This window comes from Asparagus officinalis, chromosome 4, assembly GCF_001876935.1.
Source record: "Asparagus officinalis chromosome 4, Aspof.V1, whole genome shotgun sequence".
Lineage (NCBI taxonomy): Eukaryota > Viridiplantae > Streptophyta > Magnoliopsida > Asparagales > Asparagaceae > Asparagus > Asparagus officinalis.
This window is the reverse complement of record NC_033797.1, coordinates 6,104,257-6,176,345: the sequence shown is the minus strand read 5'-3', so window position 1 is coordinate 6,176,345 and position 72,089 is coordinate 6,104,257. Positions and strand designations below refer to the sequence as shown.

Sequence of the window (72,089 nt, the reverse complement as noted above, 5' to 3'; positions counted from 1 at the left end):
GTAACAAATGTTAGTTTCCAAGTGAAATGCCCATCTTTTCGCTTAACAAAGAAGATTAAGATTAAGTGATTAGAAAACTTTGTCTCTATCTTTATGATTCATCGATCATCAGGGTCGGTCCTGAGCATTCGGGGGCCCTAGGCAAAAACTTGAACAAAAATCTTAAAGGGGCCCTCCTATATTCAAGATTTTTAAAAAAAAAATAAAGTGTTGCACCCAAGTAACTTTAGGGATGCCTACATAAAAAAATATATACAAATACTAAAATATATAAGATCAACAAATATTATAATTTATAAAATTATAAAATTACCTTGAAATTTGAATAGTTTAACTTCAAACAAATTTCAGATCAACACGCCTGAATCCTAAAAGATGCACTTTTATCTTTTCTTCCTATTCAATAGACAAAAACAAAGTTTGGACTTAAAGATTTTTTTGGGACACGATGCAATCATTTTAAGTATGGATCACTAGCTACTGATTTTCATTGTTCAGGTACCGCACTTTGATTATACAGCCTGTATGCATATTATGGTTTCTTGTTTCAATTGATTAATCACTAATCAGCAAATATACTAAGTATAGTCTGATTCATAATTTCATATATGTTATGCACAGATTCATACTTTGTTTATACAACTAATTCATGTATGTTAATAATGTTATGCACAGATTCGTGCTGTATAGAATCAATAACAAAGCAAAAGTATTATTAGGTCATGAAGTGATGAAACAAAGATATCATGCTATTCTAAGTATAGTCTGTTATCTGTATAGAATTATAGAAATATTCAATTATTCAAATATACTTATATACCTTGTAACCTTAGTCGCCGGCCAGAGGAGGCGCAGATTGCAGACAAAGACAGAGTCTCCAAAGGGCAAAGGCGCTGGCGGCAAGGTCGCGTTTGCCTTGCTGGTGGGAGGGACGGAGGGAGTCGCCGGAGACGGCGTCGTGGAGTTTGACGGCGGAGGAGCGGACTGCAGACGGTCCGGACGGAGTCGGGAAGAAGAAACGTCACTTCAGAGAGAATCAGAGAAGAAGAAGAGAGGTCGGCGATCAGACGGCCACTTCGGAAATCGGAGAGACCAAGGGTTTTTCGTTTTTGTATTTATAGCCTCTAACACTTTTGCATAAAAATCCTCTTACTTTTCCAATTTCCATATATATATATATATATAGCAGAATTTGACTCTCTGGAACTGAACTGTAATCACAAAAGCCCCAATTAACTTTGATGTGCAGTATTTATCTGGAACCCATATGATCCAAAAGGAGAAACCTCTATTGGAAGTTAGTTTTACTCACAATTAACCACCTCTCCATTTCTTTCTTTCCAGTATCTCACTCAACTCACACCTTTTGACTTGGGTCTTTTTATGTCCCTTCTTAACAAAAGTGCTTACTAGTCAAACTCAAGTCATGACATCAACAATCTTCACCTTGCCTGACAATTAAACCACCTTTGGGACTGAGTAATCACAAAACCTTGTTAACTTTGACATGTAGTTGTCTGTATGGAACCCATATGATCCAGGAGGTGACATCTCCATTGGCAGCGTAACTTTAATCATAATCAACAACCTGTTCGTTTTTTTCTTTTCGGTACCATACAAAACCATCTTTTTTTTTCCTTTCTCTTTATTGTCCTTCTTTCTTATGAGTATAACTCAAGTCATAACCTTACTAAACTTGTTTCTGTTTTTCAATTACAGTGTTTAGCTTCGACTCTGCTCAAAGGTTGGTGTCAATGCTAGATCGGGGGTTCGTGTTGACCAGCTTTGACAAGGATCCCACTTTAAGTGGATGAATCTGATGTGGCAATGGTGAACGCCAACTCTGATATACCATAGCATCGATGCCTATGTTGCACGGCTGGGGATGCGGACACAACACGGCATGTGTGCGGATAGGAATACGACAAATTGGTAAAAGATAGGATACGGGGACACGGCTATACATATACATATTGAAATCAATAATTCATATGAGATCGACATTGTTTTTCATTCACATATTACGAGAAGTTAAATCACTATAATATTATTATGTTTCTTTTATGTAGTAGACTAAATTGAAAAATTGCTTGTCTTTTGAGCTAGATACCCAAACGACCCTTTAAAATCATACTTACGAACTAAGTATGGGTTAAAAATATGTAATTATATATTTGAGAAGTGTCCAAGGAGTGTCGGACACGAACACAGATACAGAAAGTATCAGGCACGGATACGGGGGCCCATATGAACTGTTTGGGAAACAATTTCCTTGTGTTTTCATTTTTGGATTCGTTCAATGTGATTTATAGGCTTCTATACTTTCATAGCTGTATATTATGATATCTGAGAATGTTTATGCTTGTCCTTGCCATATTGAAGTTGGATCATGAATAATATGTTTATTATCATGTTTTTCCGATGTTAAGCAAAGTAGTTGATCATACTATTATCGATCTAGTTGCTCTTGTTTTATATCCATGTTGCTTAGAGCTTATGTCATGTGATGGCCTAGAATTCCATTACATTATGCATATTGATACTAGGAAACTATCATGGATTTTTAATGTGTTGGTACATTTATGATGTAACTTAACAACTAGGAGTATGCATGATTAGGCATCAAAATGTGGATTATACATGATAACGATGATTGCTATGTGTTTGAATATAAGGCGTGTCCCTCATGATACCAAATCAAGAACAAGTAGGATAAAGCAAAAACAAGTTATCGACTTGGGATACATTGCATCTAGTGAGTGTGGGCTCATGATCATCCACCAATCAAAACTTGATCAAGTATAAACGTATGATAATTCAGAAACCATGACCAAGTATTTGTGTATAGTAAGTCATGATTGACTTATGTTTGATGTTTGACGAGCATGATTAGGAGCTCTGGAAACCCAGTTGAAGAGGATAGCCATCCATGGATGTTCTCTATAGATTGAGTTGTTCGAGCATAGCGCATAACATATCATGCATAATTAAGTAATAAAAAATTCATGTATGTTAATTATCGAGGGGAAATGGATATCTATTAGAGAATATGCGGCTTAGGATTGCGTTTGAGCGCTAGTGCTTTAAAGGAGTTTATTTGAACAAAAACCAAGACTAAGTACGAACAAGATCAAGTTCCCTGTGGGCATTCCAAACACACATTACTAATAAAAGATTTCCTAACTAAGAGTTGATAAAAGTCATGTGATAGTTAATACACACTACGTGATGCATCACACTTGAGGATCTAGGCGCACTCGCTTATGATATTTGTTGTTGTACATTGCTGTTATTTTTTTCTATTGTTCATCCGTCAGCTATAGTTTTACTTCTGCTTCTGTGATGCATGTTTACCTGATCATGATGTATTATAAGCTACTACCATTATATATTCTTTCTTGCAATTACACAAGCTATGCATCCATAATATTTGTTACATAAGCATATACCATCCCTTCATTTTGCACACTTGCTAGACAGCCTCTTGATCGTCTTGGTCTCACACACTAGTTGCGAACTCAGAATCTATCATACCATATGTTGACACGCTTGCACCCAATAAGTCCTAATAGTAGGAGTGATGGACCTTCCAGTGTATCAAGCGTTCTTCTTGCTATCATCTCAGTTTATCTTATTGCTTCTTTTCCGCTTTGTGGACTAACTTTATGTACATATTACCTATTCTACTGATGTAGTGGAGTTTATAGCTTGTGGCATCTAGGTTTATGTATTTATTGTTGGACATCTATGTATCAGATTTGTGATACTTATCTATCAGCATTATATGTGGACTTGTTTAATATTGCAGTATTATATATTTGTTTCTGATGAATCTGTTGTGTTCATGTGATATTCATGTGATATTCTGTGATATTGTCTGAACGATGGATATTGTGATGTATGTATAGATCTTATATAGTCTTAAGTATATATTTTTGGGTGGAGTTTGGCCCAATCGGGTATATTGCTTAACATAGTCACGTGCTCAGAGCGAGTTAGTTGGTTCTGAAACCTGATAGCTACTGGGCAGTAGCCACTTAGCAGCTCCTCAGTGTTCTAATTGAAAGAGAGACCCTGTCATTGAGCTCTCTTTTGGTCAAATCTCACTTTTTTTACTTATATCAAATTTCTTATCTAGCAACCTCATTTAATTTGATTTGACACCCACTCACATTCCCAGTACTATTCTCATATTGGAAATACTTTTTACCTAGAATATAAAATTTAGTAGAAGAACAATTACAAAAGAAATTTAACGTCTCCAGACGTTAGAAACATTCATTCAAGCTATTTTATCTATTGTTGCTAATAAAATAGCTTTTACTTCTGATGTTTGTGAGTCTCTTAACCAAAATTATTACTCCGAGTCCTCATCCGGCTCTGTCGCCTCTCCTGTCAGATAACCCTCCAGGTTCCTCCCTGCAAGGGTGTATCTCACCTGCCGTGACCAGCTCAGGTACGTACTAGGTCCATCCAGCTTCAGATCGATGGTCGGAAGCTCCAACTTCTTCGATGGTTTTGTCGCGCTCTCACCAGCCGACAACTTCATTAGCTTCATCAAAGTTGACACCTCCGCGGGGTTCAACTTCTTGATGATCTCCTCCATCGAAAAAAACCACAATGATGGATCCTTAACATTGCTACTGGACAAGAAACGCAACAAAAGGTTAAAAGAAGGTTTTAACAGTGTTTCTGTGACACACATTCACACACATAAACAAAAGAATAAGTTGGAATAGAAACCCTAATCTTATTCATGAGATAACATGGGCTTATATAGGCCCCTACACACAAATCTTACAAATAACTTCCTAACTATATTAATATGTCAACACTCCTCCTCAAGATGAGCAAAAGATATCCACTAAACTCATCTTGTCACATCCTCTAATCATATCTACTGAGCTAAGTCCTTTAGTCAGACAATCTGCTGCCTGGTCCTTAGTTGGAACATGACTTAACTCCAGTAGTCCATTGTCCAACTTCTCTTTGATGAAGAACCTATCGATCTCGATGTGTTTGGTTCTATCATGCTGCACTGGGTTGTTGGCGATACTGATGGCTGACTTGTTATCACACCACAGCTTCATCTTGGCTCCTTGATCCAGCTTCAGCTCCACCAACATACTCTTTAACCACAATAACTCTGTAACTCCTAAGGCCATGGCTCTATATTCTGCTTCAGCTGTTGATCTCGCTACCACCGATTGCTTCTTGCTCTTCCACGAGACCAAGTTACCTCCTACATGCATGCTCTCACCCACAAAGAATTGCAAATCTTTGAGCTTCCCAAGCAGGAATTTTGTAGCTCCCTCAATGTTCTTCTTAAATTCCTCCAATTGCAAATCTTTGAGCTTCCCAAGCAGGAATTTTGTAGCTCCCTCAATGTTCTTCTTAAATTCCTCCGCTTTTTCACCATCCAACTTAGAATTCAAGAGCTTGATGTAACGCTTCACCCAGGTCACAAACTGCTTCTTGTCAAAGGGAGGTTGTTCCTGAAGTCTGAAGGTGTCAACGATATCCACAACCCTGACAGTTTGGTCATCGACTCCTTCATCCTCGCCAGCACCTTCAGCAGAAGGGTTTGCACCAATGTCTACTTCACAAGCTCCTTGAACCACCCACTTTCCCTCAACTTCCCAAAGAACTCCATTTTCAATCTCCTTGTATGGAAAAGAGTCTGATAGAAGCTCATCGCCAGTGATAAGGTCCTGGTACACCAACATGACGCCTCCTCTATCTAAAACCCTAATATTATTCATGAGATAAGATGGGCTTATATAGGCCCCTACAACTTACACATAAGCCCCTAAACATATTACTATTTCAACACTAACATCATTTTTCATTAGAAATTTGAAGTTATAACCGTTGCGGTCCAACTATTCCATATTTAAACAGAAACCCTAATTAAGTACTAAGCTTTCAGATACACATCCACATTTGATGTCAGTCCGAAATCCGAAAGAGACAACAAGTGAGACGCTAATTGGACAAAACAGGGAAAACAAACCAATAAAACTAAGATTCTCGTACGTTTCAGTCCGCTAATTTATCTTCTATTGAAACTTAATTAAAATCGTTGCTATAACATAGATTAAGGTTTAATTAAGTTTGTTTGTGGTCTGATTTACATAGAGAATAAATAGCACCCGCATTCAAAATTGAAATGCTACATAATTGCACCCTGATTGCAGGAGGCGGTCTCATTGGCTGATCAATGAGCAGGGTTCTTGGGAGGTACATCAACTCTGAAGAACAGTTTTCTTTTTTTTTTTTTTTCCTTTTTTTGGGTTGATAGTTTTTACCATGAGGGTATTTTGCACTACTTCAAGATGTACACATAGGAATCATGTGTAATAAATATGTATCTTCAGTTAGTTTTGTAAAGATAGAGATGCTAAAATGATGAGATTAATGTTTGAGAGACTGATTGTAAACTTTTATTGATAATTTATGGAATCTTAACACAGATTCTACTCTGAGGACCTTGGAAATCACATCGATTACAAAACCACCTGTGTTTGTAATTGTCTTTCTTTAGTTTTGCTTCTTTCTTTTATGGGTGGCACTATAGGGGCACACCACAAACCACAACCCCAACCACACCCCCTCTCTCATGTGGGGTCCGGTGCACTATAGCAAATGAGAGAGGAGGTGCGGTTGAGGTTGTGGTTGGGGGTGTGTTCCTATCATTTTCCTTCTTTTATCGATTTGCGAGACTATTCAGCGCGGCTTGCAATTTGCAAACAGGCTGCGGATACATCCACAGTTGATGTTAGTCCGAGTAAGACAGCCATTGAGACCCTGATTGGACTGAACACGGAACACAGACAAACAAAATTAAGATTCTTGTAAAGTCAGTCGGTCCGCTGATTTCTCTTCTACGTAGTTACAGCCTTTAATTGTTAGTTAGTTAAAGACACATAACATGACATTGGTCAGCTAAAAAATCAACCAATAAAATAACATTGTACTAAATTTACCCACAGTAGATAGCGTAGGTCGCGTGATGACGCGATGGTAATACTGTCAACATCTCCAGGTCCCTCATTTATATATGTCCAATCTAAAGCGTGAAAATAAGAGATTGGGATCTCAAATGGGGAGCCAGAAATTTATCATAGCGGTTGCCATGATATAACATGAAAGAACGATATTACTAGTTTTTCTCTCCATTCAGCATAATCAGAGCCTTTGTTGAGATACAGAATATACAATTAACTAAAATATAATTTCGATTGATCCCTAAGTTTCTTCATGTTTTTAAATTATTACACAATACCTTCATTTGAAATACTAATAAACGCATCCTATTGGAACCGAGTCATTTTAAATTTATGGAACATATCTTATATATCCCGGACAATATTAATGAAGACCAACCCTACAAAATGGATAATGATAGCCTCAAGAGTAAAGTGGCCAAACTGACTGATTAAACATAGTTAAATACTCCACACTCTAGCGTGCACTTGGGCCTCTGGGGTCCACACACCCGAAATTTTCTGGGTAGGGGTTAAGAATTGAAATTGGGCCTCGGCCCGAAAATCCTCATATCTCGTCAAGGTTTCCCCTCGTCCTCAGACGCCATGCAAAGAAGTCATTACCCCTTATGCTCAACGCCATACCAAATCACCAAACGAAGAAATTGATTGCTCCATAATCAGTGGCATCAATTGAATTCAGGTTAGGTTTTGTGGTGAAAGTGACCAAGGGCACATTTCTTTTGGCCGAATGCTCATATTTTCTCAAAATCAGATTCAGCAGAATCCTTGTGAGAATTTCATTCACAAAAGGAAAAATTGCTTCTAGGCCTCAAAATTCAAGTTTCAATGTGCCCAACCCCTCACATTTTTTTAATGTGTTGCAGCCCCTTTTTTTAAAAAAAAAAAAACTATGTCCAATGCCCTCCATCATGATTCCAGCTCATGATTAGACATGTCAGCTCCTAAAATCCTAATTTTACCATTTCTCTTTCTCATGTCAGCTCATCCCAACTCATGTTAACTGTTATAGATAACATGTTAACTGTTGTTATGGTAATTCACCATCTAAGGACAAAAATATCCAGAATCTATGTCCTCAAAGGCCCAAAAAGAGCTATGGCCCAAAGCCCAGCCAAAAACAAATCTATCGACCAGCCAAACAAACGTGTCATCTTTACCGACATGAAGTGCGGGATCAGTCGACCCCTTGCAATTGAGACGACTCCTCAAGAGTCCACCCGCCACGTGATCGAGGTGACTCCTCAAATAAGCTCGCTTGACCATCTACTCGGCAATCTACCCGACCCGTCTGTACTAAAGGGATAAGATCTAACTCTGACCTCAATCAACGCTACAGTATTGATCCATCCTATCAAGGTCTCAACTCTGACAAATCTCATGAGTAAACAGTTCACTCTGCTCACAAGTCACTTCTCAGATATCATTAAGATATTCTCTCATGTACTCGAATGACTTCCCTACTAGTTGGTGTTTTCAGCGAAAGTTGACTCCATTGTCGATTCCATTAAAACTTTGATGTGTTTACAGGAAATTACAATGAAAATAAATGAAAATACAACTCTCGAGAAAATAACACAGAAATTGTTTATCAACTCCTGTTTTGTGGGACTTTGCCTGTGCCGGGAGTGCTTTGGCTCGTTGACCACCGATTCACATATCGTGAGGGTGTTTGGGGATCTTTCCTTCGTTTATCGAAGTAAAGATTTGAAAGCGAATATCTTATCGATGTAAGATGTTCACTCTTCCAAAGATCAAGTCTGAGCTTAGATCTCTAGGAATCACCAAATGATGCTTGTCAAAGGGTGAAAATTCTCTTTCTTCCTCAAAATCAACAAAAGCTCAAGTCTCTTCTGCTCCAGAATGCTCTCTAATCAGCCCTCTTGGATGCTCTCTAATCAGCCCTCTTTTGTAACCGCCGTCCCACTACTTAAATACCATCTTTTTATGAGGTTAGTGGGCATGATTTTCGCTTGTAACTGCTTCCCCCACGTTCATAAGTGACCCCCAGCAGTTAATAAGCCATGTGGGCTACACAAAACTCGAGAAAACTGTCAAAAATGACGTGTTCAGCTTCCCAGTGGCCGCGACAGTACGTGGTGTCGCGCATTGCCGCGGCAGTTACCACTGCCACGCACCTCTCGAGTATTTTGGCTCTAACTTCCTCGTCCGATGTCGTAATGAGGTGATCCAAGATGCGTTGGAAAGATGACGAAGAGATCTACAACTTTTGTCTTTTGAGCTTCTTCAGATTTGGATCATATCATGGCTTAAATGTGCAATATATTACCGTGGCAGTATACACTGTCGCGCACCTCCGATGCAGTTTGCGACCTCTCGGGTATTTTGGCTCTAACTTCCTCGTCCGATGTCGGAATGAGGTGATCCAAGATGCGTTGGAAAGCTATCGAAGAGCTCTACAACTTCCCATTGGCGCTTCACTATGTTTATTTGCGCGACACCTTGTACTGTCGCGCTGTTGCCGCGTTAGTGTACACTACCGCGCACCTCCGATGTAGTTTGCGACCTCTCGGGTATTTTGGCTCTAACTTCCTCGTCCGATGTCGGAATGGGGTGATCCAAGATGCGTTGGAAAGCTATCGAAGAGATCTACAAATTCCCATAGGAATATCACTCTGTTTGTGTGCACAACACCTTCCACTACCGCGCAAATGCGCGTCAGTGTTTCTTGTCGTGGGTGTTCATATTGTTCTTCTATGTTGTTTCACATGTTTCTTTGCTTCCTTTGGCTTTGGATGATTTCCTCTAACTTAGATAGGGTAGATAGGTATATTCATACCTATAGGTATTTTTATACGTCTACAGATACCCCCTCCAAAGTATCTCAGACTCATTCTTTTATAGAGGAGTCTGGGACACTTTGGATAAGATAAGTCTTATTTGCAATCCCTTCAGTATTTAGTTGAGAAGATCGTGTAGAAGAACCTGTGAATGACTTCAACTCTTGACTTCTTTATCTTTTAGTCTACTCAGTGCTTTGTAGAATAGCTAAAATTCTTCTGGTGCTGCGTTTATCGCTTGACCGTTATCGAAGTCTTGAACTGAAACTGATGTTTTGATTTGTGAATTAGCTCTTGTCGTTGAACTGATGTTGAACTAGTTTTCTTCATTAGAAATTCATATCTGGATCGCAATTGAATCCCTCGAGATCATCCATTGGACTTTTTTTCTTAGCCTTATTTGGCAAAAATCATTGACGCGTTGATAGGCGTTAACACAATTTATCCTCGTGTGTTTACTGGAGTCTACACAGTTTAAGCTCTTAAGACGTTGGAGCATAGCGGTCCTGAGTGTCGAGGCTGCAGGACCAATTATTCAGGTTGGTTCATCTGCAGGTATGGATTTTATCCTGAGTTTGTCGAATACTCAAGTCACGAGACTAACTAATGAAGCTGGTGCGTCAGTGATTATCGCATTTATAGGATTTTTGGCAAACCCTCAGCCATCAACGGGTTTGATGAGCCTTTACCGATTACCGTTTGAATCGGGCTAGCATGCAGATTGTTTAAGTCCGTTCTGCATGTAACGTTGTGCTAAAAGAATAAACTCTCTTAGACTTGGTGCTATGATGTTGAATACATAGGCTTGGTCGTTTTCGCGGGAACGGACCACCCGGCAACGCGTATTAGGCGTAGGCTTATCTCTAATAAGGGATCGAGATAAAGTCTCTCATGCATCAAACATGGATTTGGAAATGTTTATGGGTTATGTCTTTTTGGTGAAAAGATGAACCTAACACTGGAGATGAAGAATTTTATATTCTATCTCCTGGTCTCTTGTTTGTTGGTAGAGATAGACCCAAAATTGGAGAAAAAGAATTTTATATTCTATCTCCTGGTCTCTTGTTTATTGGTAGAGATAAACCCGATGATGGAGAGGAAGAATTTTATATTCTATCTCCTGGTCTCTTGTTTGTTGGTAGAGATAAACCCAAAATTGGAGAGGAAGAATTTTATATTCTATCTCCTGGTGCAAAAGAAACTCAAAGTGGGATCTCCACTTAGAGAATCTGGATTGGTTTGAATAATCTTAAATGTCACATAGAGAATCTAGATTGGTTTGAATAATCCTAACTGTCATAAGGTTTGACTATTCAACTCAAAAGGGGACTTTTTGTTCGTAAAATGAATCAAAATGAGGTTTTGACTGTGGTCCTAACTGTAGTAAGGTTTGACCAAGTGGGAGTTTTGAGACGATCCTAAACGTTTAAAGATTTGATCGTTCAATTTGTGGACTTCTCGTTTATGGAAGGAATCGAGAGGAGATTTTGTCTTTGGTCCTAACTGTTTAAAGGTTTGACCAAATGGGAATTTGAGACGATCCTAACTGTTTAAAGGTTTGATCGTTCAATTGGTGGACCTCTCGTTCATGGAAGGAATCGAGAGGGGATTGTGGTTTTGGTCCTAACTGTTTAAAGGTTTGACCAAATAGGAATTTGAGATGATCCTAACTGTTTAAAGGTTTGATCATCCAATTTGTGGACCTCTCGTTCATGGTTAAAGGTTTGACCAAATGGGGATTTGAGACGATCCTAACTGTTTAAAGGTTTGATCGTTCATTTTGTGGACCTCTCGTTTATGGAAGGAATCGAGAGGGGATTTTGGTTTTGGTCCTAACTGTAGTAAGGTTTGACCAAATGGGGATTTGAGATGATCCTAACTGTTTAAAGGTTTGATCGTTCAATTTGTGGACCTCTCGTTCATGAAAAGAATCGAGAGGGGATTTTGGCTTTGGCCCTAACTGTTTAAAGGTTTGACCATGTGGGAGTTGAGACGATCCTAACTATTTAAAGGTTTGATCGCTCAATTTGTAGGCCTCTCGTTCATGTAAGGAATCGAGAGGGGATTTTGGTTTTGGTCCTAACTGTTGGAAGGTTTGACCAAATGGGGACTTGAGACGATCCTAACTGTTTAAAGGTTTGATCGTTCAATATGTGGACTTCTCGTTCATTGAAGGAATCGAGAAGGGATTTTGGTTTTGGTCGCTAACTGTTTAAAGGTTTGACCAAGATGGGAATTTGAGACGATCCTAACTGTTTAAAGGTTTGATCGTTCAATTTGTGGACCTCTCGTTCATGGAAGGAATCGAGAGGGGATTTTGGCTTTGGTCCTAACTGTTTAAAGGTTTGACCAAATGGGGACTTGAGACGATCCTAACTGTTTAAAGGTTTGATCGTTCAATTTGTGGACCTCTCGTTCATGGAAAGAATCGAGAGGGGATTTTGGCTTTGGTCCTAACTGTTTAAAGGTTTGACCAAATATGAGTTTTGTGAGGGAAGATTGATCTAAAGAAGTGATCGAATCTCATCTCAGCAAAAGAGTATTCGGAAATCACCGTGGGGATGTAGTGTTTATCACTTTGTTTGTAATGATCGGGTTATCCCTAAGAAAATTACATATAACATTCTTCCGAGAACTTCCCGTTACATGAACCATCCACCCCCAGCTTCCTTCGTGAAACTGGGTCTAACATCATACTGAGTTACATAACCGGGTTATCCTTAAGAATATTACATATAAAAATTCTCCAGGAACTTCCCGTCAAGAGTGGGAAACAGTTTAGACTCATATACCTATTGGAGTATCGAGAAGCAGACTCATATACCTTTTGGAGTATCGAGGAGCAGTTTATACTCGTATACTCTTCGGAGTTAGGGAAAACAGTTTATACTCGTGTATCCAATGGAGTATTGAGAAGCAGTTTATACTCGTATACTCTTTGGAGTGATATGAAGAAGCAGTTTATACTCGTATACTCTTCGGAGTTAGGGAAAACAGTTTATACTCGTGTATCCAATGGAGTAAGAGTCGTCTTTACTCGGCTTGTTTCGCCGTTATGACGCCGGAGTCAATTAAGGCTTAGATTTTGTTTTTGAGTCCAAAACAAACCTTAGTGGGATGAAGAACCCTTCTGTGGTATGCACAGTAGTTTGGATCCGTAATCCTTTTAGCTCCCTCCTGATCTTTAATAGGTGGTAGCTCGATCTTGTCGTTGGCGAGGAGGTATTTCAAGATGGCTGAAGCTTCATCGTCTTCGAAAGAATACTCCTTTTGGAACCTCGGATCGATAATCGCGTTCCCAGCGATTGCAGGTGTCGTCGGTCGGCTTCTCTCAGCTTTCTTTCTTTTAAAAAAGTGTTCAGCTTGTTCACCACGCATTTTTAAATCCTTCCAAGTTTTGGATGGTACGACCCCTAGGGCTTCCAGGACATCGATGGAGAGATTATTGTGACATGTTTGTAGGATGAACTCCTCTGTAACAGGATCTCTGCAATTCATTGCCTTGTTATGGAAGCGCTTGACAAAATTGTCGACTGACTCTCCGTCTTTCTGCTTCTCATCTAAAAGGGTTCCGATTGACACTTCGGTGTCATCATCGAAGAAATTATTGAGGAACAAACTTTCCATGTCATCCCAGCAATTGATGCTCCCTGGCTTGAGACGTCGGTATCAATCGAAGGCGGGTCCACGAAGGGTGCTAACGAATGACCGGACCATTAAAGCCTCATTTCCAGAGATCATGCCCAAATGAGACTTGAAATAAATCAAGTGCTGAGTAGGCGAGCTCTTCCCATCAAATGGTGTGAAGTTAATCAGATTGAACTTTGCCGGGTATGGTATTGAATCTCATTCTCTTGGATAGGGACAAGTTAATCAGATTGAACTTTGCCGGGTATGGTATTGAATCTCATTCTCTTGGATAGGGACATGGAATACCCGTCTTCTTTACTTCCTGGGCAGACATCAAAGCATTGACTTTGTTTTCAATGTCTTGCATTTTCTTGTCCTCATCTTCATCTCTCGCTGAGTGATGTTGAGCAGAAATAATTGGGCCACCCCCAGTGTTATTGAGAGGTGCAATTGAACCATCCCCAATATCGTTATTGGGAGGATCCGTTGAACCACCCACAATGTTATTGTCATTGGGAGGTGTATCAGTCATAATAACTTCATCCACTTCTGGATCGCTGTCATCTATAATATTCCGAGTGTGGCGGCTGGGTTCAGCTTGCTGACTGGACTCAGGAGGTTGAGGCCGTTGAACTAGCAATTCTTTCATTTGTTGAATAGCTAACTCCATTTCTGTCTTCATCTCAGCTCTAATTTCTTCACGTTGCTTGGTTAGAGCTTCTTGAAGCATTTGAGCAAACTGATCAGAAGTGATTGTGAACGCTTCTTTGGTTTGTCCCGTGCTTGACATTGTATCATCAGAAGCGATCGCAGAACAAGTGTCCGAGAGTTCGTCCTCCGAGGATATTCCCTTTCGAAATTTATTCACACCTCCAACTTGATAGTAGATTCATCGGTATGATTGCCGGAAAATACTATCATCTGTTGGTATAACCTCCCAGGCATAACGATGTCTTTTGGCCAACATGTTTTCTTATGATGATGTAAAACCTTGTTGGCATTCTCAGGACAACTTATTATTGTCTTTGAACGATCCAAGGTTATGTCGGGAGTCACACGTTTAGAACCACCCCCTTGTGGGCATGGAATCTTAACGGGCTCCGAATGCTGATTTTGCACAACTCTAGACTTTGGAATCCAAACTTTGCAGAATTTTGGTGGTTCTTTGGCCACCGTTTTCTTGTTTCTTTCTCGTCTTTGTTGTAAGAGAGCACGGGCATAAGCAGCGTTTGCACGACGCTTTTGTATACGTTCTTTGAGGGTTGAGCGAGCCCTCTTGACTAAAGTCTATTCATCCGTCGATAGTTTAGCAGAGATATGAGTAATTGGTTGTTGAGACAACTGAACCACTCGATGCCTCCTCCACTCTAGGTCCGCGTGATAACGAACCATGTCTGTTTGTTCCAATGCCTTAGCTATTTGACGAGCGCGGCGCTGACGTTGTCTCTGACGAGCCCTCTTCGTCAGTGCCGGTGGGCTTTGATTCGATGACTCTTTAACTAGATTAGAGTCATTGTGAGCAGAGGTGTTGCGAGTAAAATCCTTAGCAACAATCAGGCGAGAGTCTTCATTTTGTGCCTTCTTTGGCATGTAAGTCTTCTTCAATGATGAGATCCTCTTGTACTTGCAAGACAATGAAGATCTTGAAGAGGATGATGAGATATATTCCTCAAACTTGGTTTGGTCGAATTCGAATTCGACCGTGGATTCAACTAGAATCTTTATCGGCTGTGACACGACGGTTTCGACAGCGAGACCGTTGGCTCCCACTGTGGTCGCCAGTTTGTTTTCAGCGAAAGTTGACTCCATTGTCGATTCCATTAAAACTTTGATGTGTTTACAGGAATCTTCCAAAGATCAAGTCTGAGCTTAGATCTCTAGGAATCACCAAATGATGCTTGTCAAAGGGTGAAAATCCTCTCTTTCTTCCTCAAAATCAACAAAAGCTCAAGTCTCTTCTGCTCCAGAATGCTCTCTAATCAGCCCTCTTGGATGCTCTCTAATCAGCCCTCTTTTGTAACCGCCGTCCCACTACTTAAATACCATCTTTTTATGAGGTTAGTGGGCATGATTTTCGCTTGTAACTGCTTCCCCCACGTTCATAAGTGACCCCCAGCAGTTAATAAGCCATGTGGGCTGCACAAAACTCGAGAAAACTGTCAAAAATGACGTGTTCAACTTCCCAGTGGCCGCGACAGTACGTGGTGTCGCGCATTGCCGCGGCAGTTACCACTGCCGCGCACCTCTCGAGTATTTTGGCTCTAACTTCCTCGTCCGATGTCGGAATGAGGTGATCCAAGATGCGTTGGAAAGCTGACGAAGAGATCTACAACTTTTATCTTTTGAGCTTCTTCAAATTTGGATCATATCATGGCTTAAATGTGCAATATATTACCGCGGCAGTATACACTGCCGCGCACCTCCGATGCAGTTTGCGACCTCTCGGGTATTTTGGCTCTAACTTCCTCGTCCAATGTCGGAATGAGGTGATCCAAGATGAGTTGGAAAGCTATCGAAGAGCTCTACAACTTCCCATTGGCGCTTCACTATGTTTATTTGCGCGACACCTTGTACTGTCGCGCTGTTGCCGCGGCAGTAAACACTGCCGCGCACCTTCGATGTAGTTTGCGACCTCTCGGGTATTTTGGCTCTAACTTCCTCGTCTGATGTCGGAATGAGGTGATCCAAGATGTGTTGGAAAGCTATCGAAGAGATCTACAAATTCCTATAGGAATATCACTCTGTTTGTGTGCACAACACCTTCCACTACCGCGCAAATGCGTGTCAGTGTTTCTTGTCGTGGGTGTTCATATTGTTCTTCTATGTTGTTTCACATGTTTCTTTGCTTCCTTTGGCTTTGGATGATCTCCTTTGACTTAGATAGGTATATTCATACCTATAGGTATTTTTATACGTCTACAGTTGGCGGCCGACATCTGTAAGGCAGAGGGAGACTAAGCATCCGTCCTATCTTCTGCTATGTCTCATCTGTCACACCGAGATCTTATCAAGACAATCTCTTCTATACTCGAATGACTTCTCTCCTAGTATGCCAACCGACACGTATGGAGCGAAGGGTGAGTCAGCCTCTAGCTCACCCCTCATCGCCGTCTTCCGCATACTCATAAAGTGACTGATCTGCCCTTGGCACCCTCTATAAAGGCAGACGTTATTCGCCATAGAGAGAGATCCTTCTTTTGTCAGGTTCTTCTTCTTCCTGATAAAACTTTGGTAGATTTTTTCTTAATCTATTCTTACTAAAAGAGAACTAATAACTCTAAGAGAGTACCCCTTTACATGGACCACAATGGTCCTGTGGCTCTCCCTCAAACCTCACTCAAGCTCACCAGCTGACTTGACCGTCGGAGGTACCACCAGGGAAACAAGCTCCGCCCTCTTACGGGTTCGTCCTTCTTGTTTATGCAGAGGACCCAGGAATCTCAGTCCAAGGATCGGGCATAAAGTCGGAGGAGGAGTCGGCCCTATCTCTCATCCTCTCCCTCTTCGTCGTCAGCGCGAAGATCCGACCTGCACCCATCGGCGGAAAGTTCTTATCGACTGTGTGATCTCAGACATCAACAACAGTTATAGAGAACATGTTAACTGTTATAATTTCATAAATATGTTTTGAGCTCAATGTGTTAACTCTAATAGTTAACATGTTATATATAATAGTTAACATGTTACTTATAATAGTTAACATGTTAACTATAATAGTTAACATGAGACGCGAAGTTCTTCGGGAATAGAAGAGCGGGGAGGAGGTGGGCGGAGGGGGACTAAGAGGAGGGAGGTTAGGGGGAGGTGCAGCGGGGAGGAAGGTGGGGGAGGAGGGAGGCTAGAGCAGGGGGAGGGAGGGAGACGGGCTAGGGAGGAAGGCGGAGGGGGGGCCTGAGGGGGACCGAGTAGAAGGGAGGTGTAGGAGGGAGAGAGGAAGGTGTAGGAGGGAGGCGGGGGGGGGAGGGAGGCGGAGCGGGGGAGGGAGGCGAGGGAGGGGGCTGAGGGGGACCGGAGGAGGAGGAGGGAGGTGTAGGGGAGGGTAAAATTAAGATTTTAGAGGAGGTTGTATTGAAACTTGAGGAGAGAAGCCTGAACACAATTTTTTCAAATTATAGAGGTTATAACACATTAGGGAAGTTGGGGGGCTGGGGCACATTGAAACTTGAATTTTAGGACCTTGAAGCAATTTTTCAACGCTTTTTCGAAGAAAGTGAAAAATGGTCTCACGTCCAACTTTACGTGCACACCAAAAAGAAGAAGAAGAAGAAGAAGAAGAAGAACTGAAAGCTCGTACAATGTTGATATCATCATATTTTCAGAACTAAAATCTACAATCCAGGCGTCCCTAAAGCGGTACATTTTCATAACATTTGAATGCTATTTTCTAGATATATATGAACTTTATACATTGCTACCTTACCACTTTTATCCTTTAATTTCAAGCTTCATCATATCTTCAGAACTAAAATCTACAATCCAGGCGTCCCTAAAGCTATACATTTTTATAACATTTGAATGTTATTTTCTAGATATATATGAACTTTATACATTGCTACCTTACCACTTTTATCTTTCAATTTCAAGCTCGTACAATGTTGATATCATCATATCTTCAGAACTAAAATCTACAATCCAGGCGTTCCTAAAGCTGTACATTTTCATAACATTTGAATGCTATTTTCTAGATATATATGAACTTTATACATTTCTACCTTACCACTTTTATCCTTCAATTTCAACAATGTACGAGCTTTCAGTTCTTCTTCTTCTTCTTCTTCTCATCATATCTTCAAAACTAGAATCTACAATCCAGGCGTCCCTAAAGCTGTACATTTTCATAACATTTGAATGCTATTTTCTAGATATATATGAACTTTATACATTGTTACCTTACCACTTTTATCCTTCAATTTCTATATCTATGATGACTAGTTGATGTCTTTTGTACTTTCACAATTGAGTTTCCAAACATCTTAAACTTTGACATTCTTGTGTTCCATTTCAAAGTCACACTTTCATCTTCCATCTTTAAATTTCCAAATAACCCCTTAAAATAAACTAGTCAATGGCATCCGACAACAAGGGGCGGAGACGAACCAAATAGTTAACAAATAGTTCATTAATTATTTGGCTAGCTATTCGGTCACATTCAATCTGGTAGTTCATTTAACACTAAACAAATAATATTTAGTATTTAAGTTCATTAACGAATAGAATTTAACCAGGGGTATATTTGATTCGTATTTGATTCGTTTGATTATCAAATATTCATTTAAAATTTGATCGCTTATAATTTGTATCATTGCACATATGATTTTATATTTTCAACCTACTTATATTTTCTACTTAAGTTCTATATACTAATTTTAAGAAACTTTAAGAATCTTAAATCAGATTTCTAAGTAAATATTCGAATTAAATATATATACATCATAACTAGAAAGAAATAATTTTTATTTATAAATTTAAATACTATTTAAAGAAAAAAATTCTTTAGCAGAATGGATATACTTTGACAATTCGATAAATATTCATGAATATTCAAGAATATTTATCAAATATCACGTATTCGAGTCCAAATTCGAATAACTGCAGACGTGGATATTTAAATTCGGATTCGAATTCGAACAAATACAAATACGAACATCTCAGTATTTGATTTGATTCTTTCATTTACCACCCTTACCGACAACTAAACACATGGATGATGGCTTTGGGCCACCAACACTTGCAAGCACAGTACACAATTTAGTGTGGACCCTACTTCTCAATCTCAATTTCATACCCAAGAACATGAATTTAGGGTTTGAGATTGATAAAAGAAGAATCATATTCAATTAAAACCATGCAATGCAAAGTAGGAGTCCGGTTGTTAGTTATTCTCAAACTGCCATTTTTGGTATGGAGATGGTGAAAAATCCAACCAAAACGAACATTTTGAAGACTGCATATATTACAGGGATAAGAATGGAATTTAACGGATGGCACCAGGGTGTTACAATTTCAAAACTCAGTTGCAAAATTGTAGCTCATTGAACAGAGCAATGATTTTTGCGCTCTGTCTCTTCTAAATTCATCTCCATATCTAATAAGAGATGAGCAAACCGAAATTGCTCTGATCACCGACAAACCTTAGAATAAGTTATTCCTCAAAGATGCTATCGGGGCCGATTATACAACGTTCATGATCGCACTGATATAATATTCTGATTGCATTGATACTGTATACCGATCGTAACGATCTAGAATTGACTGTAAAACACAGTCGTGTTTTCTTTCCTCCCCCCATACAACCGGCTATGGAGGGAGGTCTATAGCATCTCCCCCTCCTCTCTGGATTCCAACAAACTTTGACAAATCTTTGTGGGCATCCATTCATGGGCTATGATGACCATATATTTTTTCCAAGGAGGAGCCGTTGGCTAGATGATGACTGGGGTCCAAAATGCCACTAGCAAACATTGTACATAGGATTATAATAATATGCTCATGCGTCCATTTCATGAGCAGACCACCATCATGCAACTTGACCCCGTCCCCCATGTGTGCACATGATTTGAGCAATGCATAGATAATTCAATAATCTCGCTAAAGTCTCCGTTCATTATATTAGTAGGTTTTAGAAGAATTCAGAAAAAGTTGCCAATGGAAGATAGATCCTATAGGGAGCACTCTATGGAAATTATATATAACAACAACGATTAAGCACATGTTTAAAGCACGAATCTTAAAATTGGTAAATAGCTGAGAAGGATGATATAACATGTGCCTCAATCAAATCCTTAAAATTAGAAACATGCATTTATATTTTTTTTAAAAATAGCTACATGATTATCAATCATCTACTTTTGGTTATTTTTCTATAAGGAGCCCTTCCTAACATTTTTCCACATTGATAAGTTATTGGACTAATGTGGATCATATCAGAACATTCTAAATCTCTAAAATACCCTCTATCCTCCAGTGAATGACTAAAGCAGCTGGCCTACAAGGGGCTATTTGTTTCACCATTTTTATGGAAAAAGAATAGGATTTGGGTCTGACAATAGCAAAATTGTAAATAAAGGATTCTTTATTAATCCTATTCTTGAGTTTGGTTCCTCAAAAATTTATAGATTTCAGAATCTATAAAGTTGAAAATTATACTGATTTTATAAAAACCAAAATCCTAATGATTTGGGCGGATTTGGAACAGAAAGCTGACGCATTTGTAATATTCCCCCTCTCTATTTTTTTCGGATTTCGTTTCTTCACAAACCCTATATTATTATAAGACCAAATCTTATTCTCATTCCAAACCAAACTAAAGAATAGGAATTTGAGGGTTTCTATAAAGTTGGATTCTATTTTTTCATGTTATGAAACAAACATGGAAATGAAATAAAAAAAAAAGGATTCCATGACAACATAAAATTGTCTTAAAATTTTTTATGGATTACCTAGATCCCATAAAAAATATGGGATTCCTAATCCTATTCTTGCCCACTATCGAACCAAACACCCCCTAAGCAAATTCATGGCTATAAAAAGATATAATTATGTATTTTTAGGAATAAATTGTATATAAGGAAAGAGGGATAATTTATCCACATATACAATGGAGCCAATCTATTAGAAATTTTTCCCAGTAGGAGATGAGAATAGCATCTCATAACAGCAAAGTAGGCCATAGTCACATGCTCCTTGATGATAATGCAAGCAAAACTTTTGGGTGAGAAAGTTGAAAGATTAAAAAGATGCATCAACCATAGTCTTATTTATACATAAACCGGGCGTGTCCTCAAAGCGATGGCTAACTTGTGAAGTTACAGAGCTCTCATAAAGAATGAACTGTAACTAAGATATTTTATCAGGGGACCCACGTGTGCAACAATTTCTTCAAAAAGAAAAAAAAACTAAAAATTGATGGTTACATTAAGAAATGATTTTTAATTGGATTGTTGTATCCATATACATATAAGTTTGAAAAATGATTGCCAGCAAAAAAAAGGAACTAGAAACTGAAATGACGTTTTAAAAACTGCTAGAAAGCAAGGAATAGTCAAGAGTCAAATGAAGTCAGCACGTAGATATTTCCCCCAATTAAGATAGAAGCCAAGGACTTATCTGTGAAATTGATCGTTTCCAAACCATCCAAGGTGGTGGGACCCGCCCACTATACTTAAACTCGAATGACGTTTCCGCCCTTAAAATGAGAAAAGCATGCATGTACAGTGCAACCCTTTCCTCGGTAAAACCAAAGATCCCTTTCCCAAACCCTAACCCTTGAAAAAACTACACTACAAACAATTTTTTTTCCCCCAAAAAGTAATTTAAAAAAAGGAAAATAAAACCAAAATCACCATCTGACAATTCCAAGCCCAATACCCTAGGGAGGGGAAACCCATATATATATGTATATAATAACACAAAAGAAAACAACATAAAAATTAATTTCCTAACCTAACCTAAATAATTTCCTACCTAAAAAAAGGACTAAATAAAATTTTCCTTCTAGCGAAAAAAAAAACCATAAAAAAAAGTAAATTTACAAAATTAACCTATACCCCCGGTCTTCTTCGGCCGCCCTAACCCAAGCCTCATCTCCATAATCCGCCGTGTTGAATTCGAATGAACCGCCGCTGAAAAGGTCGGGCTATTCGCCGGCCTGTATTGGCGCCGCCGAGCGAATAGGAGGAAACATTCGGCGCCTCTTTTGGCGAATTTTACTCCGGGCCTTAACCGGCACCTTGAAGGACGGCGGCAGGACTGAGACGGGGCTAGCGTTCGTTTCCACTTCGAAGGAGGTCTCCAGCGAAGGGAACGCGTCCTTATTTGAGAGCCACTCGAGTTCTTCCTCCTCCTCCTCGTTTAATTCGTTTGAAGCCGGCGAATTTTTCAGCGGCGACAAGCCCTGTAACGAAACAAGGAAAGGAATGATTTTTATGAGGTTTTGGAGGGAAGTAAGAAATGGGTAAGAGTCAAAAATGGAGATACTTAACGGGAATGGAATCGACGGAGGAGTCCAAGAGATCTTCGAACAGGAGGGAGTTAGGGTTTCTGAGGGCCGATTCGAATCGTTTGTAGGGTTTTTGAGGGGGGTTTTGGTCGATGAAATCGAGGAGGCGAAGCGCTTCCAAGGGTTCCGCCATTTCTTTTTTCTGGTTTTTCTTTTTTCAAGGGTTTATTCTGTTGGTTTTTGAAGAAGAAGAAGAAGAACAAGGAGAAGACTCCTATCTCTGAGGATAAAAGGGGAAAAAAGGATATGAGGACTGCTTTTTGAGTGATTTTTTATTTTAATTTATTAATTTTTGTTTTTCGTTTGTGTGAGGGAGAGATTTTGATTTGATTTGTTGCTAGTTTTGGGGGGTTTGATTGGGCTCATAGGATCCGCACTGGATTTAGACCGGCGGGTTCAGGTCGGGCGAGTCACGTGACCAGAGTGAATAAATTAATTCTTTAATTTTCATTCAGTCGTTTATTGCTTTATTTTATTGCCTTGTTTCTTGGTACTTTTGTATGATTCAAATTTTGATACCTCTCGCATGCATGCTTGGTTTGAACATTCATGCTCGCGAAGCGTCTGATGTGCTTTGCGTTCAAAAGGTTTCTGACGAATTATTCACTGTAGATTTTAATTGGTGATTACATTGATACAAGATTGCTGAGCCAAATTATGCCGATAGCTATTGTTTATAAAGAAATGCTAGAGGCACAATCCCTAACCACACCTCCAACCATACCCATCTCTCGCTACAATGCACTGGGGCCCACTTGAGAATTTTAAAATATAGCGAGAGAGGAGTGTGGTTGAATGTGTGGTTAGGGGATGTGACTGTAGCGTCTCCCTTGTTTATATGCTTGCTATTGGTCTTATATTGATTTAGCATTCATAGTGAAACAAGTACCATGGTCTCCTTCCTTCCTCCCTCCCTCTATAATTTGTTTGTGAAGAGTCCTTGGTATGGTTTCTTTTTTCCTTTTTTTTTTCCCCTGCCCCTAATGAAGGGATGGTATTCTTTGGATGAACGTAGGTACATCTTGCAGAAATCAAGGCAAGAGCATGTGCGAGGATTGATTGCACTTGCTCTCTATTGATGATACAGTTTGGCAAAAGGAGGATGATAGCAGATAAATTAGAGGAAAAATGCTATTTGAATAGGGATGGATTTGGGTTCCAGACAATTTGATTTTATGGGGAGATATTTGCGCCATGGGGATGGAGGTTCCCAAAAGGGTAATTGAATCCTGATAAGGCGGATATTGAACGTAGTTACGATTTCGTTTTGCTATATGAAAAGCTTAGATTTGGTCAACTAAGGCGTTATGTTTCGATGGTCTTTTTCAAATGGATTCGGATCATCTTTGTCATTAAAAAACATAGCGCACGAACCATTATTATTAATCATAATCCTGTGATGCTCTTGGTGAATCGTCATGGATAGTTTTAAATCTAACACTTTTCATATTTCGATGAATCGCACTTAGGGGTGTCAAACAGTATCCGTATCCGAGGAAATATCCGTAACCGTATCCGTTAGGATACGAATATGGTTACTCAAATCTATTACCGATAGGATATGGTTGCGGATATGGTTTTGTAGTGAAATATCTGTATCCGTATCCGAAAAAATCCGAATACATATTGGTAATACTCTTACGATAGTTTCAATTCTTAGATTATGGATTTGTGGTTAATTTTGATGATCAAGATGTCTAATCTTAGCTTTTTAATCATAATGAACATATTAACGAACTCTTTTTGTATCACATGACTATATTTTTCTGAATACTATCTAGTTTTCTAATATCCTTGTTGTATCTGTATGCATATCCGTTTATATATCTGCATCTATATCCGTAACCGTATCCGATTTTGGCGGATATGGATATGAATTTTTTATACCGACGTATATCCGTATATGTATCCGTATCCGAGATGGGTAAGCGGATATGGATATGGTAAGTGCCATATCCGAGCCGTATCCGCTCCGTTAACACCCCTAATCGCACTCGTTCTTTTTTCTCCCCTAGGATGATTCCAAGCAACCTACTAAAGTTGTATGCGCTTATGACTAGAATTAGTCATCTTTTCACCGTCTTTCGATAATAGAGGATTACAAATCCCTTTCTAATATGGTCCGCAACATACAAATATGATTCATAAATTCATCTAGGAAAACTCTTTTACTATTCAATCTGTCACGACCAATGATTTTACTATGAATTGACAAAGTAGTCATTATAATTAATTTCTTTTTTGCAAAATAATATTTAATGAATACGAGCACATGGCTTCTGACTACGTGTTTTAAACAAAGAACAATCGATACCATTCATTACCGTGAAAGCACAAAGTTGGCATTTCTTTAGTTCTTTTGAATTTAGTTATCAAAGACGCAATTGTAACAGCCTTACACTTTCATCACATAACAATTGTTTTAAGGAAATTTTTTTTTTAAATAGACCGATTTTGCTAAATATTTAGCAAAATCGATCATTTTGCTAAATATTTAGCAAAATCGACCTTTTTTTTTCCAACAAGCCAAAAAGAGGTCGATTTTAAAAAACACCTCCTAAAAAACATACGGGACTAGTAGTCCCGTAAATTTTCATTGTGCTAATTACGGAGTAGTGCTCTTAGAAAACATACGGGACTATTAGTCCCGTATGTTTTCTGGGGGATTAGTGTCCTTGAAAACATACAGAACTAGTAGTCCCGTATGTTTTTAGCTGGGCGTTTTTTAAAATCGACCTCTTTTTGGCATGATAGCCAAAAAGAGGTTGATTTTGCTAAATATTTAGCAAAATGGTCGATTTTGCTAAATATTTAGCAAAATCTGTCTATTTTGAAAAAATTTCCTTGTTTTAATCATGTTTGCCTTTAAGTAATGCTGCAATGACTTGTTGACAAAAATATTCACTAAATTTATGTTTGAACTGCTAATTTCGGATTTAATTGTCAATAATGGGACTATAACGATCCTCCATTCAGAGTCCTTAAAAAAAAATTCCTCTGTATATAGCCATATAGAAATCCATATTTTTTTGTTTGCTTCTTTTGGATATCGAAGATGTAACTGCAAGTGTCTTCCACATTTAAGCAAGCGACAAACCGCAAAATTTGATGCCTAAGTAACGGTTAGATCAGTTCTAAGACAAAAAAAAAACATTAATTAATAAAGGTCACAATATTGTTATCACAACAAGAGAAACTATTAGATTCTAGATTAAGTACGGTTGACTTTATTTTGTTTTTCATAATACAATTGTAGACTCTTCAACAAACAGGATGGTCATGTTCGATCTTTTTCTGCAAGTTTTCAGCTACCAAAAGATGCTAACGCGTGCAGCCAAATTGTTGAATAGAGCTGAAAGCTTGCGAAGGTGAAAGGAGCAGTGTCATGTGGACTGTTTGTTTGTGCAATTGATATTGAGAGGGGAAATGTTTCTTGAAAGCAATACGAAAGTAACAATTTTCATGTACAGTACACGCATGAAAGTACTTTTCCTTTTCCCTAAAAAGGCTAAATATCACGTATATACTTTATTGTTCCACTTTTATAACAGTTAAATACCCAACTTACAAAACATGGTAAAAAAAAATACCCTAAGTTGGAAGCTGGTTGGATTGTATTATCTATATGGGAGATCTTCCAATTGAGAAGATCCATCGACCTGAGACGAAGAGAAAGGTCTATCTATTTTCTTTAGTTATTCAGTTAAACCAATGATTCGTTATTGGAGCAGATAGCAACAACCATTTCATCGGACATGCGTATTTTTGATTTTCCGACGGATTTCCATGGTTTCATTAATGGAAATTGTTTGATGTAGTGAGTAATAGGCTCTGGTTGTTCACCGTTCAAGAATTCTTGTTTAGGTAGTTCATATCATATTGATGTAGTGAGTAATAGGCTCTGGTTGTTCACCGTTCAAGAATTCTTGTTTAGGTAGTTCATATCATAGCTAACAATGTTTGAAAAACTCGATTTGACGAAAATTGCCTTCCTTAGATTTTGGGAGTGTTAGGAATCTTGACCCCAAGATTAGTTTGTTTTGATGATAACAAATATTATATGTTGTGTGTATTATGTGCTAACATTTATTTTGTAGTATCAGAGTTATATCGACAATTATATTCAAAGAGATACTCAAGACATAGATGAGTTCAAGGCAAAATGAAGCAAAGAAGAAGATATACTTTATTGTCAAAATGTAATTTTATATTTTCTTTGCTTAGAAATTTGTACAAGCCTTGATCACTCACACACATGCACACACATAGTGTTAGAACACACTAACACATGCTTAGTGTGTTGGTTAACAATAGAAATCCCCTATGTTAGCCATTAGAGTTTATAGATATTGAGTGAGTCTTAAAACATTTCATTTACAACCCTTAGAAATTAGAATCTGGAAAAACTCAAAAGACCAAAGTTGTAGGTCTCTTCAAGAGCTTTCCAACAAATCTTAAATCACCTCATTCCGATATCGGATGAGAAAGTTATAGTCAAAATACTAAACAGAAAAATTCCAGAATCTGAGTTTACAGTGTAGTCGACTACTATGCCTTGTAGTCGACTACTGAGCAATTGCGACCAGACAGTGCTTCCAACAGCTATATTTTTCAAATGAATATGAACGTTTTGTGAACGTTTTTTGGCAGTTATTTTTGAATATTTTTGAACGAAAATTATACCTATAAATAGGTGTTAAGTTCTGAAAATTGATATTAGAATTCCTTTCTATAAACTTGAGTTTTTCTTGACTTCTTAAGTTCATTTTGAAGAGAAAAACTGCATGAAAATTTCAGTTTTGTTCTTGATAAAAGTTCCATTACTCTAGAACAAAAACCATCCCTATAGCCTATTGTAAGTCACTCACATCTACACATCAAGGCTTATAGGAAGAGAAAGTTGTACCATCTTGTTTTTGATTTGATAATCTCTTGAAAGAAGAGATTGTTGTGGCATTGGCAATTGAAGATTGTCAAGGTTGTACGGTTTGCTTGCGGGTTGCAAGTGCTTGCGGTTTTGCAAGTGGAAATAGTGGAGAAATCTCAAGCGAGGCTTGGGGACTGGATGTAGGTCTGGAGGACCGAACCAGTATAAATCCTTGTGTTTGCGTATGCAATTTTCTGTGATTGTCTACACATTGGTTTGATCTTTCTTACTCTTTGTGATATTATTTTATTGAAATTTAAAGTTTCCGCATTAGATTTCATAAACACTATTCAACCCCCCCTTCTAGTGTTTGAATGCCATTGCAGCGATCCTTCAATTGGTATCAGAGCAGGTTGATCAAGAATAACAATGGCTACATCATCTACATCACAGTTCAAGGAAGGACATTCTACTCAAAGACCACCACTTTTCGATGGTTCCAACTACAACTACTGGAAGTGTAGGATGAAGATCTACCTTCAATCGATAGGATTCGATCTCTGGAACATAGTGGAGTCTGATTACAACAAGCCTACTACTCCATATTCTGAATGGACATTGGTGGAAAGGACAAATGCGAATCTTGACGCCAAGGCAATGAATGCATTGTTTTGCGCAATGGATAAGAATGAATTCAACCGCGTGTCTACTTCCAACACTGCACATCAAATCTGGCACACACTTGAGGTAACCCACGAAGGAACTTCTAAGGTTAAAGACTCAAAAATTTCTGTTTTAGTGCACAGGTTTGAAATGTTCAAGATGAAAGACAACGAGACAATTGGTGAAATGTTCACAAGGTTCACCGACATCATCAACTCCCTAATTGCGTTAGGAAAGGACTATACACAAGTGGAGATGGTTAGGAAAATCCTCCGGGCTCTTACTTCGGATTGGGAAAAGAAGACTACCGCAATAGAGGAAGCCAACGACCTCTCCACATTGACAGTAGAAAATTTGATAGGGAATTTGATGGCATACGAGGTGCAACTTGAAGATCGGAAAAAGGATAATGAAGATAAGAACAAGAAGGTTCTTGCTTTCCAAGCATCTACTGATGATGAGGATTCCGATGACGAAGAAGAGTTTGAAATAATCACACGCAAATTCAGAAAATTCTTGAAGAAAGGTAAGTTCTCTTCTAGTAAATTCAAAGATACTAACAAAGTCACTTGTTTTGGTTGTAATAAGCCAGGACACTACAAGAAAGATTGTCCCCTACAACAAAAGTTAAAGTCGAAGTCTTCTAACAATTTCAACGGGTTCACAAAGAACAAGAATGAACAAGTGAAGAACAAAAAGAAGAAGGCTTTGTCGATAACATGGGATGATAGTGACCAGTCATCTTCAGATGAAGAAGAGGAAAAAGAAGATCATCAAGCGAATATGTGCTTTATGGCAAATGAATCTGATGATGATCAAGTAAGTAATCATGATGAGTTACTTGACGCATTTAACGAATTATTTTTGAAATACAAGCAACTAAATTCTTCTTTTAAAATATTAAAAAATGAAAATGAAAATTTGAATAACACTTTAGTCTCTCCTTATGCTTCACAAATAGAAGATCTTAAAGAGAAGAATAAAGAGTTATTTTCTGAAAATTACAAGTTATCTAGTCACAATCAACTTCTTAAAAAAGAATGTGATTTCTTTAAAGTTCGTATTTCAAATTTGGATGATAATGTTAAAAGTCTTAAAACCAAATATGAAACTATATTAATGAATGTAGGTAAATTTAACAAAGGAAAAGAGAATCTAGATAATCTACTTTCTTATCAATTACCTGCTAAGAGTAAACAAGGATTAGGATATGTTTCTAACTCCAGTAATGAGAAAACATACTCTTCTATGCAAAAGAAAAATTATGCTTATTTATATTCTAAATTTGTGAAAAGTAATTATCATGCACATAGTGATACATCTATGCATGCTAGTTCTAAGGTATTTTCACATAATGATAGAAAAATGCATATGAAGAAAGTTGCATGTAAGAATATTTTAAAATCCAACTACATTTGGGTTCCTAAAAATGCATGTTTAAGTGATAGAAAGATATACTTATCAAATTACAAAAAGGATATTTGTGATTCTAAAAACTATCTTTCATACAATGTAGGTAAACCAAATTCTTATTGGGTTTGGTTTCCTAAATGCTAATCTCATGGACCCAAAAGTTAAAGGGTACCAAAACATATTTCTTTTATTTTGCAGGTACCTAATAAAAGGGAAACATGGATTTTAGATAGTGGCTGTTCCAAGCACATGACCGGGAACAAGGACTTATTTTCTTCCATACAATTTAAAGATGGAGGAACTGTTACCTTCGGTGACAACAACAAGGGTCAAGTGGTAGGAATTGGAACGGTCGGTATGAACTCTAAAACTCTTATTAATAATATGTTTGATATGTTTGCTTTTGCTAGTTATTAATGAACAAGTATGTTTGCTTTTGCTTAATGAATTTTATTTTTAGCAAATATTCTTGTTATTTATCTTGGTTAACATAAGAGAAATGTTTCATAAATTTTTGAACTCATATTTTAGTTCTTCTAACCAATTCTTAAATAACTACTTGATGGTTAGTCTCTAATAACTACTTCCATGGTTATAAATAGAGAAATATTTCTTCTTAAACAACATAATACATTCAATATGACTCCCATAGAAAACTTAATTTTCATTGCAAGCTTATGTCTTCCTATTTGGATGGGAGATGTAATGGACTATGTGCATAATCTTGAAGATTTATTTGAAGTTTTAGGCCATGTTGAAGAAATATTAGGTTGTATTGAAGAAATGTATTAATTGTTTCATTATTTATTATTATCTCCCTTTCTATTCTTCTTTTTGTTAATGACAAAGGGGGAGATATATTAGAATATTGAAATATTGACAACTATTGCAATATTGAAATATTGACATGTATGCATTGTTATACAATATTAGGATTACTAATAAGTGCTATCTTTTTGTGTGTTAAATTAACATGTATGCATTGTTGCAGGGGGAGTAAGTATGTTTAATTAAAGTTTTTCAATATTATTTGTCATCATCAAAAAGGGGGAGATTGTTGGGAACATGGTTGATGTTACAATATCTCTTGTATTTTGATGATAACAAATCATTGTTTATCTAACATATTTTACTGCAGATTCAAGATATACATCTCAAAGCAACAATCAAGATATTAAGGCTATATCAAAGACAAGATTTCAAAGATCAAAAAGATGAAGTTAATCAAGTCACTTCGCGCTTCAAGAAGAAAATATACTTTACAAGAGTGATGTAATTTTGTCTTTTCTTTTAGAATCTTTGTACAAGCCTTGATCACACACACAACACACACTACTCACTTAGAAGATCATAGAAAATATTCTAAGTATAATCCTAAGTCTAATCAACGAATGAATAACATTTTAAACTATTGAAAATATGTATAACATAGTTTCTGGCCGACCAAAGAAATGTCTGGTCGACCAGATATAACAACCAGAAACAGAGAGTCTGAAAAATCTCTGTCTGGTCGACCAGATATGGACCTGGTCGACCAGAGGCTACAGACTTGGACAGAAAATTCCAAAATTTCTCTGTCTGGTCGACCAGGCCTCAATATGGTCGACCAGACAGTGCTTCCAACAGCTATATTTTTCAAATATCATGAACGTTTTGTGAACGTTTTTGGCAGTTATTTTTGAATATTTTTGAACGAAAATTATACCTATAAATAGGTGTTAAGTTCTGAAAATTGATCTATCAATTCATATATATAAACTTGAGTTTTTCTTGACTTCTAAAGATCATTTTGAAGAGAAAAACTGCATGAAAATTTCAGTTTTGTTCTTGATAAAAGTTCCATTACTCTAGAACAAAAACCATCCCTATAGCCTATTGTAAGTCACTCACATCTACACATCAAGGCTTATAGGAAGAGAAAGAGTTGTACCATTTTGTTTCAGTTTGATAATCTCTTGAAAGAAGAGATTGTTGTGGCATTGGCAATTGAAGATTGTCAAGGTTGTACGGTTTGCTTGCGGGTTGCAAGTGCTTGCGGTTTTGCAAGTGGAAATAGTGGAGAAATCTCAAGCGAGGCTTGGGGACTGGATGTAGGTCTGGAGGACCGAACCAGTATAAATCCTTGTGTTTGCGTATGCAATTTTCTGTGATTGTCTACACATTGGTTTGATCTTTCTTACTCTTTGTGATATTATTTTATTGAAATTTAAAGTTTCCGCATTAGATTTCATAAACACTATTCAACCCCCCTTCTAGTGTTTGAGTGCCATTGCAGCGATCCTACAGGGAGAAGATTAGTAAAGTAGTAAATACCACAATAAATGTGGGTAAAAAACATTGAATATTCTCATTTGACCAACACGTGGGTGGAAATGTTCTCACTGCTAGTTACCAGAAGAGTAATGCTATAGGGACCTAAACCTATGGGACAGGTGAGGTGTCCCCTCCACATTGCTCCATGCACTGTTCATGAATAGTGCATGGAGCAATGGGGAGGGGACACCTCACATCTCCCCTCCCATGTCCTATGGATTTGGGTCCTTAGGGCATCTCCAACAGCTTCTCTAAAATTTTCTCCAAAATGAGGAAACAAAAGTCACATTCTCCAAATTATTTTTACACCAACTCCAACAGCTTCCCCATTTTAAAGAATCCCTTTTTTCCTCCAAAAAATTAGAGAATGCTGCAGATTTGAGGAAGTTTTCCCATTTTTTCTCCTCCATCCCTATTTTGGGGAATGAGATGGGGAATCTGTTGGACCAAAAACCTAACTAAATTCTCCAAAAGTGGAAAATGGGGAAGTTGTTGGAGATGCTCTTACGAAATTTCCCCGAACAGAAAGTAGTAACTTGCACCTAACTCAAGGTGTTTTTTGCTATATTTTGTAAGTTAGAGTATTTAAGCGCTACAATAGTAAAACAATAAGGTTTATAAATGCCATTTAGCCTTTCCATAAATATAACAAGCTATGCTTTACATAAGAAATGGACAAGTGATAAAAAAATATATTTAATATTAAAGCTTGGCTTAAGAGAACTTGGTTGGAAATAATTAATTAGTAAGAATGTCGGATTAAGTGGTGAGGTAAGAAAAAGCGGAATGGAAAATTAGGATTCCTGGGGAGGGGAAAAAATTATGACAAAGATTTTATTATTGTTGTATAGCTAAGGTTTATGGAAGCACAAACTCAGAGGCTTATAAATGATTGGAATTAATCAACTCTAAAATTTCCATTGGTTATAATTATTTTTTACTTGGGATGTCATAATTTTCCAGTACAGATAGAGATGATCGAAACTAAAATCATCTTACGATGAGCTGATAATCTCCGCGTGTGCACCTCAAAGTTTTTTTATGGCATACAAATTAACAGTAAAAAGAACAATCTATGACTTTGTTGATAATCTTTTAGAGTGGGCCCATCTTTCCCATGTGGCCTTTAATCTACCAATATTTTAATTGGATCTACCTTGTGCCCGTTAATTTACCAATCACTTTGTCAATGATGAATGCGAACATATATGTTGTCTCCTTCTACGCAATTCGAAAATACCTACAAAGAGGATTCAAAGAGGATTTTAGATTTTGTCCCTCACTTTATTCTATCTCCCCTAGCTCCTCACAACCTCCTACCAAACCAAGTAGAATGCTTTATTATTTATTTATTTATTTATTTTTGTAATTTATGCTAAGCTTTCTTTATAGCATGATTTTTTATATGCACTGCATCTTGAGAACTTACAGGAAAGAATAATTTTGATAAGCTAGATATCATAAAGTTTTGATTTTTTTAATAAAAATATATGGCTAAATTGCACTTAAATATCTTAAAGTTTCACTTTCATGTCATTTATACTCCACAAGTTGTATTTGGTAGCCAAAAAAGTACCGTATATAAGCTGTTTAAAATTTGGCACGTTAGTATAATCGATCATGTAAACGTGAAAATCGTCACAATACGTGAAAATCGTCACAATACTTGAAAATCTTCACATGAATGTTTCTATGTATGATACTTACGTGCAAATTTTAAAGCTTTTTTGCTATTGATATTTATCAAATTTACTATTAAATCAACCAATTTTTTTTTTCAAACTTGTCTTACTTCTACTTAAAATAGAGTTAAGATATGTCTAATGAAAATTTTAACAAATATTACTAGTTAGAAAGTTATAATATTAACCTGCTAGTGTCAGATCGATGAGAACATTCGAGTAAAAAATTTTACATTTGCATGATTGAAGGTGCTAACGTGCCGATTTTTTAGCAACTTGTACTTTTACGCCACAAAATACAACTTGTGGTATATAAGCAACAAAACAAGGAAACTTTATGGTATTTAAGCACAATTTAACCAAAATATCATCATGATTAACTTTTATTTTAATTTTAACATAAACTATATATTATATTGTTATTGATGATGCAGCGTTGGAGTCAAATCTCAGAATCCACCAAGAAACTCTTCGAATCCACAAAGATAACCTTTGAATCCACAAAATAAAATGATAATGGGAATTTTGTGTATCTCCAGTTTTACCATGGAAAACATATTTCCATATCGAATTCTATCTCTGCTTAATAATTAATAGTGCAAAAATTAAAAGGCTTATTTTTTTAAAGAAAAGACGGAGCTCCACAGTGACAAAAATTACAATGCCTTTTTTAGAGAAAGGATGGGGACCCACAGCGACAAAAATTACAAAGTTCCCAACCGAGAAAAGTATATTCGAACGAGGTAACCTATTTTGTTTTAATTACTTGTTCTAACCAAATTGGCTATAAATAATTAATATTTGCTGTAGTTTTTCGTAGAGATTGTGTTATAGTTGTTTTAGTGATGGAAAATAATCTCTAATTAATGACAGACAAGTGTCCTGCATTATGCATAATCAAGTCAGTACCTCAAGATAATCAGAAGCTCAATTTGGTCGACTTGACATGCCGACATCTTGCAAGGACGACTCGAAAGGCGTCACGTGTCGTCCCCTGGCTTAGTCGACTGCTTAACCATTCCACTCGGCCGACTAATCGACCGACACCTTGCGGGGGTCACTCAAAAGGCGGTACTTCTCGACAACCAGACAAGTAGAAATGCGACGAAACGCCTTGAGCCTCGAGCCCCTCCTGTGCACTGATGACCAATCACCTCGTAATAAATGCCATTAAATGCATTATGGGCGTCATCATTCCTTTGCCCCCAAAAGTATTTATGACACATCGGACCACGTCGGCACCGCACACCCCCGTCACTTCACATTAAACACTAAAGTGGTATATTCATCACTCATCGGCCGACACCTGTAAAGTTAAGACTGACATGGCCGCCAATCCATGCTCGGCCCAAATTACCCTTCTACTCTCCTACCCTTACTAGAAAAGATGATATTATTTTCAAGTACATGGTAAGCTTTTTTTTCTTCTTACTCTCTGAACTTAAGAACTAATGCAGTTCCCTTTTACTTCTCCACACAAGCAATCCACGGATTTGTTCGTCGGAGGAACAATCGCGGAATCACATCCCGCCCTCTTACGATTTGTTACTTGTGTAGGNGGAAGAACAACTTACTTAAGAACCGGACATTGGGAGAGTTAGAGGATCTCCGTCAATTTAATCAACTCTTTTTATTTGACCGTGTGATTCCATACATCAATAGATTGTAAGTTCACTTAATTTTCTCATCAGCCATAACGATATCTAATATTAGAATATACAAATATTGATACAATATTTGCTTACAAACAGGCCCTCAGATTGAGATAGATTTTGGGATCGTAGACGCCTGAGGGCGAGCCCACAGCGTCTTGATCACTTATTTGTTCTGGGATTTTCAGTGCGCTGGGTCAAGGCCCATGATAGAGAGAGATTTTGGGACAGTGGACGCCGACACAATTGAAAGTTCGTTCACAATTCCGAAAACTAGTCAAATTCTTAATCGACTTCCTTTGACGTGCACGACTCTAACACTTGCTTTTAATTCTAATTTTTTGATTGATAGAGCTCTGACATTTACGTTTAGTGATTGATCATTACAGATTTAACTAAAAAGGAATGAGAGGCTTAAAATGATTTTTTTTATTTTTTTTTTCATTCTCAAGTTCAGGACTTCAAAAATGCTGATGATATTGGAATGTTCTTTGGCATCAAATCAAGATTTGGGCCGCAAGCAACGTTTTAATTTTGGGCCGCGTTATTGAGAACGGCATAGAAATGGGCCTGGTTTTTCATGATGAAAAGAAACAAGAAACGTAATTAATACGCGATCAGATACGGAGGAGACCCGTGAACCTCTCCGATCCGACCGTGAGTCTTAAATGCTCGGTCACTACCCTCTCTCTCTCTCTAATTTGGCTACGAATTTAATGGGTACGATCGACCTTCTTCTCCTCTATGCTATTTCTTTCATCTTAATTAACTGCTCTCGTCTACTCAAAATTCTTATAAATATATTTAGTGAGTAAAAACATCACTCTTTGCTCCGTTTGATGGAGGCAAAGGGTAGTCAATCCAATTATTTACCGTCAAGCTAGTTGTTGATGGAATATTTCGTGCTGGGTATGCTGTATATATATATTTTTTCTATAATTCTTTTCTTAAGGAATGGGTGATTTCGGAAATGTATACATTTCTATGGTTTCACATATAGCCTTCTTCTACCCACAAAGTCTGGATTCTCTTCTACAAAAGTACGTAATCCACATTTCTGTATAATAGCTTTTTGTTCTTTTGATTGTATTTAAGAAATTTTGAATGAAGCTACTAATGAGTTTATAGTATTACCAATTGTTTATGTCACAAACTTAATTGTATGAATGTGAGGATATTTTGAGGAGTTTAGGGTCCCTTAATCTTCTCTGATGACTAATTATTTTGAGGAAAGTAGATTCCTACGTACACAAGTAACACTTGTTAGCTGGCCGGAGGAGATTTCCCTCGGCATGTCCTTTGACATTTAAGTCAGTGATAGATAAACAAATTGTCAGAATGCATAACCTAGCTAATTCGAGATCTTTTTCAGCTTATCTTGGTGTAGTAGGGTTATCTATTATTTATAGAGAATTCATGGGGGCACGTTGGTAATTCAGCATGGTCTGTGCAGTTGGTCTAACAGACTGCACTTTACACACGCCGATGGTCAGTTGAATATATAGGTCATATTTCTATTCAATGTGACAGTGATAGAACGGAGGAAACGCTAGCGTAGTCTGAGGAGTTATTATGACTTAGGTTCGAGAAGTTATAATGATTTTGGCCAACGCATTTAATGCAATGGCGACTAGGTGGTGAATTATGGCTGCCTATTGGCGATGCATTAAATGCGAATGACGCTGATGAAGCTGATATTTCATTCAGTCATTTGAGACATTCTCTAGTGAAGTATGAACAAAAGACATCTTTCGTCTCGGACTCGGATTCCTTTAATATATAGATCCCGGCCTGAAGACAGACGTAGACTGCTAGAAAGGTCGGTTGTGCTCACACTCGGGTTGAATTCATAGGACACGGCCCATTGATATGGCACGTGGTCAACTCTTAAGAGCTTATAATTAGACTTGATAATTTTCAGAACACAACACCCGTAATTGGGCGCTATAAGAGCATCTCCAAGGGTTCCCTTGGATGTCCCTTAATTTAGGGGGTACTATTGGGGAAGGAATTGGTTCTTCTCCAATGGTTCCCCTTAAAACCCCCTATCCCTTAATTAATTATATTTAGTTTTTTAATTTTATGAATTAAGATTTAATTAAATATGTAGTTTATTTATAAATGAATAAATAATTAAATATTAATAACTAAAAATAATTAATTAATTAATTAATCTAAATTAAGAAATTACTTTATATAATCATTAAATTAATTAATTAAATTAAAATTTAACAAATAATTAATTTAGATAATAATAAATTTATATAAATCGTGTTAAAAGTTAAATATTATTTTAAATTTAAATTCATATTATTTTAATATTAATTTTATTTAACAATAATATCTCAACGGTCATATTTCAACGGTCATATTCTAACGGTCATATTTCAACGGTCATATTTTAACGGTCGTATTTCAACGGTCGTTTTTTAATTAAATGTGGTCACTCCTTCTATAAATAGCACTACCAGTGTCCTTCATTTTCACTAAATTCAAATTCATTCAATTTTTTTAACTCAATCTTCAATATTATTTATGGCTAGTAATTTGTTACGTGCCTTGCTACAAGAGGAAGAGGATGACGACGATGATGATTACGCGACCTTATTAGCAATCGCATCTTTGGAAGAACACCACTCCAGCGAAGGTCAAAGTTCTCGTCGTCGTGGTTCCATTCCAGGGCACGCTGTAATTCAACGCAATAGAGCTGAAGGTCACGAGAGGCTTTTTCATGATTATTTTAGTGAATCTCCTGTGTATCCAGCAAAACTATTTCGAAGGAGGTTTCGTATGCATCGCCCACTATTTTTGCGTATTTTATCCGCAGTGGAAACACATGATTCCTACTTTGTCCAGAAACGGGATGCTGCTGGGAAAATTGGTTTATCCTCACTACAGAAAGTAACTGCTGCTATGAGGATGCTTGCTTATGGAGTATCAGCAGATTCTGTGGATGATTACGTGCGGATTGGAGAAAGCACCGCTATAGAGAGTCTCGGCAGGTTTACCAAAGCAATTGTTGCAATTTTCGGTGATGAGTATCTAAGGTCACCAACTGACGAGGACACTGCAAGATTGCTTGCAATTGGCAAACAACGGGGATTTCCTGGGATGTTAGGAAGCATTGACTGCATGCATTGGAGATGGAAGAATTGTCCGGCTGCGTATCATGGTATGTATACTGGTCACAACCACACTCCTACAATAATTTTAGAAGCTGTTGCTTCCTATGATCTTTGGATTTGGCATGCTTATTTTGGTTTACCGGGAGCTCTTAATGACATTAATGTGTTAGAACGGTCTTCCGTTTTTTCTCAACTTGCTGAAGGGCATGGTCCGACTGTTAATTATACAGTCAATGGTCATGAATACACGATGGGATACTACCTTGCTGATGGTATATATCCGTCATGGGCAACATTTGTTAAAACAATTTCTTTACCACAAGGAAATAAAAGAAAACATTTTGCTACACTTCAAGAGTCGACAAGAAAGGATGTAGAGCGAGCATTCGGGGTACTCCAATCACGCTTTGCAATTGTGCGTGGACCAGCTCGCTCTTGGGATGAGAAAATATTGAAAAATATTATGCAAGCATGCATAATAATGCATAACATGATTGTTGAAGATGAAAGAAATGATGATTATATCGACTTCACGTACGATGCTGCTGAGGAAGCCCCAACTATATCAGTGTCTCACGAACGTACAATAGATTTGTGTGAATTTATTCAGAATCATCATCGCATTAGAGACAGACAAACTCATTCTCAATTGCAATTGGATCTTGTCGAACATTTATGGGAACGAAATGGTGGGCTTTAGTAAGGGATTTGTATGCTGATGTAATATTAATGTCATTTAATTTAGTGTTGCAAGTAAAGACCTGTTAGTTGATGTAATATTGATGTTATTGAATTTCTATATTAATATGTGATCATATTTGATTTTTGAGAAAAGTTTCCATTTGCATAAATAGAACTTCATAAAATCTTCAAATACGATACATCATCTTCAAGTACGATACAACAAGAGTAAATTGAAATACATAAGAGCACACTAAATATGATACATCATCTTCAAGTACGATACAACAAGAGTAAATTGAAATACATAAGAGCACACTAAATATGATACATCATCTTCAAGTACGATACAACAAGAGTAAATTGAAATACATAAGAGCACACTAAATATGATACATCATCTTCAAGTACGATACACCATCTTCCTTCTAATTTGAACTACCACCACCAAATTGCCTTTCAAGAATTTCCATCTTCAACTTATTGTAATACTCTACTTGCAATGGAGGCATGCCATCAGTGTTAATTGCCATAATCCTCTCATCTTGTTTCATAGCTTTCAATCGCATTTTTTCCTTTTTGATATTTTGAGCTTCTTGAGCGACCTGTAGTCTAGCTTGCTCTATCTTTATGCGCTCTTGCTCCTGAACATAAATTTGACCAAATAATTCTGCTCTCTTTATTTCTTTTTCTTTCCGATCCTGCTTCATTTCATCAATAAACAACATCACTGGTGTAATTTCAGAAGCCACATGCTTGTCTTTACCTTGTTTCAACCTTTCTTTTGCAGCCTTTCTTCCTATGGGCCTTGACGAACCCTCAGTAGGACATTCGTCTTCCCTACAATTTATTGAATCTGGAGTTGCAGGAGAAGATGTAGCAGGACTTGAATTTTTTGACCTCTTAGATTTTTTCATTGAAAATTGGCCAAGCCACTTTGGATGGAACCTTAACTCATTCCAACAATGTAAAAATTGAAAACTTGCTCCTTGCATGCTTTGAAACATTTGCATCGCTTCCATAATCTAATTAAAAAATAAAATAAATTTACTAACATGTAAAAAGTAAAACAATTAATAAATTATATAAATCTAATCAGTTTAAATAATTTGAAGCCACAATTAGTACCTTGTCATTCTCTGTCACGCCACTTTGATTTCTTGCTTCAATTTGATTAAAACACCCACAAAATTTACTAACTGCAATTTGAATTCTGTCACGCCACTTTGATTTCTTGCTTCAATTTGATTAAAACACCCACAAAATTTACTAACTGCAATTTGAATAGCAGACCAACGGTGCTCTAACCCTTTTTGATCACGATCGCTACTGAATGTTTTGTTTTCATGATAGTAAGTTGCTACTCGGTGCCAAAATGTGGAATATTTTTGCAATGTCCCTTGCACTGGATCAATGCTAGTGTTGATCCATGCAGATACAAGCAAGGTGTCTTCTTCGATCCGATATTTTGATTTTCGCATCGACTTCTTTTGCAATGGTACATCTTTTACCGTATTTTCTTCGGGTATGTCCGGCTGAAATGATTGCTCTTCATATTGATCTTCCCATGGATAATGACTAGTCATCAAATTGACATAATATGGATTATTATTTTCTGCCATCTACATCAGTATAAATCTTACATGAGTATGATTTAATTAAAATTCTCAAATTGTTAAAAATATAAGAAACATGAAGTGCAATTATAATTAAACAAAAAATATAACCTACCTTAAATTGTAGTATATATGATGAAATAGAGGTAGAAATAATGAAAGAGTGAAGTGTGAAAGTGAACATCAGGGTAGTGCCTTATTTATAGGGTAAATATTAATTAGATAGTTTTAAAAAAATTAGCTATTCTAGCTAAAAAACAAAAAAAAAAAGCCTATACTAGAAAAATAGCCTAGACTAGGAAAAAAGCCTATACAAGAAAACACCCTATACCACAAAAACAACCTATAATTAAAAAAATCCTATACTAGAAAAACAACCTATATTAGAAAAAAAAGCCTATACTAGAAAAACACTTTGTACTAGAAAAAACAACTTATAATTAATAAAAAATATTAATAAAAAATTATAATAAAAAATTATAAGAGGTACATTTTAAAAAATATTAATCAAATTAAATTAACTAAACATTAATTTAATTATATTATTTTAAATTAACTATATATTAACTAAATTTAATAACACATAAATTAACACTAAAAAAAAAATATTATTATAAAATTATAAGGGGAAGGTTAAGGGACTTTAACCTTCCCCTTATTCTAGGGAGAAAGTTTAGGGAGTTGAGGTGAAGGGACAATTTTTCCGGTCCATTGGAGACCGGATCCCTTAAAACTCCCTTAATTTAGCTAAGGGGCCGGATTTTTCCGGCCCCTTGGAGATGCTCTAACAAGCTTGATAAGAGATAGATGTAACATTCAGATAAACTCATTTAATATCTTCTCACTCCTAGATGGTCTCTACACCCGCAAGTGTCACACTCGGGTTTTTGCATGTTCTTCATTAACATCCCTTAACTAAAGGAAGCATCAACTTATCGAGGCTCATCACATTAAATAGTGCATAAGAAAAGTTATCAATCGTGAGATCAACGTACGCACGAATCCTTAAGTCTACTGATCCAACGGTTAACTTCTCTCTTAATCTGCCGATGATGCAAATAGACTAGCACTTCCTCTCTTCAAACGTGAGCTCAGGCTACAAAACGAATCTCTCTGCGGAATGATGCATCATATTCGCGCATGAAAATAGGCGATCAGATACGGAGGAGACCCGTGAACGCGTGAACGTACGTCCTCTGTTCCACAGCGCGCATGCGCGCATGCTCCGAGCGCACGTGGGTCTTAGATGCTCGAACCCCGTCTACATATCTTGTTTGGATTGGCTACAAGTTAAGCGTTGTGCCTCTGTGTTATTTCTTACATCTTGGCTATAAATTACTGATAGAGAGTGATGCAGAAGAAATAAGTGATGCTTTTATGGAGAAATTGGATTGTGTGAAGATGAGGCAATTTAAGCGAAAAGAATTTGCTAGAATATAAAATTATAACACTCAATACTCACCATAACTTTGTGGTGTAGTGGAAAGGACGTAAAGTGATTCGGGAGATTTCCACGTGCAAATTTGGAGGACCGTATCTCTTGACGCACTCCATAGAATCCTTACTATGATACAGTTTCAAAAAGTTCAAGTATTCTATGCTGTCAAAAAAGAAAAATAATTAGTATAAATCCAAAATTAAAAGTTAGAACTCCAGGCCTAAACGGGTACAATCGTGATTTCACTGCCCTAGAAGATATAGGATCCGTCTATCGTCCTGGCGCAGTCGATTCTCTCCCCTAGCGGTAAAAGCCCCCAAAAAACGGCTGGCCTCTGTACTCGGGTAAGAGTAGTAGAGCTTCTGCTCAGACGAAGATGGTTGCCCGGAAAATAAAATAATAGCCAAAATTTTCAGAGCAAGAGAACAAGTAAAACTGGTTTTCAAAAGGGAGGAAGAATGCTCGTTTTTCTTGTGTCTTCCAAAGAGGAGAACCTCTGAATATATAGGAGTTGAAGGCCATATATCAGTTGCTCCAAATCCGCATACGTTACGCAGAATCCGCGTAAATCCTCGCGCTAAACTCCGCATCCGTTACGAACGAGTCATACGGAAGAAAACGGTAAATTAAAAGATTTGAGAGGTAAAAAATTTTGTGTGCGTGCGGTGTGGTGCGCGCGGTGGCATGGCGAGGCGAGGCGTGCGTGCGCGCGCGTGTGTTATGCAAAACCCACAAAACCTAAAACACTATTCAAGGCCCAATAAAATGTGAACCAATATAAACCTCTTGGAGTTCCTTCCATTTTCCAATGTGGGACTATTCACAAAGATAAAATTACCTTTTCATGAACAAAATATCCAACAGTCCCCCCCCCCGCCCCCCCCCCCCCCCAAAAAGCAATATTGACTAAAAACTCAAAATCAATAAATAAATCAATAAATCATAAAAAGGATATAGGTTGGGTAACCTTTCGTGTCGTGAATTCGGGAGAGCTAGCTTCCGGCTTTGAACCTTTCCTTAGTGAGTTCATCGTCACCTGAGGGACATAATGGACTAGGCCTTGAATTATGCCCCTTGAATCAAGTATTGACGAAAACATACACAATACGTCTTTATCTATTGAGCAAAGCGGGTTGAGCGTTAAATGTCATGCTCACAATAACCGACTCATAAGAGTTTCTAGGGATTAGCTCAGCCCCTCCCAACCGCGACCATCACTGTTTCTCTCACGTAGGTAAGTCCTCCAAGGGTACTACAACTGGATATTATACCATCCGCAATACACGCTTGGACTTGTTAAGAGTAAAACTCAACCTAACCATCTGTATTATAAGAGCATCGTCATCATAGAGAAGGGGTAGTAGCATATGCTACATAATGATATATAAATATATCTAGGTCGATGCTCCACAGAGTGTCACTTGTCAGCTTGTTTCTACCATATTGAATCAATATTGGGACTACGTCTCCAAATAAGGATTGGGTTACCGCTATCAGTGACCTCATCTATGGCCTTAACCCCATCTCCCTCGATGAATCCAGAACCACACTCCTGGATAACCCATTAGTCAAAGGGTCAGGAAGATTCTTCTCAGACTTTACAAAGTCCAAGATCACAACTTTGCCTAACAGGCGTTGTACAGATTTATATCTTATTTGAATATATCTGTTAAGTTTTTTATTTACATGCACTTGCTTTAAAAGCTCTATGGTGGATCTAGAATCAGAGTAAATGGAAATAGGAGGAGAGGGTTTAGGGACCAAAGGAAGTTCAGAGAGAAGATCTTTTAACCATTCTGCTTCTGTACAAGTGATATCAAGAGCAATCAATTCAGACTCCATGGTGCTCCTGGCAATCACTGTTTGCTTGCAGGATTTCCAGGATACAGCTGCACCACCAAAAAGAAATACATATCCAGATGTTGACTTTACAATGTTAGAATATGTGACCCAATTGGCGTCACTATACCCTTCTATAGCATCAGGGTAACCAGTGTAAGTCAAGCAACCTGATCTGCGTCGACGTCGCCTGAGCTCGCCTCAACTTCGAGCTCGTCGCCTGCAGGTTTGCTCTACACACCATAATATTTTCTTTCAAACTTGCTTTCATGAAATTACGTCCAAAAACTCTCTTCATTATCGTCTTCTCCAGCCTTCTTTCCTATGCATTCTCCGAAATCAAAACCACAAAATTAGTTTTCGATTCTAGTTCGTGCATTCAATTTGAAGCATTTGGCTTCACACGCCAAGGGCTTTGCATCTTTAAATCGCAATTCGGTATCTTGGGAGGCCTCACAAGTCCCCAAGCTCTCATCCCTCGGCTTCTTTTTGAGCACCACAAAAAAATTCGATGATCATCATGATAATTTCTGTTCATCTATCTCCGATTTCTCTCTCCCCATCCTCGCATTCCAAGACCTTCACAATTTCGTGGGCAATAAGACAATTCATGCACGTCTCCTCTGCCGATGAATACATTCTCTTTTTCTCCAATTGCGTCTCCACTTCAACGAAGAAAATGTACAATATGAGGTGGGCAGAGGACTGTGATCACTGCATCAGTGTTTTCTTGATGATCAAGAAATCCAGGGCAAAGAGGACTGAAAGGCACCAGGACTCAAGTTCTTGCAAAGGAGTCTGTTCATGTAACCCTTGCTGAGAAGACCAAATAGGAAACTCAAAATCTGAGTTGATACTGGCATTAATATAAAGGTGCGTTGTCTTGCAAATAAGAAAGGAAAATAAAAAAAAAATACTCAAAGAAATACACCAGCCGGGAATCGAACCCGGGTCTGTACCGTGGCAGGGTACTATTCTACCACTAGACCACTGGTGCGGTGACGATGTCAAAACTCTTCACGCATAATATATATAGAGAGAGAAATATGGAAAACATTACTAAATTCTTTCTTTGAATTTGGTAGTAAGGTGCTCAAATCTGCCCCCATACATCACAGATAGAGCCTCTTTTTTAGAATAAATGAATAGTGATTTAGGTATGAATAGTGATTGAGGCTCTATCTTCGATGATACGTGACAAATAGCGATTGAGACTCTATCTTAAATGATACGTGATAAATAGTGGTTGATGCTCTATTTTCGATGATACGTGATAAACAGTGGTTGAGGCGATGATGCGTGATGTAGAAGACAGATTTGACCACGTCACTATCAAGAACACAACAAATGTTAATCTCAATTCGAGCAACTCTGGCAAAAAATTTTAATTAATGATTTGGTAGGGGTGCGCCAGGCCCATGCAGTAGTGCAACGCACAGGCGACGCTCGAGGACCCCAGCAGCAAGCTGCTGTGATGGACCCTTCCCCAACAAAAATTAATTTAATATCATAGTGGGCCGATGGCCCACGTATCAGATATTAAACTGATAAGAACAGATACTACACTTGATCTTAGCCAAAAGGCCGAGAAAGGTATGAGTTGCCACCAAGCCCTGCGACCCCTTTTATCCCAGCTGCTAGCCCTTCGGGTTGAAACGCAACCGATGTGGGACTAAAACTAAAGTCCCAGCTGCACGGATGATTTAAAAAAAAAACCAAGAACTGTGTCTTCATCTCATCCTCAACTCTGCTTCACTCTTCTTCAAGCAACCATTGATCACCCAACCATTGACTCAGAGATGCTTCACTCTTCTTCAAACATCTATGATTTGGCGCGTATATATTCCGCATACATCTTACGCGTATTATACGCGTCTTTTTAAAAAAATAAATACCGGTTATTATTTATTGAGGTAAACTAAACTGGTGAGAGGAGCTCTCCGCCCTCTCTCGCGGTTTCGATTCCTCACCGTTTCATTCCTCATTTTATATTTCTTTTGAGTCACCTTGATATTGTAAGGATAAAGATGATATCTCTAGCTCTATCTAGGGTTTACAGTTCGATCGCGCTGAAGACGAGGAGGAGAAGAAAATTAACCCTAGCTAACTCTCCCCTCCGGCGATCGAGAAGAATCACCTCCTCAAAGGCATTCCTTCGTTCGCATCTTCCGCTAATTATTAGGTCAAAAGATTATTCCTTTTTTGCACTCGCATGCTAATCGTGCTCGTGAAATAATTGTCGGATGTACGTTGGTGGATTCTTGCAAAAACTTCAACAGCTCTGTCCTTAATTTCCAGTTATAGGAATCAGCTGGTATATGTCAAGAACACTGTAGTCACCCCCACTCTTAATCAAGAGCTTTATCTTTACTATCAAAATCCTAAACAATCTTAAATATTTGGAGTTAAGTTTAAAAAAATGACATCATAGTGTTGGTGTTGGTCTTGTGATAAAGCGGAGTCAATGAGGTTATTATGTTGTAACAGTATGTGATGTTAAAGATGTCAACGATAGTATAATATATGAAGAAATTTTCTAAACAAACCCATTCATTTTTTTTAAAATCGACCCCTTGAGTTTTTTTACAAAAATCAACATATTTTTTTAATCCAGTTCTTAAATAGTCGGGGTTGTCAACCCCAACTATTTAGTGCATATAATGTTAGGATTTAGTGTTGTAATTTGGGTTTAGCAACCTCCTAAATAGTCGGGATTGGCAACCCCGACTATTTAGGAACCGGATTAAAAAAAAATCGACCTACTTTCTCGCCACAATGCTGACGTGACGATAAAGTGGGTCAATTTTTTGGAAAAAAAGTTAAATGAGTTTATTTAGAAAATTTCTTCTATAATATATCTCTGTACAAAGTGTCATCGGCATAATGCTATCTGTTATCATTTAGGAAGTTTCAAGTTACGTGTCATCGGAGCACCAGTGGTCTAGTGGTAGAATAGTACCCTGCCACGGTACAGACCCGGGTTCGATTCCCGGCTGGTGCAAAATGATCTTGCTTTTTTCGTTTTCTAAAGTTGCAATGCAGCATCACATCTTTCATTCCTTTACCTTTTTCCCACATGAAATTATTAGCGAATTTGTTGCAGTATCTTTGCTTCCTAATTGCAATGCACACCACTGCATTTTTTCCACAATATATTGCTTTATTAGAGGAACTTGTTGAAGCATCTCTGTATTTTTAATTACATTGCACTGCACCGTTACATTTCTTTACCAATATTCATTTATCAAATTCTGCAAAACTCATGTGACCAAATGTTGTGGCAGTAATCTTCTCTTGCTCGATCTCCTAATATTACTCACGTCTGATTATATGAACAACCTCCTTGATGGGTCCTTGGGTATCGGTGACTTGAGGCAGGCTCCTCTTCGATTAGTGCCCATGTTGCATATATATAGGTAAGGTATGGGTACAGAGCATGACAAATTTATAAAAATTAAGAAGTAGGATACGGAGACACAACCACGCATACGTTGAAACCTAATAATCTACTTGGGATCGATCAATATTGTTTTTCCTTTCACGTGCTATGAGAATAAAAAATTTCCATAACATTTTTACGTTTATTTCATTATGTATATTATATAATTGAGAACACGTCTAAGTAAATGTATGCACATATATAGTTAAGGAGTGTTCAAAGAGTGTCGGGTGTGGTATGGCTTCATGATAGAAGTGTTCATGCAACATAGATAAATGCCTACGTGATGGACGCTGGAGACGGTCCAAATATCTTATTGAATCTTTTCTTCTACATGATAGATTGTTTTCAGCGAAAGTTGTTTCCATTGCAGATTCCATTAAAACTTCGATCGTTTACAAAGAATTACAATGAAAATAAAAGAAAATACAACTCTCGAGAAAATAACACAGAAATTGTTTATCAACTCCTGCTTTTGTGGGACTTTGCCTGTGCCGGGAATGCTTTAGTTCGTGGACCACCGATTCGTAGATCGAGAGGTTGTTTAAGGATCTCTCCTTCGTTTATCGAAGTAAAGATTTGAAAACGAATATCTTATCGATGTAAGATGTCCGTTCTTCCAAAGATCAAGTCTGAGCTTAGATCTCTAGGATTCACCAAATGATGCTTGTCAGAGGGTGAAAATTCTCTCTTTCTTTCTCAAAATCACCAAAGACTCAAGTATCTTCTGCTCCAAAAATGCTCTCTGTCCTTTAATTCGTGCCTAGGGAGGTATTTATAGGGCTCTCAGTGCACCACAGTTGAAACGGAGGCGAAATAACTGACTGGCCGTTTTCTCTTTGGCCGCTGCAGTCTACACTGCCGCGGCTATTGGCGCGGCAGTATAGGCTGCCGCGGCCAAAGAGACGGTTACCCGAAGAGGCAGTTATCAGCACGTTTGATCGTGCTTAAAACCGCTCTCCCACGACTTTTAACCACCTTTTTTCGTGGTTTAACTGCTTGTCCACGTCAGCACACGTTCTGTTTCTGGTATGCTGCCACGTGGGCCTCAAAAATCATCATATAACTGTTTCGTAACTGCTGCAACACTCCTTTAACATAGCCGCGGCACCCTAGATTGCAGCGCCCAAGCCGCGACACGACAAGCTGTCGCGCTTCAGCCGCGACACGACAAGCTGTCGCGCTTAAGCCGCGGCACTATATGCTGTCGCGCCTTAGCCGCGACACCATGAGTTGCCGCGCCACCTTGTGTTGCCTGATGACGAGTAAATTGTTCTCGCATGTTGTTTTGAATGGTATTTGGATGTCTGCAAGTATTTTTTGACGCCTACAGATACCCCCTCCAAAGTATCTCAGACTCATCATTTCTTTTAGAGAGGAGTCTGGGACACTTTGGATATGATAGGCTTTCCCTGCAATTTCTCCAGTTCTTTGTTGAGGAAATTGCGTAGAATGGTCTGTGAATGGCTTCAATCCTTGACTTCTTTATCTCTTAGTCTACTCAATGCTTTGTAGAATAGCTAAGATTCCTCCGGTGCTGCGTTTATCGCGTGCCCGTCGTCGAAGTCTTGAATCAGAACTGTTGTTGAAGAATGGAGAAATAGTTTATACTCATATGCTCTATTGGAGTGTTCGGGAAACAGTTTAACCTCATGTACCCGTTGGGAGGTTCAAGGAGATGCAGTTTATACTCATATACTCATCGGAGTGTTCAGATGTGTATTCCAAATACAGCAAGAGATGTATGTGTTCAAACGTCGAAGAATTATCGTGCATGCACAGTATTTATACATGCCAGAGTGAACCATGGTGTGTTAGCTGCCGCGGCAGCTTACACTGTCGCGCTTTAGCGCGGCAACATAGACTGTCGCGCTCGAGCGCGACAGTGTCGAGTGCCGCGCAGCGCTTCGGCCAGTCAGATTATAACTCTGACGTTTGGGCTTCTTCGGGTCACCTTTCCCCGCCTCTTTGAGTTCGAAACCTCTTCCAAAACCCTATAAAAGGATTTTTTCTGGTTTTTCCCCTTTCCACCTCTTCATCTTTGCGTTTGCTCAAACAAAACCTAGGGTTTTAAGATCTAGGGTTTTGAGTTCTCTTTGATTTTGATCTTTTCCCTTGATCAAACTTGATTCTATTCTCCCCTGGTAAGAACCGAGCCTATCCCTTGTATTTCATGTTTATTTTGCTATTTAATTCGAGATTTCATCTCTAAACCCTAATTTTCTTTGATTCCAGGTTGATTTCACCATGTCTCCAAAGAAGACTCGTGGTTCGAAGGGAAAATCAGCGGCACCAGCACCTGAGGATGTCGAGGCTGCAGTTCCATCCTTTGGGGGTAAGTTTCTTCCACTTCTCTTCTCTGAAACTGTTGATTTTGTGCATATAACCTCGTTTGTCTCCGTTGAGAGGCATTCGGGAAGAGTTGACATCCCCCACCGAGGGGATTGACGCTTCAAAACACATACCTTGTTCAATCAAGGCATGTACCACAGTTAAGACACGGGTATTCGTCGAACTCGTGCCTTTTCAAAATCAAGAGTCGCTGTTCAGTTACCGCGGCAGCTCGTACTGCCGCGCCTGAGCGCGACAGTGTATACTGCCGCGGTAACGCGCGACAGCAACAACTGCCGCGGCTACTTAGTGAAGGTTTTCTCGTCTGTTAGCCTTTTTGGTCCAACTGTTTTCCAACCTTTCTTTGCAGTCCCCTTTCCTTCTGTGGCCTTCTCTGATAGAGAGGATCCAGGTCAAAGCGGTACTCTTCATGCCTCTTTCAACGGCGACTTTCTGGTTAGAGAGGCTCGCCAATTTAGCGAAAATCGTGATAATAGTATTCCAGAGTTGGTTCGTGAGGGAGGTCGTCGTACCCTGCGCGCTCTTTTGACTGATTCACCCCTAACTCCAATTCGAGATTCTACTGAACCGTTGAAGAAGACTGATTATCTGTTCGGAGATTCGGTAGAAGATCCAGACAAACTTTGCCGTGGCTCTGAAATTTGGTTGAATGAACATGAAGGTTCTTTTCTATTCCTTCCTCCATTTCCTCGACAGTACTCCCTTCTGCAATTGAGGAATTTGGCTGTTTCGAGGGAAATGACGTGGCACTTGACAGAAGACCATGAGCACGTTCATTGCGGCTATATTGGTAAAGATATTAGCGCTCCTGGCTCCGTCGGTAGGCCTGATGTTCGTGGTCTTCACCCTGGTATATTTGGACCAGATGGTGGGCCCCAAAACGAACTGATGATAAGGGCCAATACCGTAAAGAATAAGCTCGCTCGGGTTGGTCGAGAACTTCCCATTCCAAGATTCAGGTGTTATGGATGGGTTCACTCTCTTCCTGACAAATGGTGGGCTAGGATGACCAAATACGTACTCCATCGTTGGGATCAGGAGTTGCGGGATTTGGGATTATATGCTCCAATCCGAGCTAGTATGCATGGTCTCCCAGTGAGTGCAGATCATTTTATGGCTTTGTTCGAGTCTTATATTCCGGAGACCAATACCTTTCTTACCAAGTATGGGGAATTAGGGCTTCCGCTCCACGAAATGATGAAGGTATCCGGATTGCCATTGGGGAATACTCCTTACCAAGAATATTTTCCTAATAATCGTCAGTTGATGAAAATGAAGAAGGCCTGCTCTCCTGCTTATGACATCCTCTGGGAGTTAACTTGTCATTATCAGATAGCGATAGCCAAGATTGAAGTGAAGAGTAAGAAGGCGGCTCGAGTCAGTTTAAAACAGTTCGCCGACTACCTATTTCAGAACCTTGAGAGCCCGACCGGTGAAGAAGTCTGTGAATCACCGATTCTGACCCCTTCTGACGTCAACCAGCTAATCACGAAGATTAATGCTCAGTCTTACAGAACTGAGTCATCTGAAGGTGGTTTTCTTAAGGGCACCAAGTTCAACACTTTCTTGTGGCAAGCCACAAAGAGAATGAAGCCTGCAACTCTTCTTTCCGGTTATCTGGCCATTTGGCTAAAGAGATGTGTAGTGCCGCATCAGTCTTCTGAGGCGCTTCCTCTTGAAGTTCTCTTTCCCGCCGTGCAACTAGTTGTCAGAGGCAGGTTATCTCTTCTTTCTGCTATGATTGCTGACCTCCATAGCGGTTTGCGTAACCTAGCCAACACCTTTACCAAAGTGGGTGCCGAGCCTTCAACTAAGATTCCTTTGTCGAGCGTCGAATTTCCGTACACCTATTTGATGGCGTGGCTAGTTCTCCATCGATCGGACATGATGTCAGCGCCTGATGCGTCTGATCCAGAAATCCCCTTGCTGCAGCTCTTAGAAGGATGTAAGTGGTTATATCCTTCCCGACCATGGACTGACCGTGTGAGGCAATTCAAGAATGCCAAATGCTGGGAATTCTATAAGTGTTTCCCTCGGTTTTCTGGTGCCTATAATGACACGCTTGTTGACGAGGAAATGCCTGGGGCTAACAGGACCTCTCTCGATACGGGTAGTTTTCATTGGCTCATGAACATTCGCCCAGGCTATAATGTTTTTCGATCGAAGAACATTTGCAGGATTGAGCCTTATTTTCCTTGCCGTTTTGCGCGACAATTCGGCTACGATCAATTGTATATCGGGAATCCCAATAAATGGTTGATAAACTGCGGAGGCCTTATTGATGGGGTACGTGCCTGGTTCTGGAATGTTGCTGGCTGTACCGGAGCTCGATTTAGTTTGCCTGTCGCTGAGCCTGGTCTTTACTTAACCTTCCTCTACTGCCGGTGGATTTTAGCCGCCAATACTCCTCTTGCGAAGAAGAAGCTCCAGGGATAGTTTTACCGAGGATGACAATGCTGGGGGTGGGCCAGTTGTTCCTCCCCAAAATTGCCCGAAGAAGAATACGGGTGAGGACGAGAAAATGAAAGACCTAGAGAGCAAGATCAATGAATTGATGTTCGTTCAAGAGGTAAAGAAGACCAGTATTCTATGTCCCTACCCAAGGGAGTGAGAGTCAATCCCATATCCGGCAAAGTTCAATTTAATTAACTTCACGCCATTCAACGGAAAGGGCTCACCCTCATTCATTGGTTTAGAATCTACCATTTTAAATTTGTTAAAATCAGAAGCTTTAAATCTTTTAATTCCCATATCATCTAAACCATACTTTTTCTCTAGGGTTTCCTACAGAACTTTAGCATTAGTGATAGTATAATATATATCATATAACCTATCAGATAAAGCTCCTAAGATTCTGTGTAGACAATGATACTCTATTTCTTGAGGTGTTCTTGGGATAGGAATGAAATCTGTGGAGGAAGATGAGGAAGATTGCCTAGTAACGCGGCTGCGACGCTCCGATCTCGGCAGCGAGATCGGTGGCTCCCACTGTGGTCGCCAGATTGTTCGCGGGGAAAATAGCATTCTTCTTCATTGATGATTCCATTGCTATCTTTAAATAACAACTTTTTGGGTTACAAAGATCCGGTCTTTTTATAAGATCCGGTTACAATGAAAATCAAAGAAAAATAAAGAAAAATTACAACTTCTCCTTGTTTGTCGGACGAATCACGAGCTCCTGTTTTGCGGTCGCTAGCTTTGGTGGGTTGTTTGCCTGCGCCGGGGTTATTTGCCGTGGACCACCGCGCGATCTAGATCCGAGCAGATCTACGCAGTATAACGGGTATTATTTCACCAAGGAAATAATAGCCGGAGGGATTATTTCACTAAGGAAACAATCGCTCGAATCTCGGGATCAAAGACCAAGCTTTGACCCGGAGTGTAACAACGTAGATCTGAGATCTCGATCCCCTCGAACTCCTGCCTTTTGCGATGCGGGTGCTCGCTAAGAATCAGATCTGGACGTCCAAGTCTTCAAGCCTTCAAAAACTCCAAGATGAGGTCTCAATCCGGCAGAGTTTCGGCTCTCCAAAAGTTCTTCCAAAAAGTCCTCTCAAATGATGAATGACCCCGCCTATTTATAGGCAACCAGATCTGTGCATTTGGCACAGATCTGGGCGGCCACCTCAGGGTGGCTCGGCTCATGCCGAGCCACCCTAAGCGAGACCAACTGAAGAAGTTGGTACATCGGCCGATGTTGTGACTAGAATTGGTGAGTTTCATTTATCGTTTGTTTCAAGCTCGGATTATCATTATGCTCATTGTAATCCTCCTGTTTGTAGAATCTCCTCTTAAAGAGTCTCTTAGTTTGGACCCGCCGTCCTCTGAGACTTTAGTTGAAAAAGTCCCTGATGTAGCGGGTGCATCAACAGCTACCATTCCTGAACCAATCTTGACTGTTCAGGAATCCAGATTATCATCCTTGAGCGAACCAAGTCATGCTGAAGGTTCTTCCGTCGAATTTGGTATGCTTTAGTTTGTTGTCTTGTATGCATATATATATACTGTACTGACTTATTTGACTTTCTCGCAGTTCCTTCATCATTATCAACTCAAATCCAAGCGTTATTGGTTGATGACGATCCGGACAAGTCTGTTATCTGCTCTAATCTCCAAGGCTTCATCTCCTTTTTGAACTCTATGGTCGATCGCATTCTCTTCAAAAGATCGTATTTTGAGAATTATAAAAAATCTTTTGAGCGTTTTATATCAGGGTTCAGAGAGGAAGGGTATAACGACTTAGCCGATTCAGTCACCGCTTATTTGGTTGATTTGAGGCAACATATTGAACTTCTGCAAACTCTTCGCACCAAAGGCGTACCTTTTTACATCGCTTCTCATATGGAATCCAGGCTGCAAGCGTGGCGTGATTCTCAAGAATCTGCCAACTCCGAACTCCAACAGTTAAGAGCCCACAGTCATCAGCTTAGGGTGAATATTGGCAAAAGGACACAAGCCAAGGTCAACCTACGCCGAGATATAAAATCGAGTCGAGCGGAAATAGCTCGCTTAGAGGAGGAACTTGCAATGGCCAAGGATGCTCTTGATGTCTTGGAGTCTGAGTTGACGCAGGAAATTCATGTTGAGGAAGACCTGTTACAGCAACTGAACTTTCAAGATAAAATAATTGCTGAAAAGGAACAAGAGGTCGCCGCGCTTCAAAGTGTTGATGAAGAAGCTTTCAAAATTAAATTGACGGCTGAGCTTGAACAGACTTATGCGTTAGAGCTGTCAAAACTTGAAAATCAAATTAGTCAATATAAACTCTTGTAATCGGAGAACATTATATTTTTGTTTGTAGCTTTGTTTGAAAATTCTTGGTCAATATAGTGAACCTTTTTGCTCATTATATTGAATCTTTTTGCTCATTGAGGTTTTTTATTATGATTACTCATTCTTATTTAGAATAAATAACCATAATACTTATAGGATTTTTGGCAAATCCTCAGCCATCAACGGATTTGATATACCTTTACCGATTACCGTTTGAATCGGGCTAGTATGTGAATTATCTAAGTCCGTTTCACATATAACGTTGCGCTAAAAGAATTAAACTCTTTTAGACTTTGAACTACACTGTTGAATATGTAGGCTACATGTGTTAGATGTAGGCTTATCTCTAATAAGGGATAGAGATAACATCCCCCATGTGTGAACAACATGGATTTCAAAGTGTGAATAGGTTGCATTTCCTATATAGGACAACGAACCCAAAATCGGAGAGAAAAAGAATTGTATATTCCATTTCTCAATCTCTTGTTTGTTGGTAGAGATAAACCCATACTCGGAGAGGAAGAATTTTATATTCTATCTCCTGGTCTCTTGTTTGTTGGTAGAGATGAACCCAGAATCGGAGAGGAAGAATTTTATATTCTATCTCCTGGTCTCTTGTTTGTTGGTAGAGATAAACCCAGAATCGGAGAGGGAGAATTTTATATTCTATCTCCTGATGAAAAGGAAACTCACAGTGGAATCTCCACTTAGAGAAAATAGGTTGGTTTGAATAACCCTAACTGTCATAAGGTTTGATTACTCAATTCAAAAGTAAACCTTTCGTTCGCAAAAATGAATCGAAAGGAGATTTTGGTTGTGGTCCTAACTGTAGTAAGGTTTGACCAAGTGGGAATTTTGAGACGATCCTAACTGTAGGAAGGTTTGATCGCTCAATTTGTGGACCTCTCGTTCATGGAACGAATCGAGAGGGGATTTTGGCTTTGGTCCTAACTGTTTAAAGGTTTGACCAAGTGAGGAATAGGAGTAGGGTGCAAATAACAATGAGTTTGTTGATTTGCACAAACTAATCGGTGGGAAATTTTGATTTTAAACATAAGAATTTGACACGAAATAATCTGTCGACTGATACATACTGATGATCGTTGATCAATCCGACCGATGGGGGTTTCATAGCGTGAGATTACAAATCATCAAATCTCATCTTCCATGATTATATTACAAGGTTTTGCTGAGGAAAGATTAACTATCATTAAATCTCATCTCAACAAAAGTTGTAAAAGAACAATGAATTATTCAAATGACCAGCTTCTCATTTAAAATAGTGAACTGATCTCGGGTTATCCTGAAATATCCTATATAGGATTCTCTAGGAACTTCCCGCTTTACACAGGTTATCCTGAATATATTACGGATAATATTTTTTCAGGAACTTCCCATTTATTGGCATCATCAATTTGTTGCCATCTTGGGTAACCAGGCGATATGCACCGTTCGAATAGACTGTTTCTATCACAAACGGTCCTTCCCATTTAGGTTCAAATTTGCCTTTCTTCTTAGAAGTGAGAATCATAGGTCTTCGAACGGCGAGAACTAGATCTCCTTCTTTAAAGCTTCGTCGTCGGACCTTTTTATCGAAAGCCCGAGAAATTCTAGCTTGATAAAACTCGATTTGTTGTTGAGCTTCCAAGCGTTTCTCATCTAACATCTCTAATTCCTCGAGACGTTTCTGATGATGTTCTTCCGTCGTCATTCCCGTTACGAGAGCGATACGGAGAGAAGGAATCTGCACTTCCAATGGAAGAACGGCTTCACACCCATACGTTAAAGCATACGGGGTGGCTCCGGTAGGCGTGCGGACGGTCGTACGATAAGCCCAGAGAGCTTCGCCGAGTTTGTCATCCCAATCTCGCTTATTGGTTTTCACCAATTTTGCCAGGATTTTGATGATAGTCTTGTTAAAAGCTTCGGCCAATCCGTTAGCTGTAGGATTATAAGCAGTCGACGAAACGTCTTTAATCCCGAATTTACCGCAGAACTTGATGAATGCGTTGCTCACGAACTGAGGACCGTTGTCGTGCACTATTCGCCTTGGCACACCGTACCGATATATGATATGGTGTTTGATAAATTTGATGACATTGGTCGTCTTTACTTCTCTAAGTGGAACTGCTTCTGCCCATTTCGAGAAATAATCGGTGATTGCCAGAATGAAACGGTCCCCTTTAACCGAAGGTGGAAAAATAGGACCTACTATATCCATTCCCCAAGTTTCAAACGGCCACGATGTCGCCGAAGGATGCAGATATTCAGGGGGTATGTGCATATAATTTGCATGCAATTGACACACTACACATTGTCGTGCGTAATCGACTGCGTCTTTCACCATAGTTGGCCAATAATATCCGATTCTCCTAAGTCGGTCGCAGAGTTTAGGACCGGGCTGATGTGCACCGCATATCCCATTATGTGCCTCTTTGAGTGCTTGTTCCGCTTCTTTACTGGATAGACAACGAAGTAAAAGACCATCATAAGCTCGTCGATACAACGTTTGCGATGTGGCATTGTAATAAAATCTCGGCGCTCTTCGCCGAATCGATTCCCTTTCTCTTACATCTTCAGGTAATATACCATGTAAGACGTAGTCAATAATAGGAAAACGCCAATCTCGAACTTCGGGTTCAACTCCAGTTGAGTATACCTCTTTAGCATTCGAATCGTAGATTGGAACAATAAGCTGATGAGTCCTCACTGTAATTAATTGCTCTGTTTCGGGAGGTTGAGCCAAGGATACTGACAATGCTGCCAATGCATCCGCGTATGTATTTTGGAGACGCGGAACGTACTCGATGAAAAATTCTTCAAACGAGCTTGCTATTTCGATGGCCACCTGGTGGTATGGAATCAGGTCTCGATTTCTGACTTCATACTCTCCTCGTATTTGATTAACCACCAGTTGAGAATCTCCAAAAGCTTCAAGGTATTCGACCCCCAGCTCTTTGGCGAAATTAAGTCCGATTATTAATGCATTGTATTCAGCCACGTTATTAGAGCATGGTTCAGTCAGTGAATATGCTCTAGGCAAGACGTGCTTTTCCGGGGAAACTAAAACGACCCCCACTCCTGAGGAGATTTTAGAACATCCGGGTGCACTTGCCACGTTGGTTGATCGGGAAGCCCCATCGAAGTACAATTGCCACACTTGTTGATGTGAGGTGGTATTAACTTCGTGAGTTTCATCTGGCAGGTCGTCGTACAATTCGACTACATCCTTCGTAGGGTTTTCTGCCAGAAGGTCGCAAATAGCTCGTCCTTTAACAGATTTCTGCTGTTTGAAGTACAAGTCATATTGCGATAAGAGTAAAGCCCATCTGGCCAAACGCCAATTCATGGAAGCCGGTTGGGTCATGAACACTCGGACGGGATTTATGTTGGAAATGACATAAATCGTCTGTCCGACTAAATAATGTCGCATTTTCTGAATCGCGAATACCAAAGCGAGGCATTCCTTCTCAATCATCGGATAACGAGACTCAGCTCCTACCAATGTACGACTCAGATAATACACAGCTTGCTCGTGACCGTTATCGTCGTCTTGTGCAAGTAAGGCACTTAACGAATGGCTCGTCGCTTTGACATAAATCAAAAACGGCTTGCCCGATTTCGGTGCAACGAGAATAGGTGGATTCGCTAGATATTTCTTGATATCTTCGAATGCCTTCTGACATGCTTCATCCCAAATGAACGACACGCCTTTCTTTGCGAGTTTGGAAAACGGTTGACATTTTCCGGACAAGTTCGATATAAACCGACGGATATATGCTAATCGACCTTGCAATCCTCTGAGTTCTTTAAGATTTCTTGGAGGCTGCAGTTCGTTTATCGCCTTCACCTTATCAGGATCAATATGAATACCTTTTGTGGTGACGACGAATCCAAGAAATTTGCCGCTCGACATTCCCAGGAAGGATTTAGTCGGGTTCATTTTCAGCTGATGAGTTCTCATAAGCTCGAACATTGTCTTTAGATCGTTAATGTGGTCATTTTTATCACGACTCTTAACGACTAGGTCATCAACGTAGCATTCGACTGTCTTCCTAAGGTGTTCTTGAAAGATCTTCGTCATCGCCCGTTGATACGTAGCACCGGCGTTCTTCAAACCGAAAGGCATAACGGTATAACAAAAGACGCCAAGAGGTGTTCTGAAAGCTGTATGCTTTTCATCATCCGGATGCATCTTGATTTGATTATACCCAGAAAATCCATCCATGAACGACATTCTTTCAAACCCGCATGTGTTGTCGATAATGACGTCCGTAATCGGTAGGGGAAAATCATCCTTGGGGCATGCTGTATTCAGATCTCTGAAGTCAATACAGATTCTGATTTTTCCGTTCTTTTTGAGGACTGGAACGATATTGGCCAACCATTCAGGATGTTGTTCCTCTCTGACAAAACCCGAGTCAATTAGCTTCTTAACTTCAGCTTCTATTGCCTCCATAATTTGCGGACGAAACCGTCTTTGTTGTTGCTTGACAGGTTTAGCATCCGATTTTATGTTAAGGGTATGCATTGCTACATTTGGGTCGAGTCCTGGCATATCTTCGTAGTTCCATGCGAAAACGTCGATATACTCTTTAACGAGGGCAATTAATTCCTCTTTTTCGTCTGGCGGGAGATCACCGCTGATAAATATAGGCTTCGGATTATTTTCGTCACCCATATTAACTTGAACCACTTTATCCTCGGTAGGAGGTTCTCTTTGCTCAAATCGATCACCGTATTGGATATTCATGTAATGCATCCATGGATCTTCCCAAACAGGTAACTGATCGTCTTCTTCTGTTGTGGAAGGGTCAACCGTCGCCATGTTCGACATTAGGGATTTGAATCTTTCACCAATGCTCACGTCAGAATCCCAATTTGAAGTGTCGGATGAATGTCCGCTCCTATCTATTAATTGGTTAATGATTTGTTGGCCATAATCGTCTTCGGATGAATCATAACCCAGACCTCTATTACGACTGTAGTAATTATCTGGTTTTCCTTTTGGTACATAGGTAGAACGGGGTGGAACCCTAATACCTTGACCAAAATAAAGGCCTTCACCAAGTGAAAGGTCATAGCCTCGACTCATCATATAATCATTCGCTTGAGAACTATACCGAGAGAAGTGTCGCCCGGGTTTTTCTTCATCCGAATTACTATCTAAGAAATGATCTGGAGTGGGGGATGATTCCCCTTTTCCAAAGATTATCTCTTTTTCACCCCCTGCCTTTGCGGGTAGGATCATAGTTGTTCCAGATGAGCTTTGGAGGTGTTTCGTCGCCGTACAAGACGAACGAAGTGGCATATGTAGACTAGAGTCGTCGTACAATTTCTGCATTACATCATCAAGACAATGCGAGTACTCTAAATCATGATTTATTATTTCATCGGCAAGCTGCCAGTTACAACTTTCGTCCGACGATTCATCACCGTCAAGATCGATTACAAGAGGTTCAATGTCATTTAGTACAAGACCTTCACTATAATCGAGCCCGGCTTCGGTATCAGCTTCTTCTCCGCTGTCCGTGCCATGGGCCGATGGTTCAGTTTCGGACTCAGCACCATAAAGAAGGGAGTCAGTAAAGTAATTTTCTAACCCCTTGAATGGTTGCTTATCCGCGACCACCGTCTTGACCTCCTCATTAGTGTCGACATATTTCAAACACTGATGGAGGGTGGAGGGAACTATAAGATTACCGTGGATCCATGGGCGACCCAACAGTAAGTTATAGGAAGTCTCCGCATCGATCACATAGCAGGTGACTTCAGACTTCAGATCTCCGAGTTGACACTTCACCCGGATTTTTCCCAACGGTCGTGACCCGCTTGTGTTGAAACCATAGATAACCGTTCCAGTGGAGGCTAACTTGCTGGCGGGAATTCCGAGGTGGTACATCAAACGAAGTGGCATGATACTAACAGCGGAACCCGGATCGACTTGGATCCGGTTAACCATGCTCGAACCGATATATCCAGTAAAATATAACGGTCTATCATGCTTTGAATTCCTGACTTGCATGTCTTCTTTTGTGAAAGCAATGCAAGGAAATTTGGTGGCTGCCAGATTGCAATGCTGCACTGACGATTCTGGCTCTTCAGGAGCTGGCTTGACCTGAGTTAAGAATACTTCAGAATCAGCCAAAGCTTCTTGTAAAGCTTCTCTGGTTTCTTTTGAGAGGCGCAGCAACTCGTACAATGTGATTCTTGCTGGGATATTAGCCAGCTGAGCCATAACGTCGAAACGATATGGTGCGTTCGAGCTTTCCGGTTTGTCTCGTCCAATCGGTCGACTAAAACGAGACTGCTTCGGAATTTGAACCTCTCTGTGTTGAGGTTCTTTTTCTTTTTGCTTAACAACTTTCTGAGGTTTTTCAGCTGCTACTGGTGGAGTTATGGCTACCCCCAGCTCCGTAAGAGTTTTGGCATTTGGATCTGAGGTTTCCGGATACCTATAATGGTACTCGTTTCCACTTCTTGTAGCAAAAACTTCCTGTTCTCCATCAGAAAGTGATAAAGCTGCTATATCCTCATCGTTCTTCTCGGGAATCGCCGAGGCTCCATAGCAGGACTTCTCCTTTCCCTTGCCTTTTGACTTCTTCTTTGATGTGGGTGTCGTCCACTGTTCATCTTCAAGCAAATCCGGATGAACCCAAAGGATTTCGCCGTTGGGGGCTGTGTGAGATACGAGCCCCTTCTGGCGCTGTCCATGAGGGTCATCGTTGATGGTTTGCATCTTGACCTTTGATACTGGCTCGGCTTGAAACCAGGACAAAGGAACCGATCCGAAGCTAATAGAGACCGCGTTTGCGCCTACCTTCTTCTCCTTTGGCTTCGGCGTCACAATACCAACATCAATTAATGTTTGTATTTTATCCTTTAAGACATAACATGTCTTAGTAGGATGGTGGACCCTTCTGTGGTATGCACAATATTTTGGGTCATTGATCTTCGTTGCTTCTTCTTGGTTTGTGACCGGTGGAAGCTTGATCTTGTTGTTCTCTAACAAGTATTTGAAGATGACCGGAACTTCATCATCTTTGAAAGAGTATTCCTTTGGGAATCTGGGCTCAGAATTCTTAAACTGCTTCGAAGGCTGTTGATTCTGGTTTGGCGCCAACTGGAAGGATGATTGTTGCGGTTGTTGCTGCGGTGGCTGTTGTGACGTTTGATGTGCATCGACAGCGGCCACCGACCCTCTTCCTCTGCCTCGAGGATTAAAGTTCTGCTTCTGATTCTGATTATTGGCTGGTGGCAAACCTCTCTCCAAATTCTTTCTCTTGAGAAAGCGCTCAGCCTGTTCACCCCTCATTTTCAATTCTTTCCAAGTCTTAGAGTGAACAACCCCTACCACTTCTAATACATCCAAGGACAGGTTATTATGACATGTTTGTAGAATAAATTCCTCAGTAAGTGGATCTCTGCAGTTCACTGCTTTGTCCCGGAATCGCTTGACAAAGACATCAACAGATTCCCCGTCCTTCTGCTTTTCGTCCAACAACGTGCCGATCGAGACTTCTGTGTCGTCGTCGAAGAAGTTGGTGAGGAATAGTTCTTCCATATCCTCCCAGCTAGTGATACTCCCGGGCTTAAGACGTCGGTACCAATCGAAGGCAGGCCCGCGAAGGGTCCCCACGAATGACCGAACCATCAGGGCTTCGTTCCCGGATATTGCGCCGAGATGCGACTTAAAATAAATCAAGTGCTGAGTTGGTGAACCCCTGCCATCAAAAGGAGTAAAGTTAATCAAATTAAATTTCTGGGGGTAAGGAATCAGGTCCCACTCCCTTGGGTACGGGTATGGAATGCCCGTTTTCTTCACTTCTTGAGCCGTCATCAAAGCGTTGACTTTGCTCTCAAGATCGTGCATCTTCTTGTCCTCTTCCTCGCTTTTCTTCAAATAGATCTGTGGAGGTTGAGTGGCTGACTTGGTCGGATCGCTTCCGGAGTTGTCTTTATCTAGAGGATGATCTTCAAATATCGTCTCATCCTCTTCATTACGCCGACTGGATTCCGCTCTTTGGCTTGATTCCGGTTGGTGTTGCTGAACCTGCAAATCCCGCATTTGCTGCATAGTCAACTCCATCTCAGTCTTGAACTCAGCTCTGATTTCTTCGCGTTGTTTAGCCAATGCTTCTTGCAGCATGTGAGCCAATTGGTCTGGCGTAATTGCAAATGATTCTCTGGCTTGTCCAACACTGGATGCGGTATCGTCCGATGCAATGGCTGAACAAGTATCTGACATTTCTTCATCTGAAGATAGCCCCTCGTGCATTTTCCTGTAGTCTCGTCGTAGGTTGGCTCTTCTTTGTAACCGCGCCATCCTTTGAGAAAGACCCCGCTCAACTCTCCCCCCTGGAGAGAAATCAGGGTCGGGATTGACTGACTTTTGCTTCCCTTTGTTGGTCATATTAATAGTGACCTCAGGGAACTCATCTTGTCGGACTGCCGGTTTCTTCTTGTTGAAACGTCTCATCTTGGGTCTTGACGTTTCACTTGAAAGTCTTTGAAATACGGAGACTCTTGTTGAATTCGCTTTAGAGCATCCGCATTCTGTCAGCACTGCCTTGATGAGTCTCTCACAGGAGCAGTGAGACTCGTTTTCTTGTACAACTCTTTTTCTTGAGTTATTTTTCTGATAGTACAGCTCATCGTTGTTACGATTTGAGCAACCTATCTCTTTCTTCTGAACCTTGTTAACGTGCGCAGGACGACTTGTTGTCGCTTCTGAGCGATCCAAGGTTGGATTTTTAAATCCACCCCCTTGCGGGAATGGTGTCATCATCGGTCCTAGACGAGAATGAACTGGTATTCTCTCGTTCTGGACTTGTGCAGTTCTGACAGGAGGATGTTTACGACCCCCTGTATAAGAAACCACTAAGGGTTTACTTGCTGGGTTTGACTGCTCTTTGGTTGGGGCTTTGCCCTGATTATCAAATGCCAAACTAAGGAGATCTAATTCTGTGAGTTTGACTTTCAATATGTCCGGCTTGTCCTGAATCTTCACTGGTGACGCAGCAGACGGGCTTGGGACGGATGCTGAAGGAGTTGAAATGGGGTCTTCATTGACCTTCTCTTTGCCGCGGCAGCCATAACTGTCGCGGTTGTTTGATGGGCCGCGGCAGTATGGGCTGCCGCGGTTATATGATGAGCCGCGGCAGTACGTGCTGCCGCGGTTATATGATGAGCCGCGACAGTCTGTGCTGCCGCGGTTGAAGACTGACTTCCTCTGTATTCTTTGGGTGTTCTCGTTTTTGGGAACCCAAACTCTACAGTTCTTTTGTGGTTTTCCATCTACCACTTCCTTTTTGTTTTCCTGCACTTGTTGACGAAGGGCACGAGCGTGAGCAGCTTTTGCTTGACGCCTTTGTATACGCTCCTTCAGGGTAGAACGGGCTCTTTTGACCAGAGTCCATTCCTCTGTCGTAAGCTGTGCAGAGATGTGATTATTTTGCCTTTGGGGCAACTGAACCATCTTTTGATTCCTCGACTTTAGGTCCGTGTAATAATGGACCCCGTCGGTCTGTTGCATGGCCTTAGCCAATTGACGAGCGCGGCGTTGACGTTGTCTCTGACGAGCTCTCTTTGTCAATACCGGAGCATCTTGGTTTAAGGACCCTTGAACTGGTGAAGGGTCATTCGGAACAGAGATGTCGCAGGTTGATTCTTTTGCAATGACTTGGCAAGAATCTCTACCTGCGGTCTTCATTGGAACTGAAGACTCGGGAACTTTCTTGGGAGAAGAAATCTTCCTGCACTTGCGGGGTGAGGAGGATTTTGATGACGAGGATGACATATACTCCTCGTATTTTGCCTGATCGAATTCATATTCGACCTCTTCGGTGACGATGATCTTAATCGGCTGCGACACTGCGGCCTCCCCAGCGAGGCCGCTGGCTCCCACTGTGGTCGCCAGTTTGTTTTCAGCGAAAGTTGTTTCCATTGCAGATTCCATTAAAACTTCGATCGTTTACAAAGAATTACAATGAAAATAAAAGAAAATACAACTCTCGAGAAAATAACACAGAAATTGTTTATCAACTCCTGCTTTTGTGGGACTTTGCCTGTGCCGGGAATGCTTTAGTTCGTGGACCACCGATTCGTAGATCGAGAGGTTGTTTAAGGATCTCTCCTTCGTTTATCGAAGTAAAGATTTGAAAACGAATATCTTATCGATGTAAGATGTCCGTTCTTCCAAAGATCAAGTCTGAGCTTAGATCTCTAGGATTCACCAAATGATGCTTGTCAGAGGGTGAAAATTCTCTCTTTCTTTCTCAAAATCACCAAAGACTCAAGTATCTTCTGCTCCAAAAATGCTCTCTGTCCTTTAATTCGTGCCTAGGGAGGTATTTATAGGGCTCTCAGTGCACCACAGTTGAAACGGAGGCGAAATAACTGACTGGCCGTTTTCTCTTTGGCCGCTGCAGTCTACACTGCCGCGGCTATTGGCGCGGCAGTATAGGCTGCCGCGGCCAAAGAGACGGTTATGAGCACGTTCCATCGTGCTCAAAACCACTCTCCCACGAACTTTAACCTATGCTGTCGCGCCTTAGCCGCGACACCATGAGTTGCCGCGCCACCTTGTGTTGCCTGATGACGAGTAAATTATTCTCGCATGTTGTTTTGAATGGTATTTGGATGTCTGCAAGTATTTTTTGACGCCTACATAGATGACCTCTCCAGCTCCTTGTAATTCTATGGTCTCTCTCCATTTTAGTCTCTTTGTTCTTCACAAAAAATAATTTCAGTCCTCTTTGCTCTTTGCCTTCCTCCGTTCTCTAGGATTACCTTGTGCCACCATAACAGCAGCATCACAAAGAGGACCTGCAGTTACCTTGCTCTGTGGGCGCTTTCTGATAGTAGGGGATCCATAGCTAAAGTCCTACTTGCATTAGCTTTTTGGATCCCATCTAGGCCATTCATGTTCATCTAAGCACATAAATAAGTTGGACTTTTTTCAGTTTATGAGCATACACCATGTAAGTATAACCTCGATAGAAAAACATGATGGTCGGAGGTATAACGGGGGAACCAAACCAACTTTCTTACGAATTTCTACATGTGCAGATTTTTCAGACACCTAATTCAAGAACCAGACATAAAGTAAGGGAAGAAAACGGTCCCTCATCAATCCTCAATAAACTCATCCAAACACGGACATAACTGATTGTGTGATCACATAACATCAACAGATACCATGTTCAAAACTATATTATATATATGAAGGAATAAAACTTACAAAATTGGGAGTGATTTGGAAACGACAGGAGCAGTATTGGATAGGGAGCGGACCTTGTTGTCACCAACCCAAAAACAGCTACTGTGCTTCCAAAACTCCCAGGAAACTAAGAACCGAGTGTATCGAGCTGAACTTGCAGCTATTAAAACCTTACAATTTCAACAAAACACAATATAGCACATAGAGAATAGAGTCGGAAACCGAGAACATAAGAGTTTGTCTTCATAAGAAGAGAACTGAGAGACTGAAATTGTAAGAGTTGGGGTTAATTCTCTGCCAAGAAATTGTCACCCACTGCATCATCTGCGCCTTCTTTTGCCAGATCATTCAGGTCCAGTTCGATTGTTGCGTTGTGTAATCTTGAAGCTTTCCTGCTGCTGAAATGAATGTCGTTTTTATCAGTGAAAATTTACTATTTGGTTATTTGAAAGTTTTAAAAATTGGATAATATTTATAAAACTATTATTTGCGGATCAGCATAGGAACAAACCGCTCTGAACGTACTTTATTTTCTCTTAGGGGGTGTTTGGTTGCATTTCTATAAATTATAGGAAATGTTTTCCATCCAAAATTTGATTTCCTTATATTTCTTAAAAAAATTATAGGAAAAGTTTTGAGAAGTTAAAAAGTACAAATTTTCTTATTTTTTGTATTGTGCTTGTTTGGTTCAAAACAAGAAAATTCCTAACAAAAAGCATCACATGATCATCTCTCCTCAACAGCAGGATCTCTGGATGTCACGATATAAAACAAAAGCATTGCATTACATACATCCGCGCGTGAAAATACAGAGAGACCCGTGAAGGAGTAAGCCGCTGCTTCTAACTTGTCGCATCGTAACTTCTTTTAGTTCGATGCCGCCCTTAAAATCACATCTTTCTCCCCTCCGTTTGAGTCTGACGCAGGCAAAAGAAGGTAATATTTGAAAATCAATTAGCAATTTCAATAGTTTGGGAGACTAATCTCTGAAAATAAAAGTCCTTGTTGGGTAAATGACCCACTAAACCAGAGAATAGAGAGACAATCACAAACACAATATTTACGTGGTTCGATCAAATTGATCTACGTCCACGGCAAGAGGGGGCTTTCACTATATTCAATCTCTCAAATACAACACACATACAAAATTTTAGCACTCTCTCTTTTGTTTTGCTCTCACTCAAATGGCTCTGTCAAGGATTGCTTCGGAGGATTGATTTACTGAGAGAAGAGGTGCAACAGGTTTTTATAGGCTCCATATCCACTAATTGTCAACAAACAACGGCTCCATTTTGTCAAAATTTTCGTCCAACGAAAGGCAGACGAAGCCTCCATTTTTGACACAAGAAACGGTGCCTCCATTTTTGACTCAAAAAATCGGTACCTCCATTGTTGACCAACAATCTCCATCTCGGTGAAGTTTTTCAAAAAAACTGAGCCGACACCAACCAAACTAAACGTGAGAGTACACTTCATAATAGAACAAGTGAAACTCGACCCCTCTTGCAAACAATGCCCCAAACGGGGCTGGCTAACAACTGCGAATGCCTCCCAAATTCAAGCAGTGCTTGAACTTGAAGACCGGGATCGGTTTGGTCAACATGTCAGCTGGGTTGTCTGCAGTACCAATCTTCTTCATCGTGATGTTTCTTTCAGCAGTTGCCTCACGAATGAAATGATATCTGACATCAATATGCTTTGTCCTCTCATAATGTGCTGAGTTTTTGCTTAGATGTATTGCGCTCTGATTGTCGCAAAATACAACTGAACTAGCCTCCTGCTGTAGTCTAAGCTCCCTCACAAGATTTCTCAACCAAATGGCCTCTTTTACTGCTTCTGCTGCTGCCATGTATTCTGCCTCTATAGTAGACAAAGCAACTGTCGACTGTAGAGTCGATCTCCAACTAATAGCTGAGCCAGAAAGAGTAAAAAGATAACATGTCAATGATCTCCTTTTATCGAGATCACCTGCATAGTCAGAATCCACAAAACCTACAACAGAGGTTCCCAAAGTATTGCTATCAAAAACTAAACCCAAATCTGAGGTACCCCTGAGATACCGAAGGATCCACTTCACTGCCTCCCAGTGTGCCTTCCCTGGTTGAGCCATGTATCTGCTCACTACACTGACTGCCTGGGCAATGTCTGGACGAGTGCAAATCATAGCATACATTATGCTACCCACTGCATTGGAGTATGGAACTCGGGACATCTCCTTCTTCTTGTTCTCACTTGTAGGTGAATCTGAAGCCGAGAGCCTAAAGTGAGAAGCCAAATGAGTCGTAACGGGCTTGGCCTTCTTCATCCCAAAGCGTTCAAGTACCTTTTCAATATAGCTCTTCTGTGAGAGATATAATATTCCAGCTTTCCTGTCTCTCTTGATCTCCATACCTAAGATCTTCTTTGCTGCACCAAGATCTTTCATCTCAAACTCATCACTGAGTTGTTTCTTCAAAATAAGAATCTGCGATATGTTCTTAGCAGCAATAAGCATGTCATCGACATATAATAGAAGATAAATAAAAGAATCATCTTCTAGATGCATGTAGTACACACAACTATCATAAGTACTTCTTGAGTACCCATGACTAAGCATAAAATTATCAAACCTCTTGTACCACTGTCTGGGAGATTGCTTCAGGCCGTACAAAGATTTCTTCAATCTGCAAACTTGATCTTCTTTACCTTCTACGATGTATCCCTCTGGCTGAGACATGTAAATAGTCTCCTCAAATTCGCCATGCAAGAATGCAGTCTTCACATCAAGCTGCTCAAGCTCCAGATCAAATAGAGCAACCATGGCAAGCAATACACGGATGGAGGTATGCTTCACAACCGGAGAGAACACTTCATCATAGTCAATTCCCTCCTTTTGTCTATAACCCTTAGCCACCAACCGTGCTTTGAATCTAGCATCTTCAACCCCTGGGATCCCTTCTTTCTTCTTGAAAATCCACTTGCATCCAATTGCCCTTTTACCCTTAGGTAATTGCACCAAATCCCAAGTCTGATTCTTGTAAAGTGACTTGAGTTCTTCTATCATAGTCGTGACCTAACGTCCAGATTCTCCACATGAGACAGCTTCAGTAAAGTTTGATGGCTCTTGAATACTCATCTCTTCAGCTGTCGTGAGAGCATACGCCACTATGGAAGCTCTAATCAAACAGCCTTCATAATCAACATCGAGAGTTACAATCTGACGACTCTTGCATATCAAAGACCTAAAGTAAAGATTACAAAATGACGATCTTTGCAACGCTTCGACATAAAGAGACTACAAATCGATGGTCTCTTCAAATCAAGACGTGGAAGTCCTCCCCGCGTACCAACATCAAGATGCGCCGTGTTCATAGCCACGAACGCAGCTCAAATGCAACTCCAAAAGTTGCAAACGTAGCTTAAATCGCCACTGGACGCAGCTCTATTCGCTGCCCGACGCAGCTCAACATCGCTGCCCGACGCCGCTCAACATCGCTGCACAACGCAGCTCAATATCGCTGACGCAGCTCTATTCGTCGCCCGACGCTGCCCAACGCAGCTCCAAGCGCTGCCCAACGCAGCTCTATACCGCTGCCAAACGCAGCTTTCATCCGCTGCAAACGCAGCTTCCAATCACTGCGTTCAAGCTTCCAGACACTGCGTTTGGACACAGAATTCATGCCAGAATGCAGGATCTGCGTTTGACTCGTTCAAACACGAGTTGAACAGTTTCAAAACTGTTTCCCACGATCTAAGGGGATCACAGCTCCACTCAGGAGTGATTTAAGGGGCGGTTACATCCCATTAGCCCCACTTAGGAGCGAATTAAGGAGGTGGTTACACCCCTTAATCCCCTATAAATAACAACAAACTCAACAGAGTTAAGGATCGGATTTTTGATAATCAGATCAAGATCGGATTTTTGATAATCAGATCAAGATCGGATTTTTGATAATCAGATCAAGGGCGGATTTTTGTTGAGAGGATCTTTCAGGCGAAGTTAGATTTTGGAGAAGATCTTTCGACCAGATCTTCCAGAATCAGAAAAGGAGGATTGACTCCTTACACAGTCTGGGAAATCAACAGACAGAGGAACTCTAAAACGTCGATATTTGGCTTATTAACCGAATTATTTTCGGTTCAAACAACTCTATCATTAGAGTTTGTTACTTGTTCTGAATCACGAAACTCGTCAAGAGTTATCAACCAGACAAGACAGTTATTCCAGTAAAACAAGACGTCGGATCGTCAACGAGAAGCAAACTCGACGCGAACAATCGAGGGAGGCATCTCATCGCTACCAAGAAGAACCCAGAATTAAACAAAGGAGAGAATCTCGATCATTCTCTTCTCTTTTGTAATCGGAAATCCAATTGTAATTGAGAGTTGAGAGAATTGTAATCATTCTTTTTCTAAACAGTTAGAGAGAATAAAATCAAGTACAGTTCTTTTCTTATTTTCTTGTTACAAAATTTTCCACCAAACAATAAGGTTCTTCAGTCTCATCATCATCAGCATCTGAGCCTGAATCATGTTGCTCTTCTATAGCTGTAGGAGCAAATTTTATAAACGACTTTTGAGACGTCTCTCCCTCGAGCTCCACCTGAAGCTCCACCTTATCCATGGTCTTCTCTACATTTCCTGTAGACTCAACAGAAACCTTCTCGTGATCAAGCATATATCTTTCATTAAAAGTAACATCTCTACTAATAATGAATTTAGGAGAATTAGGTTCAAGACTCCACAAACGATAGCCTTTAACGCCATCAGCATAACCAATAAATATGCATTTCTTAGCTCTAGGCTCAAGCTTACCCTCTCTAACATGATAGTAAGCGGGACATCCAAATACCTTTAAATTTGAATAGTCATTTGGTTTACCTGACCATACCTCATTTGGAGTCTTGTGTTCAATGGCTGTAGAAGGAGACCGATTCACCAAGTAACAAGCTGTGTTAACAGCTTCAGCCCAGAAGCCTTTATCCAAGGCAGAGTTTGAGAGCATACACCTAGCTCTCTCCATCAACATTCTATTCATGCGTTCTACCACCCCGTTTTGCTGAGGAGTGTGCCTGACCGTGCGATGTCGTACGATCCCAGAATTTGAGCAGAACTGATTGAACTCACCACTGCAGAACTCTAAGCCATTATCTGTTCGGAGACGTTTAATCTTCTTTCCAGTTTGATTCTCAACAAGTACTTTCCACTTCTTGAAAGTTTCGAACACCTCGCTTTTGCGCCTGAGAAAGTAAACCCAAACTTTCCTGGAAAAATCATCAATAAACGTCAGAAAATAAAGAGCACCACCTTTGGATGGAACCTGAGCAGGTCCCCACAAATCTGAATGGATGTAGTCGAGAGTGCCCTTCGTCGTATGTGAGCCAGTCGAGAAGCTGACCCGAGTTTGCTTCCCAAACACACAATGCTCACAGAAATCCAGTGATGATGTATGATCACCACAGAGTAAGCCATGTTTACTCAAAATAGTCATCCCCTTCTCACTCATGTGGCCTAAGTGCATGTGCCACAACTGAGTAGTGTCCCTATCAGCATCAGAAGACACACCTACAGAGCCTGTCACCATACTGCCTTGGAGAACATAAAGACTGTTCACCTTACTACCTTTCATCACAACCAATGAACCCTTAGTAACTCTAAGAGCTCCACCTTTACCAGTGTAAGAACACCCAATAGAATCCAAAGAACTCAAAGAAATCAGATTTTTCTTTAAGTCTGGGATGTGTCTCACATCTGATAAAGTTCTCACTATCCCATCGTGACACCGGATGCGAACTGTACCAATGCCAACTGTCTTGCAAACTGCATTGTTACCCATCAAAACTGATCCACCACTTATAGATCTGTAAGTAGTGAACCAATCTTTATTTGGACACATATGAAAAGACGCACCTGTATCCAAGATCCATTCTTTATCGGAACGGCCATCCAAGGGATATACTGTAAGAACCGTCTCAGCAACAACGGCAGTATCAGCCTTTGCCGTATTAGCTGAATCTGAGGTTTTACCACGCTGGTTGTCTTTCTTCTTTAGAGCATAACATTCTGACTTGTAATGCCCTTTCTTGTGACAGTAAAAACACTCCACGTGTTTCTTGTTTTGGGCTGATCTGGACTTCGAACGATTTCTGGATTGCCCTTTATCACCCTCTCTGGTCTTCATTCCACCTCTGGCTAGCAGACCGTCAGCTTGCCTATCGGTACCTCTCCCATTCAACTTTGTTCTTAACTCAGCAGAATTCAAAGAGGCCTTCACATCCTCAAGACTTATGGATTCTCTTCCATACAACATAGAGTTAACAAAGTTTTCATAAGAGTCAGGCAAGGAACATAACACAATGAGAGCCTGGTCTTCATCATCAAGCTTTAGATCCAGGTTTTTCATATCCATGACAATTTTATTAAATTCATCAAGGTGTTCCTGAATGGGTGTACCTTCCTTCATCTTCAGTGTGTATAGCCGCTGCTTCAGGTATAATCTCGTAGTAAGAGATTTCTTCAAATAGAGACTTTCGAGCTTTGACCACAACCCCGCTGCCGTTTCCTCATCGGCAACTTCACGAAGCACATTGTCGGATAGTG

At 39.7% G+C, this 72,089-nt stretch overlaps 2 protein-coding genes and 2 non-coding genes across 4 annotated transcripts; 2 read left to right on the top strand and 2 right to left on the bottom strand.

Annotated features, from left to right (window-relative positions):
• On the top strand, positions 37,562–38,851 carry LOC109838114 (putative nuclease HARBI1). Its single transcript, XM_020406584.1, has one exon. The coding sequence runs from the start codon at positions 37,562–37,564 to the stop codon at positions 38,849–38,851; it is 1,290 nt and encodes a 429-aa protein (XP_020262173.1).
• LOC109839773 lies at positions 39,229–40,035 on the bottom strand. Its single transcript, XM_020408276.1, has 2 exons — positions 39,961–40,035; positions 39,229–39,857 (listed from the first exon to the last, which is right to left on the bottom strand). Exon 2 carries the CDS (start codon positions 39,852–39,854, stop codon positions 39,261–39,263), a length of 594 nt encoding a protein of 197 aa, XP_020263865.1. The 5' UTR covers positions 39,855–39,857; positions 39,961–40,035; the 3' UTR covers positions 39,229–39,260.
• Positions 44,652–44,722, bottom strand: TRNAG-GCC. Its single transcript has one exon. It is a non-coding gene; the product is annotated as a tRNA-Gly (tRNA).
• Positions 46,656–46,726, top strand: TRNAG-GCC. The gene has a single exon. It is a non-coding gene; the product is annotated as a tRNA-Gly (tRNA).

What these genes read in the sequence shown, in the direction of transcription:
- LOC109838114 (XM_020406584.1), top strand. Translation starts at nt 37,562, where the DNA reads ATGGCTAGTAATTTGTTACGTGCCTTGCTACAAGAGGAAGAGGATGAC.
- LOC109839773 (XM_020408276.1), bottom strand. Translation starts at nt 39,854, where the DNA reads ATGGAAGCGATGCAAATGTTTCAAAGCATGCAAGGAGCAAGTTTTCAA.